Source organism: Bufo bufo, chromosome 2, assembly GCF_905171765.1.
Source record: "Bufo bufo chromosome 2, aBufBuf1.1, whole genome shotgun sequence".
Classification (NCBI taxonomy): domain Eukaryota; kingdom Metazoa; phylum Chordata; class Amphibia; order Anura; family Bufonidae; genus Bufo; species Bufo bufo.
The window spans coordinates 121,262,375-121,334,463 of NC_053390.1; positions in this window are offsets into that span (position 1 = coordinate 121,262,375).

Consider the following 72,089-nt stretch of genomic DNA (forward strand, 5'->3'; position numbering starts at 1 on the left):
GTATCAGTCACTCTCATAGCAGGCCACAGTGCCGGGAAGCCCAGGAAGTATCTCCCTATTATGAGTTCATAATGTAGATTTGTGGTGACAGCCACCTTGTGGGTCCATCTACCGGCCACATTGGTTAGAGACACCAGCGCGGTGGGGTAGTCTTTTAAGTCTCCTTGGATGCACATCACCCCGACTTTCCGGCCAGTATACTCAGTGGACCGCACCAGGGTAGCCCTTACTAGGGTCACCAGACTCCCTGAGTCCAGCAGAGCCCCCACCGGAGTGTCTCCCACTTCCACCTGGCACAAGTGAGCTAGAGACTCTGGGGTACCTGTTGCACGCAACCTCCTGGTATATAGCGACTGATGGTAGTTAGTGTCCATGGGCTCAACCTGATAGGGACAATCAGCCCTTACATGGCCAGGCTCCTGACACCGCCAGCAGACTCTCGGAGCCAGGTCCGCCGTGGGTACATCCCGGGCTGTTTTTATCAGCTCAAATCTCCGGGCCTGGGGTGGAGATTTCCGGGGTTTGCCGACCCCCTTACCGACAGAACCCTCCTTTAGATTCCTGGTAGCTTCATAGCGTTCCACCAGGTCCACCATCTCAAGGGCATTGCCAGGAGACACCTGACCGATCCAGTGCTGGAGAGGGTATGGCAAAGCCCTCCAGAACATATCGGCTAATAGTCTATCCAGCATAGCTGGGGGACTCAGCACATCAGGCTGTAGACATTTTTGCAAGTGGTGGAGTAAGTCATAATACTGGGTCCTCGCAGGCTCAGTCAGCTTAAACCCCCACTGATGTACCTGCTGGGCCTGGACCAACACATTCACCCCCAGTCTTGCCAAAATCTCACCCTTTACTTTTTTGGTAGTCGGCCGGTTAGTCGTCCGGCAAGTCCAAATACACCCGCTGGGAATCAGATGCCAGGAATAAAGCGATGACCTCAGCCCACTGGTCACGGGGTATCTTTTCTCTGATGGCCACATTCTTGTACATCGCCAGGTAGGTTTCGATGTCATCTGAGGGGGTCATCTTAGGAATTGCGGCACGGACTGCTTTCTGGGCATCATGGACGCTCGGGGCTGCTCCTGCTGTCTGCAAAGCCATCACGTGTTGTAGCAGCAACTGGTTAGTATCCTGCTGCTGCTTATTAGCCTCATGTTGCTGCAGGTTTATTTCTTGCTGCTACAGATTAGCCTCCATGAGGGCCTTCACAACCGCCTCCATTCTGTTATGGGGCACTGGTTGTAATACAGCTGGTTTAATGTACGACATACAACCGTGCCTGAAAAATGCAGAAACCAAAAATATCAGCGTTCACACCAGCCTCAGTGCTCTTGCCCACATCTTCCACCAATTGTGGGGACTTGCTCTGGTAGACAGGATTAGCGGATGCAGTATAGATGCAACAACAAGTTCTTTGGATCAAACAGTTCAGTGTTTTATTCACACTTTAGGTAAGTGACAAAACAAGCAGTCATATTCAAACAAAAAGTCACCTTGCGGTGTTGGTGGTAATTTACACCATGCGGCAATCCTTGCTGATAGCAGCACCAACCTGTTTTCACACAAAACAGGTAGCAAGCCTTCATCCAGACACAAGGCTCCAAGATCCCAACACGGAGACATGGCTTCTGAGCTCAGCTGCCTATTTAAGGACAGCCAGGTGTTGCCAAAACCGACCCGGCATTTAAAATCCGTTCCGGTATTTGACCTCACCTGGCTGTAAATCAGCCCAGCAGCACATGCTGGGAGGAAATTACCTGTTTTCCCAGACCAAACCTGTCACTGTGTCACATATCTTTAACATATCTTTAACATTGCCAATATGGATTCGTCATTAACTCCATTGAAAGTCAAAGGGGGATCGGATCTGTTTTCTATTGTGGCAGATTGTGGTAGAGAAAACGGATCTGTCCCCATTGACTTGCATTGGGGGTAATTCCGGATCCGTCTTGCTCCGCATCACAGGACAGAAAGCAAAATACATGTTGCGGTTTGCTCTCCGGTCTGGGAACACAACTAAACTGAACAGAATGCATTTTGGAGCATTCCGTTCTGTTCTGTTCAGTTCAGTTTTGTCCCTATTGACAATGAATGAGGACATAACTAAATCGTTTTCTTCCGATATTGTGAAAGTACCCTAAGACTCCCAGTGTCACTTTACTGTCACAGGCTATCTGTGATGACTGCACATAGCAATATTCATTTCTGAACCTTTACAAAAAGTACTTGAGTAACCCTAGATTTTCACAATACATTAGTAAGTGGCTTGACTTACCGTATTTTTTGCTTTATAAGATGCACTTTTTACCCCAAAAGTGGAGGGAAAATTGCCATGCGTCTTACAAAGTGAATACTAGTGAGCGCTTCCATTTTGGAAGCGCTCACTAGTATGCATTAGGTGCCGGGAGCGGGGAGTGAAGCAATGCAATCTCTTCCAGTACTTACCCTGGTCTTCCTTCCTGGGGCTGGCGCTGCACTGTCCTGACCCCATACAGCGTCAGGACGTAGTGCGCACACTATGACCTGATGCTGCACGCAATCAGGTGACAGTGCAGCACAGGCCGGAGAAGTCATGAGAGCACTGCCGGAGATGGAGAGAAGCCGCGGTGCAGGAGAGGTAAGAGGAGTTTTTTTTATTTTATTCTGATCTCAGGTCTGATGGTCTGGCAAGGAACTCTGGGGGCGGTCTGACATTGAAGGCTGTTTGGAGGTCTGATGGGGAGTGTGACAATGAGGGCTGATCTGAGGTCTGAAATAAAGGACTGATCTGAAGTCTAATGGGGGTCTGAAATAAAGGGCTGATATAAGGTCTGATGGGGGTCTGACATTGAGGGCTGATGGGTTTTTGACATGGTGGGCTGATATGGGGGTCTGATCCGATGTCCTGATATTTATGGGAGTCTGATCTGAGGATCTTATATGAGGTCTGATGAAAAATATTTTTTTCTTATTTTCCTCCTGGGGTGCGTCTTATCATCAGGTGCGTCTTATAAAGCTAAAAATATGGTAACTTTCTCTACATGATAAATGCCACTTGAGACAACCCCTTTAAGGGTACATCCACACAGGTTGTGTTTTGGTGTGAAAAATCCACAAAGAAGGCAAAATCTGCTTGTTACTTATGGATTTTGACAAGGATTTGGCTGCAAATTTGACATGTATTACACCTTCTGCATTGCAAAGGGTGAAACCCAGTAGAGTAACTAGACCTGACTGGGCCCAACAGCACATTTTCGAATGCCCTCTGTCATGTCAAATGCATGGATTTTCCAAATGCAATTCTACAGAAAACCGACAGGGTATCCACCTTATCTAACCATACTCTAAATGTAATCTTAATGTGATCACACAGAATATCCTATATGTGTATCCCAATCCCCACCTAATGGCACGTCTTGCATATTCCACTACATACTTGGCTGCATATTTTGTACTTTGTGCACCAGAAACATTACTGTACATGATTTTCTAATAATTAGTTCTAGAACATTATCCAAGCCCATCAACAGCTGACTAGATAGTACTGAAGAAAGAACATATAAAGCAAATGATTGCAGCTGGCTTTGCACACCAGTAATCCATGTTTTAAGATTACTCATGTGCATACATCTATTGGATGAATTGATTTGAAGAAATAAGGTATAAAAGCGTATAAAAAGCCACATCCTTCCATAGGGAGATTTGTAGACAAATCACTACATATTACCGACCTGAAATCAATTTTATAATAGGAAGCAGAAGCTTAATGCCTGATAAGACACGTGTTATCTGACGTTCCATGAATATGACATTAAGTATAAAAAGTCAGCCTGGAATGATTGATTAGTGGTTCACTGCTCCTTCATGATGTACATAAGAATATCTTTAAATGATTTTGGTGGTTTTCATGTTTTTTTCAAATATCTCAAATTAAATTATAAACTTTATGAAGCATATAATGATTTCAGTAATTCTACTATGCAAAGCGATATTTCACAGGAAAAAAAAGATCTCGCTAGCGCCACCTTTTGGAAGTGGCTCCCTATAAGTCAAAGTCCAACTTTTTAACAAGCCTTAGGACATGACAAGGGAAAATAGCCAAGCCAAATATCCATCCGTCTGGATATTTCCATTCATTGGATTGGCTATTTTCCCTTGTCATGTCCCAAGGCTTGTTAAAGTCAGCAAGATGGTTCTCTTTCCCTGGGAGATACCTCTTGGATTATTATTTCCCAATGGATCATTGCCTATAAGTCCCCACACACAGCTGGTTCTTTTAAGGAGAGCCAGTACCCTGCCTAAGTAATTACATTTCCATTTCATATGTCTGAAAGAAATCGCACTTACCTTCGAAGGAATTTCTTCATTACGTCTTGTCAGGCTAAAGGCTTCACATACTGTAGACTACAAAGTAAATGTTCATGCAAAAATTCCCCACCTTCTACCACTAAAACTTTACTTATCTGCGCCCTTCAGTAAACAATGGAATATGTCAGAATCCAGCTTTTATAGATGCTCAAGATGCTCATGACATGAGTGAAGACATTGATATTGTGATGACGTGGAGTAAATGATTTGAAAGAATTGCTAAGATCCTGAATTTGGCTATGTTCACATCTCCGGCAGGTAAATCCGATAATCTGTTGCGGCAGTGGAATAGACTACCAGAGTTACCATATCTGGCATAGTCAGACACTGCATGCATTGGTATTTTAATATTAATAGTTGTAATCCGCTCGCCAAACTTTGTGTAAGGAAATGTAAACCCCTATTCCCTCAACCGCAGTCAGAGTCATACACAGGTGTTACCATCTTGAATTCTGAGCAACTCCTCCTTCCCCCTGCCAGTCTGTTTCTTTTATTTACTCACAAAAGGTGTAAAAGGGGCTGGCCCATAACAAGGATGCAGGAAGTGATGACATACAGGAAGTAAGACTTGTCAAAGGACAGGGAAGGGCATCAACGTGGCTGGACAGACAATGCTCACACTGTCAAGTATTTATTTCAGATAAGATATGAAATCATAAAAATTATGATTTCATATTTTTATGAAATATGAAAATTGAAAAATTTAATTGGCGGACATATAAACGCCAGTTCTTTTATTGATGAGATCTAAAGTCAATTCGTGCAGCTAATGAAACAGGGTGCAATTAATTATATAAAATATAATTTATTACAAATACATACAGTAAAAATGGCATACAAATTAATACAAGGACAATATCAAAATTGACCACAAGATGGTGCTCCACCGTTTACGCCAGGTTCACTTAATTTACTACACCAAGTACAATACAATGCTACTCTTTTTTTTAAAATCAAATTATTACCGATTAGTGTACTGGTTATCAAAACATTATAATGCAACAAAAAAAAAAAACAATAGAAATTAATCTGTGGAAAGTCCCTTATGCTCAATCAAAGAATATGGCAGTAAGAGACACCTTATAAATACGCCCGTTGGCCTTACTACGGATAATAAAATCTGATCAGAGATCCTACTCTGATAGAAATATTACGGGAACTCCAATGATGTGCACGTTCATTAAAATTGACTAATAATGGGGTCTCAACTATATGCCCATTGGAGCGATTTATAATTACTGCAAATGAAATAAATTATACATTACCCCTGGCTTTGGGATAAAGAGCTTTTAGAAGGGACCCAGCTTTCCAAGATTTAGATCTGTCAGTTTTTTTCTGCGAGTCTCGGGTGTGTCCCTGGAAGAATTCCTTAGGGTGTAGGGAGCTTTTTCTTAGGACTGGAAGTGGGAAGATGTTCTGTGATCTGTGACGTCCTGTGGTACGTTCCTGATGTGTGTCAATGATGATCCCCTGATCCCCAAAACTGGATTAGATATTCTAATCCTTATCTATGTCCATCCACTCTTGGATTAGGGATTTCCAATTAGATAAGGTGGGTGTGATGTATGTTAATCATGGGGATGATGTCATTTAATTGGCATTCCTTAGAAACTTCTGCCCATCTACTACTTGATGGCACTGTTGTTTCATATATGAAATTTAAATGTTCAGGAATGCCAAATGTACACATATCTAACCTGTTCATATGACTTTCTTAACCTTTTCCCATTATATCAACCAAGGAGATATTCTTTCTGACACTTTGCTCCGACCGACTGGCGATATTAGAAGTTTCCCTAATCCTTGAATTTATGGGGCAGATAAGAATACAATAGTCCTTAGAAAGTTTTATCCAGTTTGTGTATCTTAGCCATCCAAATGACTAATTAATTGCCGTCTAAGATAACTGAGCTCTTCTCTAAAAGAAGATCCTCTTAGTAGAAAACCAACTTATATGCTTCTACAGAATATACTCTCATTGATACATATGTGGCATAATATATATATATATATACATATATATATATATATAAAAATGGATATAATGATATATTATCAATAACTGGATATGAATATACAAACATTATATAGATCATTGGATAAAATATATTAAATTATATGCAATCACACGTGAATATATACTTTATACTGGTGATTATATGGAATAACGCTGCATACCAGTGTCTTAAGCAATAACCTTTCTTGACCCCGGTATTTAAGATAGTTTATGTGAGACCCATTATATTCTTTTAGATACCACATCGGTTGGCAATAACTTTCAAAACAATATACATTGCATGCCAGTGACTTTCCGTACCAGTTAAACTTATCCTGAACTTTTCTGGCTTATTCCAACAGAGAGTTCGGCCTCTTAAAGCTAATGTGAATCTCCATTTTGGTTCTAATATTGTCAGACCTTAATATGCAGATATAAATATGCCCGACAACACCCCATCCCTGTATAAGGAATGATGAGTCATGTCCATTGTCTGACCAGCCAGGCGGCCGCCCATCCCCCACCACTGTCAGCATGGATTCCATTCAATACTGCTCAAAGCGACCAGTATCTAGTGAAGATCATTCTACTGGTTCTTATAGGTTTGAGACCATCTGTGAGACATTGCTACGGCTATTGTCAGTATACGGTACGAGTATACAGACAAGGCAGATATGCATGTCTTAAAAGCAGATATGTATCCAGAAAGGGATAGCGAAGCCGCAGCAGAGGTATAATATGTATCTCTCGTTATGCAGACTTCACTTCTCTAATGTGTATAGAAATTTGAAGGGAAGAAGCCCAGTGCATTGCACTTAGTGCTCACAAACCGGCAAACGCCCCCCCTACACACTGAGAACACGTCTCCAAGCCCATGAGAAGGTTTTCATACTGACGGTTTTACCACTGGTCCCGAGTCAACCCAAGTACCCTCTGCTAGAGCGTTATTCGGTTAAATCCGACAAAGGGAGACAGATGACAATCTATAAATCACACACACATCCTAAAGATAAAATGTCCGCATAATAAAATTTCCACAACAGCATGCACTTTTAATGGCATTTTTTTGCAAGCTTTGCATTTTTGTATAGAAAGTATGTACCCCCTGTATTGTTACTTGCTATGTAGAGCAGCATGACAAAAAAATAATTGGCAAAAAGATATATTATTAAAAATATGCAACACATATTGGCACTTGCATTTTTTCAAGCAGAGGAAAAAATAAGTGTCAATGGAATGTGATTTCAAAACCAAAATTATTATTATTTATTATTAAAGCACCATTCATTCCATGGCGCTGTACATATGAAAGGGGGTATACATACATAATACAGACAATTGCAATAGCATGAACAAGGTGAGTTACAAACTGATGCAGAGAGAGAGAGGTCCCTGCCCGTGAGGGCTTACAATCTACAAGGTATGGAGGAATGACACAGTAAGTGAGGGTAAAGCTGGTCATGCCGTAATAGCAGCAGCGGGGTCACTAGTTGTAGGCTTGTCTGAAGAGGAGGGTTTTTAGGTTTCTTTTGAAGGATTCTGATATGTTGGGGTAGAGAATTCCAGAGTGTGGGGGATGCATGGGAGAAATCTTGGAGATTATTGTGGAAAGAGGTGATAAGAGGAGAGAAGGAGGTCTTGTGAGGATCGGAGATTACGTGTGGGGATGTATCTGGAAAGTAACTCAGAAATGTATGGAGGGGACAGGTTGTGGACGGCCTTATATATATTTGTTAGTATTTTAAACTGAATTCGCTGGGCAATGGGGAGCCAGTGAAGGGATTGGCAGAGGGGAGAGGCAGAGGAGTAACGGGATGAGAGGTGGATTAGTCGGGCAGCAGAGTTGAGGATAAATTGGAGGGGTGTGAGAGTGCTAGATGGAAGGCCACAGAGGAGAAAGTTACAGTAGTCTAGGTAAGAAATGATGAGTGCATGTACAGTACAGACCAAAAGTTTGGACACACCTTCTCATTCAAAGAGTTTTCTTTATTTTCATGACTATGAAAATTGTAGATTCACACTGAAGGCATCAAAACTATGAATTAACACATGTGGAATTATATACATAACAAACAAGTGTGAAACAACAGAAAATATGTCATATTCTAGGTTCTTCAAAGTAGCCACCTTTTGCTTTGATTACTGCTTTGCACACTCTTGGCATTCTCTTGATGAGCTTCAAGAGGTAGTCCCCTGAAATGGTTTTCACTTCACAGGTGTGCCCTGTCAGGTTTAATAAGTGGGATTTCTTGCCTTATAAATGGGGTTGGGACCATCAGTTGCGTTGAGGAGAAGTCAGGTGGATACACAGCTGATAGTCCTACTGAATAGACTGTTAGAATTTGTATTATGGCAAGAAAAAAGCAGCTAAGTAAAGAAAAACGAGTGGCCATCATTACTTTAAGAAATGAAGGTCAGTCAGTCAGCCAAAAAATTGGGAAAACTTTGAAAGTAAGGGCTATTTGACCATGAAGGAGAGTGATGGGGTGCTGCGCCAGATGACCTGGTCTCCACAGTCACCGGACCTGAACCCAATCGAGATGGTTTGGGGTGACCTGGACTGCAGAGTGAAGGCAAAAGGGCCAACAAGTGCTAAGCATCTCTGGGAACTCCTTCAAGACTGTTGGAAGACCATTTCAGGGGACTACCTCTTGAGGCTCATCAAGAGAATGCCAAAAGTGTGCAAAGCAGTAATCAAAGCAAAAGGTGGCTACTTTGAAGAACCTAGAATATGACATATTTTCAGTTGTTTCACACTTGTTTGTTATGTATATAATTCTACATGTGTTAATTCATAGTTTTGATGCCTTCATAGTCATGAAAATAAAGAAAACTCTTTGAATGAGAAGGTGTGTCCAAACTTTTGGTCTGTACTGTACATACATACATACATGAATTGAAGAAATAAGGTATAAAATCCATATAATAAGCCACATCCTTCCATAGAGAGATTTGTAGACAAATCACTACATATTACCAACCTGAAATCTATTTTATATTAGAAAGCAGAAGCTTAATGCCTGATAAGACACGTGTTATCTGACATTGAGATAGTTGAGGAATGCACGGAGGCTGAAGATATTTTTGAGATGGAGGCGGCAGGTGGTAGAAAGGACTTGGATTGTTGCCCGGGGAGAGTGTGCAGCCACTGATCGTGATAGATTGGTCTGTTGGGGGGCATTTAGCAAGATGGGGGAAAGATGATAAATTCTGTTTTATCCATGTTAAGTTTTAGAAAGCAAGAGGAGAAGAAGGATGATATAGAGGATAGGCATTGTGGGACTCTGGATAGTAGGGTGGTGATGTCTGGACAAGAGAGGTAGATTTGTGTGTCATCAGCATAAAAATGATACTGAAAGCCATGGGACTCTATGAGCTGTCCCAGGCCGAAGATGTAGATTGAGAAGAGCAGGGATCCTAGGACAGAGCCTTGCGGGACACCAACAGAGAGAGAATAAGACGAGGAGGTGGTGTGAAAGTGGGAGACACTAAATGTCTGGTCTGTGAGGTATGATGTGATCCAGGAGAGGGCCAGGTCAGTGATGCCAAGGGATGAGAGTTTGTAACAGAAGGGAGTGGTCGACAGTGTCAAAGGCAGAGGACAGGTCAAGGAGAAGGAGGACAGAGTAATGTTTGGTTTTGGCCGTTAGCAGGTCCCTGGTGACTTTGGTAAGGGCAGTTGACTTTGACTCTCCCCCCCACCAAAAAATATATATTATTATTATTATATTTTTTTCGCAATTTTGTGCTGCATTTAATTGTTCCATGCAACATCCAGATCTGGCATTTTTGCTTGAAATAAACTGCAAAAATGGCAGCAAAAAATAACACAAAAAAGACACCTTAAAAAAAGGGTCCATTCACACATCAGTATTTTTCCTTTCCAGATATTCATTCCTTTTTTTCGGATCCATCTTTTCGCAAAAACCTTCAGTTTTTTTCAAATGTACATCCGCATCCGTTCTGTTTTTCCTCAAAAAAAAAAAAAAATGATTGCAGAAAAGATGTTGCTAGGGTACCAAAAAAATAAAAAAAAATTATAAATCAGAGCACATGTGATCTAACAGGCGCCATTTTATTGTGCTTTTGGTGTCGTACAGAGCTGTGTGAGAAAACTCTGCTTGGCTGGCATTGATTTTTACCTATTCTTTTTTTTTTTTGTTTATAAATTTTTATTAAGAAACTTCAGCATTCCATACAATAAGGAGGGTGTAACCTCCTATCTGTAGCGTCAAGTAACATACAACTTTAACGTCACATAACTTGTACATATATAAGTGCAAGGATATCATCGTATAATGAAGCCTCCCTTTCCAGGGAGCCGGCATACAAGAGAGAGATGGTAAGGTATGGGTGCAAAAACAGATTGATACTGAAATGTGATAGTGGAGGGTATAAACCCTCAAGTCAGGACCTGTTCAGAACGTGCAATAGTCCCCACTGAATTCAGTTTATATTGTTTGGCAAGTCGTTGGAATTTCTAAATGTTTTCCATGCCTCCCACATTTTTGAAAACTTTTGGAAGTTTCTCAGTTCCCAGGAAGAAAGTTCCTCAAATCTGTGGATCTGGTCAACCTTCGAAAGCCATTGCTTTATAGGAGGGATTTCTGTGGAAAGCCACAGTCTTGGGATAAGCAATTTGGCTGCAGCAATCAGATGTTTAAAAAGACCTAAGTTTGGGGTTTTATGATTAAGAGGGAAAATGTTCAGGAGAGCTATCTCGGGGGAGGGGGAGAGATCCCCACCACAGATGTGGTTGCTAATTTGGAATACTTTGTTCCACCAAGATAGTAATTTCGGACACTCCCACCAAATATGTAAGTAAGAACCTCTATCAGCGAGACATCTCCAACATTTGTCACAGCCAGATGATGAGTATCGAGAGACCACGTCCGGGGTTTTATACCACCTAGTGATTATCTTGAACCCATTTTCTTGAATGCGTACACATCTAGACGCTCTGTGAGGAGAGTTCAAAATAATATGAATTTCTTTAGTTGAAAAAGTGCGTTTTAAGTCCTTCTCCCACAAAGCGATGAAGGAGGGTAAAATAGAAGTTGTATGGGATCTTATTCTACTGTAAAATTGTGATATCATTTTTATAGGATCTTGTGGACTCTCTACCAGGCTCTCAAACCAGTTCAAAGGTCTTATCAGGTCACTGTAAGAGATATGTTGAGATAAGTATGCCTTAATAAAATATATGGGGTTCCTGAGTGGAAGAGATGGTGGGATTAAGAGACTTTCTTTTAAACTGTTTAGAGATATGGGCCTGTTATCTTGGTATAAATCTCTCAGCTTAACTACAGACTCTCTCAGGTTAGTGGGTAAGCTATCTTGGAATATCTTGGGAGCAATTTGTAAGATATCTCTTATTTGGAGAAGTGGAGAAGGGAAGGGGATATGAAGATGAGTGGCTTGAAACCATTTCCAAGTATTGTAAGTAGCTTTAATTAAAGGGGTTACGTCTGGTGAGACAGGGGGAGGGCATTTATGGCCCAGTAGGAGAGCTTTAAAGGATGTTCTGGCTAAAGCTTGTTCGATTTGGACCCATGATTTGTGGGGGGGAGATCTCAACCAGTCCACAATTCTGGAAAGGAGGATGGCTCTTCCGTACAATTCAGGATCCGGTAGTGCAATATATTATTTTTATTTTTTTTCAACTTTATGTTTATTAACACATTTTTCATTTTCCACGTATCAAAATATGAAGCAAAATCTTCCACAAACAGCATGACTTTGGTAATGTAGCCAAAATATAAGATTACATAATAACGGCTGCTAGAAAAAATGGATAGAGTCTATGTAGAAAAGGGTAGAAACGAAAAGGGGGAATGGAAGGGGAAAGGAATAAGAAACTAGGAGTTCTCTCCTTCGTTATAAGTAGTGTTGATCACGAATATTCGAATTTTTATCGCGAATATAGGTACTTCGAAAATTCGCGAATATTTCGAATATAGTAATATATATTCGTAATTTCGAATATTCGATTTTTTTTAAATCAGTACACATGATCCCTCCCTGCTTCTAGCTTGTGGGCCAATGAGAAGGTTGCAGTATATTTGACTTTAGGAGTAGTGTTGTTTGCGAATTTTCGTAATGCAAATTTTTATTGCGATTTTTTCAACTTACAACTATTAGACAAAGAAGATTATAGCACTATATTAGCTAAATTGCACTATATTCGTGTTTTTTTTTCGAATATTTGCTATATTGCTATAACTTTGTTTTTTCGAATATTCGTAATATTCTAAAACAAGAATATATAGCAATATAGCGAATATTCAAAAAAAACGAATATAGAGCAATTTAGTTAATATAGTGCTATAATCTTTGTCTAATAGTTGTAATTTTTTTCTCATCTGAAGTTCAGATTGGAAAAAAATTACAACTATAAAAAAAAAGATTATAGCACTATATTGCTATATATTCTTGTTTTAGAATATTATGAATATTCGAAAAAACGAAGTTATAGCAATATAGAGAATATTCGAAAAGAAAAACGAATATTGAGCAATTTAGCTAATATAGTGCTATAATCTTCTTTGTCTAATAGTTGTAAGTTGAAAAAATCGCAATAAAAATTCGCATGACGAAAATTCGCATGACGAAAATTCGCATATTACACGATCATTACCTTGCCGATTTTTCGAGTAAAAAAAAAATCGTAGAATATAACGAATATTCGAATTTGCGAATATTCTAAGAATATTCCACCAAATATTTGCGAAATATCGCGAATTCGAATATGACCCCTGCCGCTCATCACTAGTTATAAGCGGAGCTCTTTGTGGTGGAGATCCCAACAGGACCAAGTCTGTAGGAACTTGTCCACAGTCCCCCGCGACAAAGCCGTATAATATTCTAAAGAGCGAATATCCTGGATACGGGAGTAATAATCCGCCTTAGACAGGGGAGTGGTTCTTTTCCAAAAGAGAGCTATCGAACCCTTCGCTGCAGTGAGGAGATGCAGGAGCAGCCCGGAGTTGCGACCCCTCATATCCCTAGGTGGGACATTCAACAAGTATAAAAGGGGATCCAACCTCACTGAAAGCCCTAAAACGTCCTGCAGTAAAGAAGCTACCATCCTCCAAAAGGGTATTACCAGGGGATACGTCCAGAATATGTGATATATGGAAGCCCCGTTGGCTGAGCATCTCCAGCAAACATTAGGGATATTCCTATTTAAGGCGTGCAGCACCTCCGGTGTGTGGTACCAGTGCATCAGTAATTTTATTTGAGTTTCTTTATAAGTTATGCAAGATGAGCTAGTAAAAGCTCTGGACCATATCACCTGCCAGAGGTTTATCAGGATTTCCCTAACTAGCCATTTCTCCCATTTTAGCATATATAAGTGCTTTCCCCCCCAGTAAGTAAATCTGGGTGAGAAGCAGATCATATATATCCGAGATGAGACCTCTAATTTATAGGCCTCAGACGCACAATTTCTCAAAAGAGGTGAGGGGGGTGTGAGGGGTAGCTTTCTTTCAGGGGATCATCCTCACAGGTACGGCTTCAGGACACCAGGTTTCAGGTCCAAACAGTTCATTTATTGTGATACACCAGCACAAGCAAAATGACAAAAATAATAAACACTCACCCGTCCAGGCTCTAACTAAACATAATATTCCTGACTCACCTAAGTCCCTGTTCACACTCTGTGAACACATGCGTCTTTCTCAGCCAATGTCCCACAGCCTCCTGGCTGTGCAGAGCACAGTACGCCCACTGTCTCCAGTCCAGTGTCTCTTGGGAAATAGTGGTCTCTCAGCCCTCCTGGCTTGGACCACACAAGGCCTCCAGGCCTCTGTCCACAGGCAACACACTCCCCCCTTGCTGACACCCTGGGAGGTGCTTTATGCCAGCCTGATTACTTCCAGCTGGTCTCACCTATGGTGGAATAGGGGTGTGGACCGCACTATCCACCCCTTCCTTGCCTCTACCCTGTGTGAGACCTGTCAAAGCCCGTGAGGGTGAACACCTGCATAACCACGGGAGGCTGCTGAGAGGGCATCCACCTGGCCTACAACCTTCCCTTTGTTCTGCCAGAACCACGCCAGCAGAGCTTGGTTTATCACCAAAACTAACATCTTGCCCAATATAAACTGCCTAAAGGCCTCATGTGCCCATCTCATGGCCAGATACTCTTTTTCTACTCTTTCCCGGGTGATAATGATGCGCTCTCGTACATTTTGATCTCTCTTTTTAGATCCTCTGGCTTCCGCACATGCGCCTCATGTCCTTTCTTAGACTGCTGCAGCTCTTGACTGAACTGTTCCCAGTCATGGTCATGTCCAGACACTTTCTCCTTTGCTTTGCGGGCTCCTTCAGCAGAGCATGCTTGCCCCTGCTCGCTTCTTTTACGTGCATCTGTGTCACTTCTTCCTTCTTTCTAGCAGTAGTTTCCCTAGCTACGGTGGCAGTTTCAGAGACCTCTGCTTCTTCAGTGGCTTTTTCCACTTCGGCTGCCGCTCCCTTTTTCTTAACTTTGGTCTCTGCAGCACCTGGGGACTTCACGTCCACCAACACATCAGCCTTAACTTCTTCAGCCTTTGTCTTCTTGGAGTCTCCAGTCTCTTTGACCGCCTTCTCATCCTTCTCGGACATGGCACCATACACTTGCCCTCTTAACTCCTCCCCCTCTTTCTCATCGAGGCAGGAGGCACCGGGTCTTCAGCAGACTGTTTGGTCTGGAAGTTTGGTCTTAGTTTTCTCCAACTTTTCGTATGTCACATCCTTTTTCTCCAGGCGCTGAACCATCAACTCCATGTTTTTCAACAGTTTATTTCCAGCTTTTTTCACAAGATTGTGGGAAGTGCCCGGCTTTTGGGCCTCCGGTTCCAGCTGCTCCTCGCTCGGCTCTGCTGCAGCAGGTGTAGAAGTATCACCATTCTCTTTCTGGCTCTCCTCCTTTGCCCTTTCTGAAGCCTTCTTCAGTTGCTCTGTGAAGACAGCTAGTCCCTTCTCTAACGTTTCGAGGGAGCGTGAGGAGAGAGAGAGATCATCCTCCTGTTTGCAGTTGTACTGTCGTGTCAGGTCACCTACAACTGTCTGGATATGGGCTTCAGACCCTACGCTGACGTCACCCGACTTAATTCTCATCTCGTCAGATATAACTGTCTGGTCGCTACTAGTAACCACCTTTGTTTCGCAGGACCTTGACATGGTAGCTTCACTCTCTGAGTTGCTATCGGTCACAGCACATACGTCACCTATACCGCTCGTGTCATTATTAATTCTGACCTCTAGGGGCACCGATGAGCTAATCCCTACCTGGGACACTTCCTTAGCAACCAAACATTGTGGAGACTGCATAACCACCTCTAGTACGTGCGGTACACCCTCTAGCCCTATCATATTTTCCTGCACCTTCAAACACTGAGCTGGAGCTGTGCTTTGCTCCACACTACTTATATGCATTTCTTCAAATCTTTTGATCAAGTCATATAGATCTTCATAAAAAATAGCAGATGCAGAAAATAAAGCTTCATTATCATTTATATTTTTACCACCAGGGGGCGTTTCCGTTTCTCCCCTGACCACAACCTGCAATAGAAAAGGTATATCACTGTCACCACATATTTCATATGACATCATATTTTCATTATGCATTTCTGCACTCTTGTCACCATCACTTTGCACTTTACCAGCACCATTGTTTTCAATGGTCAATATTCTTTCCCCATGGAGGTCAAAGTGCAGCTCCCTTAGATCTTCACTTAAAGGGACAGGTACAGGTTCTGCAGGAGTTTTGTCACTATCTGCAGAAGTGTCTACCTTACCCCACAGCAACAAAACGATATCACGGCCCAATAGCACATTAGGTATACGTGAAACTGCATCATGAAGTTCACAAGTCCCAGATTTCACTGGAGTCTCACACTCAGGGAGAGCCATCGGACAGTTCATGCTATCTCCATGAAAGTCCCACACATAGCTCTCTGCGTCCAACAACGCCTGGACTGGACTTCTCCACAAGGTCACACATTGATGAAGCAGTCTCTAGTCCTGGTGTTTTTACACCGACTGGCTCAGCAGATAGCAACTGCTGCCAGCTCATACCACAGCACAGGACTTCTGAGCCATTAGGGCACTGGTCAGCAACATGCCCAACCTCCAGAGCCCTGCTCCCTGGCACGTCTCCACAGCAGTCATCTTCCTTCTCCGGGATGTTGGGAACCTCCCGCCCTTGGTTCCTGGTCACCTGAATACACACAGGCTCCTCAGTGCAGTCGTTGCCATCGGAAACACCTAGACTCCAGTCTCCTTCCGGATGGTCACTCCAGCCGCCCATTTTAGGACTCTGTACCCATTGCCAGGGAATACCAGAACTCCTGAGAGTCGCACCGCTCTCCATCTCACTCTCTTCCCGACTAGCATGGCTAAGAGCTGAGCGCTGCGATTGGCCAGCGCTACAGCATAGGAGAAAGAGACGCCGGCAGGCTCAAATGGGTGGAGCCTAACTGTGACTTTACCGGAGCCTATAACCGGAGAACGGAGCGGCGCCCGGGGATAATAGTAAGTGCAGGGGGATCCCTGGGCGCCGCTCTCCATGTATGTATATTCAGTTTACTTACTTGATTCAGATGAAAGGTCCTCTTTAAGGTAGTCCAGGAGACTAGGTGTCTGAAATTTGTGGCCTGGTAGTATAGGGCTATATCGGGTAGGGATTTCTTCAAGGTCAGGACAGCTTTAGCAATACGATGTCGCTTGTTATGCCATACAAATGTAAGAAAGGCAGATTGAATTTGGTGCAAAGTCCCCGCCGGTACTCTAACTGGGAGCATTTCAAATAAGTAAAGAAATTTAGATATAATTGACATCTTAATTGCTGCTATGCGACCCAGTAAGAATATATGTAGGGGTCTTCACTTATTAAGGAGCGTATTTATAGTAGCTATGAATGGCGGGAAGTTTGCTCCATATAAAGCAGGATAAGTAGGGGTGATATGGACTCCCAAGTACTTAAGAGAGCGGTTTTGCCAGGAGTATTTAAACGAGTGTTGTAAGGCTATAAGAGTTCGTGGGGTATATTTAAGGGTAGATTTCTACCTATTCTAAGCGAACATCATGGCAGAAGACCTTCTGAATGAAGTATTATTTCGATGGATTTTTTCTCGGCGATTTGGATGGCAGTCTGCGATGCTGGACGAAGAACCGGGGAGGAAGAGGAGACGGCAGTGGGTCCATCCCATTGTTGCTCAATGCCTTCACAAAGGACAGTTCCATACCTTATATAATGAGCTGTGACAGGACCCCATGAAGTTTAAAAACTATTGCCGCATGTCCATGGAAGCATTCGATGATCTGCTGGTCTGTCTTCATCCGGACCTGACTTTCATGGACACCAGTATGAGGTGCTGCATATCAGCTTAACAAAGATTGATTGTCACCTTGAGGTAAGTGAATTTTATCTTTTTACAAACTATAAATTGAATATATAACTTATAAAAAAGAATATTAAAATATATATTTTTTTTTATTCCTTGCTACAGGAAACCCTTTTGCTTCATTGCATTATGAGTTTCTCCTTGGGATCTCAACAATCTCTGGGATCGTCTGTCAGGCCTGCAAAGTGATCTGGCAGCGACTCAGAGAAGCGGTAATGCCCACCCCCAAGGCAGAAGATTGGCTTAGTATCGCCGAGGGATTTTACAAATTAGCACAGTTTCCTAACTGCATTGGGGCACTGGACGGTAAGCATATCCGTGTGAATAAGCCGCCTCACTCAGGGTCCTGGTACTTCAATTACAAACAATATTTTTCTGTGGTGCTGATGGCCTTGGCTGACAGTAATTACAGGTTTGTAATTGTAGATATCAGGGCCTATGGGAGCACTTCAGACACCCGCATCTTTAGTGCTTCCAGAATGGGTGAACGGTTTCAGACAAACCAGCTTGCCCTGCCAGAACCCAGTAGACTTCCCGGATCTGCAGGTCCGCAGGCTCCATTTGTGATCGTGGCAGATGAAGGATTTGCATTGTCACCCCACCTGATGCGGCCCTTCCCTAGACGCGATCTGGATGACCGGAAGCGCATCTTCAACTATCGATTGACTCGTGCCCGTCGGTATGTGGAGTGTGCTTTTGGAATACTGTCCACAAAGTGGAGAGTATTTCTGTCATCCATACAGATGAATCCGGACAATGCCACCCTGGTGATAAGGGCTTTTGTACTGCTACACAACTTCACCAGGATTCACAATGCCTCCACTGATGCAGAATTTGACCTAAATATGACATCTCCTGTCATTTTAGACCTCAGCCGGTCTGGACGCCCTGGAACGGCTGGACTAGCTTTCCGGGAACTCTATGCCAACTACTTCTGCAGTCCTGAGGGGGCATTGTCGTGGCAGTTGGATGCCATCTGTGGAAGACATTGATTTCAGCTGGAATCTGGTTCTAAATTTGATCAAAAATTATATATTCTTAGTTTAGTTACAGGTGAAACTCGAAAAATTTGAATATCATGCAAAGTTCATTCATTTCAGTAATGTAACTTAAAAGGTGAAACTAACATATGAGAGACTCATTACATGCAAAGCGAGATATTTCAAGCCTTTATTTGTTATAATTTGGATGATTATGGCTTATAGCTTATGAAACCCCAAAGTCACAATCTCAGGTACCCTTTGCTCAGGGGATATGGATTAATTAGCTGACTAGTGTGACACTTTGAGCCTAGAATATTGAACCTTTTCACAAAATTCTAATTTTAAGCTGCATTAATGCAATTCCTTTTAATTTGCATTACTGAAATAAATTGACTTTTGCACAATATTCTAATTTTTTGAGTTTCACCTGTAGATCCCCTGTTGTTAGTTTAGATTAGAGACTCGCAAGAGAATGAGGACCCTTGACGTGGGCTTGCGGGCTGAGGTATTTTTTAAAATCCAAATTTATAAAAAATTTGGTGTAAATACCTTCTAATACCTTATTCCTAATTACGTCTTATCAATTAAAATAATAATTTTAAATTGTCATTTAAAAATACTTGTCCAGGTTCAGAGCTGAACGCGTCAATATCCCATTGATCTTAGAATTTTTAAGGGGATATATCTGTGTTCATCTTTGAACTTGAACACATGACGTAATTAGACCCGCAATCCACAAAGAATACAATTCTATGCAGACAAGGTAAGTATAAAACATCTGCATTTTTAAAGAAGAACTTTCATGGGTCCCAAAAATCTGAACTAAGTCGCAGGAAGTGTTGAGCAGCACCCAGGGATCTAAGTGCACTTACTATTATTCCTGGGCACTGCTCCGTTCACCTGCTCTTGGCCCCGTTACATTCTCTGGTAGCAACAACAGGGAGAAGACGCCAGTGTCTCTCCTTCTCGCTGAGAGCAACACTGTCTAATCGCAGCTCTTAAACTCTGCACTGCGATTGGACAGAGCTGCTGTCAGTGAGAAGGAATGTCCAGGGAGATAAGCTGATGTCTCCTCCCTGTTGTTCCGACCGGAAAATGTTACAGGTGCCAGAGCAGGCGAACGGAGAGGCGGATACACGGATACATGGATCGGATCCGCAAAACACATACGGACGTCTGAATGGAGCCTTACAGGGGGGTGATCAATGACAGAGGGGTGATCAATGACAGGGGGGTGATCAGGGAGGCTATATGGGGTGATCACCCCCCTGTCATTGATCACCCCCCTGTAAGGCTCCATTCAGATGTCCGTATGTGTTTTGCGGATCCGATCCATGTATCCACGGATCCGTAAAAAACATATGGACGTCTGAATGGAGCCTTAGAGGGGGGTGATCAATGACAGGGGGGTGATCAATGACAGGGGGTGATCAGGGAGTCTATATGGGGTGATCACCCCCCTGTCATTGATCACCCCCCTGTAAGGCTCCATTCAGACGTCCGTATGTGTTTTGCGGATCCGTGGATCCGCAAAACACGGACACCGCGGATTCGCAAAACACATACGGACGTCTGAATGGAGCCTTACAGGGGGGTGATCAATGACAGGGGGGTGATAACCCATATACACTCCCTGATCACCCCCCTGTCATTGATCACCCCCCTGTAAGGCTCCATTCAGAAATTTTTGGGCACAAGTTAGCGGAAATATATATATTTTTTTCTTACAGTCTCATATTCCACTAACTTGTGTCAAAAAATTAAATCTCACATGAGATACCCCTCACGGAATCCAAATGCGTAAAAATTTTTAGACATTTATATTCCAGACTTCTTCTCACGCTTTAGGGCCCCTAAAATGCCAGGGCAGTATGAATACCCCACATGTGACCCCATTTCGGAAAGAAGACACCCCAAGGTATTCCGTGAGGGGCATATTGAGTCCATGAAAGATTGAAATTTTTGTCCCAAGTTAGCGGAAAGGGAGACTTTGTGAGAAAAAAAATCAATTTCCGCTAACTTGTGCAAAAAAAATAAAATTTCTATGAACTCGCCATGCCCCTCATTGAATACCTTGAGGTGTCTTCTTTCCAAAATGGGGTCACATGTGGGGTATTTATACTGCCCTGGCATTTTAGGGGCCCTAAAGCGTGAGAAGAAGTCTGGGATCCAAATGTCTAAAAATGCCCTCATAAAAGGAATTTGGGCCCCTTTGCGCATCTAGGCTGCAAAAAAGTGTCACACATGTGGTATCTCCGTACTCAGGAGAAGTTGGGCAATGTGTTTTGGGGTGTCTTTTTACATATTCCCATGCTGGGTGAGAGAAATATCTCGGTCAAATGCCAACTTTGTATAAAAAAAATGGGAAAAGTTGTATTTTGCCGAGATATTTATCTCACCCAGCATGGGTATATGTAAAATGACACCCCAAAACACATTTCCCAACTTCTCCTGAGTACGGCGATACCCAGATGTGTGACACTTTTTTGCAGCCTAGGTGGGCAAAGGGGCCCACATTCCAAAGAGCACCTTTCGGATTTCACAGGTCATTTTTTACACATTTTGATTTCAAACTACTTACCAGCATGGGTATATGTAAAATGACACCCCAAAACACATTGCCCAACTTCTCCTGAGTACGGCGATACCAGATGTGTGACACTTTTTTGCAGCCTAGGTGGGCAAAGGGGCCCACATTCCAAAGAGCACCTTTCGGATTTCACAGGTCATTTTTTACACATTTTGATTTCAAACTACTTACCACACATTAGGGCCCCTAGAATGCCAGGGCAGTATAACTACCCCACAAGTGACCCCATTTTGCAAAGAAGACACCCCAAGGTATTTCGTGATGGGCATAGTGAGTTCATGGAAGTTTTTATTTTTTGTCACAAGTTAGTGGAATATGAGACTTTGTAAGGAAAAAAAAATAAAATAAATCACCATTTTCCGCTAACTTGTGACAAAAAATAAAAAGTTCTATGAACTCACTATGCCCATCAGCGAATACCTTAGGGTGTCTACTTTCCGAAATGGGGTCATTTGTGGGGTGTTTGTACTGTCTGGCCATTGTAGAACCTGAGGAAACATGACAGGTGCTCAGAAAGTCAGAGCTGCTTCAAAAAGCGGAAATTCACATTTTTGTACCATAGTTTGTAAACGCTATAACTTTTACCCAAACCATTTTTTTTTACCCAAACATTTCTTTTTTATCAAAGACATGTAGAACAATAAATTTAGAGAAAAATTGATATATGGATGTCGTTTTCTTAAAAAAAATTTACAACTGAAAGTGAAAAATGTCATTTTTTTGCAAAAATTTTGTTAAATTTTGATTAATAACAAAAAAAGTAAAAATGCCAGCAGCAATGAAATACCACCAAATGAAAGCTCTATTAGTGAGAAGAAAGGGAGGTAAAATTCATTTGGGTGGTAAGTTGCATGACCGAGCAATAAACCGTGAAAGTAGTGTAGTGCAGAAGTGTAAAAAGTGGCCTGGTCATTAAGGGTGTTTAAGCTAGGGGGCTGAAGTGGTTAAAGATCATACAATTCCCTTGTAAAAGGGCCAGGGTTTTGAATAAATGGTGGGTCTGGTCAGGGGACCCGTGAACTGGGAGTTGCTACATTTATATGTCTATCCAGAACAGCCTCCATTGTGTGAATGACCTCAATTGGTTCTTCTGGATGCTCATATAGGTTTAGCAATAAGGCCAAAGCAGAAATGCAACGTGATTGCCGTTCAGCAGACACACAAGCTAAATAGGGCGCAAGACTTTTTAAAACCCTTTCCTCATGTGTATCAGACCGATTCCGATTTAGATATTCGAGAACCCGAGCATCAATCAGGCCTCGAACATCTACAGTCGTGGGCAAAAGTTTTGAGAATGACAAAAATATTAGTTTTCACAAAGTTTGCTGCTAAACTGCTTTTAGATCTTTGTTTCAGTTGTTTCTGTGATGTAGTGAAATATAATTACACGCACTTCATACGTTTCAAAGGCTTTTATCGACAATTACGTGACATTTATGCAAAGAGTCAGTATTTGCAGTGTTGGCTCTTCTTTTTCAGGACCTCTGCAATTCGACTAGGCATGCTCTTAATCAACTTCTGGGCCAATTCCTGACTGATAGCAACCCATTCTTTCATAATCACTTCTTGGAGTTTGTCAGAATTAGTGGGTTTTTGTTTGTCCACCCGCCTCTTGAGGATTGACCACAAGTTCTCAATGGGTTTAAGATCTGGGGAGTTTCCAGGCCATGGACCCAAAATGTCAACGTTTTGGTCCCCGAGCCACTTAGTTATCACTTTTGCCTTATGGCACGGTGCTCCATCGTGCTGGAAAATGCATTGTTCTTCACCAAACTGTTGTTGGATTGTTGGAAGAAGTTGCTGTTGGAGGGTGTTTTGGTACCATTCTTTATTCATGGCTGTGTTTTTGGGCAAAATTGTGAGTGAGGCAGAGTTCACACGAACGTGTGTGACCCGTGCCTGTGCTGCGGCCCGCAAAAAGCGGGCCGCAATGCACGATCGCCGGCCGTATGTCAGCCGCATCCGGCCGTTCCGCTAAAAGATAGGACTTGTTCTATCTTTTAGCGGAACGGAAGTACGGGACGTAACCCCACGGAGGCACTCCGTAGTGCTTCCGAGGGGTCCCGTCCCGTGCGGCCGTTCCGCGATTCCGGATTTGCGGACCCATTGAAGTGAATGGGTCCGCATCCGTGATGCGGAATTCACACGGAACTGTGGCCGTGTATTGCGGCCCACGATTTGCGGGCCGCAATACGGCCACAGATCACACACGTTCGTGTGAACTTAGCCTGAGCCCACTCCCTTGGATGAGAAGCAACCCCACACATGAATGGTCTCAGGATGCTTTACTGTTGGCATGACACAGGACTGATGGTAGCGCTCAACCTTTCTTCTCCGGACAAGCCTTTTTCCAGATGCCCCAAACAATCAGAAAGAGGCTTCATCGGAGAATATGACTTTGCCCCAGTCCTCAGCAGTCCATTCACCATACTTTCTGCAGAAGATCAATCTGTCCCTGATGTTTTTTTTTGGAGAGAAGTGGCTTCTTTGCTGCCCTTCTTGACACCAGGCCATCTTCCAAAAGTCTTTGCCTCACTGTGCGTGCAGATGCGCTCACACCTGCCTGCTGCCATTCCTGAGCAAGCTCTGCACTGGTGGCACTCCGATCCCGCAGCTGAATCCTCTTTAGGAGATGATCCTGGCGCTTGCTGGACTTTCTTGGACGCCCTGAAGCCTTCTTAACAAGAATTGAACCTCTTTCCTTGAAGTTCTTGATGATCGTATAAATTGTTGATTGAGGTGCAATCTTAGTAGCCACAATATCCTTGCCTGTGAAGCCATTTTTATGCAACGCAATGATGGCTGCACGTGTTTCTTTGCAGGTCACCATGGTTAACAATGGAAGAACAATGATTTCAAGCATCACCCTCCCTTTAACCACTTTCCATCTGGGCCATTTGCCCCCTTCCTGACCAGGCCTAATTTTGCAAAACTGACATATCTCACTTTATGTGGTAATAACTTTGGAACGCCTTTATTTATCCAAGTCATTCAGAGATTGTTTTCTCGTGACACATTGTACTTCATGATAGTCATAAATATGAGTCAAAATATTTCACCTTTATTTATGAAAAAATCCCAAATTTACCCAAAAATTAGAAAAATTCGCAATTTTCTAAATTTCTATTTCTCTGCTTTTAAAACAGAAAGTGATACCTCATAAAATATTTATTACTTAACATTCCCCATATGTCTACTTTATGTTGGCATCATTTTGGAAATGTCATTTTATTTTTTTAGGACGTTAGAAGGCTTAGAAGTTTAGAAGCAATTCTTCAAATTTTTAAGAAAATTGCCAAAACCCACTTTTTAAGGACCAGTTCAGGTCTGAAGTCACTTTGTGGGGCCTACATAGTGGATACCCCCATAAATGACCCCATTGTAGAAACTACACCCCTCAAGGTATTCAAAACCGATTTTACTAACTTTGTTAACCCTTTAGGCGTTCCACAAGAATTAAAGGAAAATGGAGATCAAATTTTTAAATTTCACTTTTTGGGCAGATTTTCCATTTTAATCCAATTTTTTCTTTAACACATCGATGGTTAACAGCCAAACAAAACTCAATATTTATTACCCAGATTCTGCGGTTTACAGAAACACCCCACATGTGGTCATAAACTGCTGTATGGGCACACGGCAGGGCGCAGAAGAAAAGGAACTCCACATGGTTTTTAGATGCCATGTCCCATTTGAAGCCCCCTGATGCACCCTTACAGTAGAAACTCCCAAGAAGTGACCCCATTTTGGAAACTAGGGGATAAGGTGCCAGTTTTATTAGTACTATTTTTGGGTACATATGATTTTTTGATCATTCATTATAACACTTTATGGGGCAAGGTGACCAAAAAATTGGTTGTTTTAGCACAGTTTCTATTTATTTATTTTTACAGCGTTCACCTGAGGGGTTCAGTCAAGTGACATTTTTATAGAGCAGATTGTTACGGACGTGGCGATACCTAATATGTATACTTTTTCTCATTTATTAAAGTTTTACACAATAATAGCATTTTTGAAACAAAAAAATTATGTTTTAATGTGTCCATGTTCTGAGAGCTATAGTTTTTTTATTTTTTGAGAGATTTTCTTATGTAGGGGCTCATTTTTTGCGGGATGAGGTGACGGTTTTATTGGTACCATTTTGTGGGACATACGCGTTTTTGATCACTTGGTGTTGAACCTTTTGTGATGCAAGGGGACAAAAATTGCTTGTTTTGACAGTTTTTTTTTTTTTTTTTTTTACGGTGTTCACCTGAGGGGTTAGCTCATGTGATATTTTTATAGAGCTTGTTTTTATGGACGCGGCAATACCAAATATGTCTATTTTATTTTATTTTTTACATTTTTTTTATTCCTTACTTGGGGACTTTTTTTTTTTTTTACATGTGAAACTTTTTTTAATTTTATTTTTTCAATCCTTTATTTATTTATTTTTTATTTTACACTTTTCGTCCCCCATAAGGTCATACAAGACATCTGGGGGACATTTGCTTCACTTTTTCTTTTTACTGTTGATTTCTCCTGTAACTGGGGCTGACATAGTAGCCCCAGTTACAGAAGAAATTCACCCCCCAGAGAGGCTGTACAGCATAATTCTGCGCTGTACAGCCTCAGAGCAGGGCTGATCGAGGTCTGTGAAAGACCTCACACAGCCCCTGCACTCTCCGGTCACGGCGGTCACATGACCGCCAGGCCGGAACAGGAAGCGCATAGCGCTTCCTGCTCTGCATACACAGCGCTCGATGAGCGCTGTGTATGCAGCGATCCAGAAGGCAGGGACACCTGGGAACTGTCCCTGCCTTCTCTCTGGGTTGCCCTGCTGTCAATGACAGCGGGAAACCCGATCAGCAGCTGCACGATTAGCGTGCAGCTGCAGTTTCTGAACGGACGTTTTAAAACGTGCGTTCAGAAATAGAGATCCACCCATAGGACGTTTATATCCTATGGGCGGACGGAAAGTGGTTAACATGTCAAGTCTGCCATTTTAACCCAATCAGCCTGACATAATGATCTCCAGCCTTGTGCTCGTCAACATTCTCACCTGAGTTAACAAGACGATTACTGAAATTATCTCAGCAGGTCCTTTAATGACACCAATGAAATGCAGTGGAAAGCTTTTTTTGGGATTAAGTTAATTTTCATGGCAAAGAAGGACTATGCAATTCATCTGATCACTCGTCATAACATTCTGGAGTATATGCAAATTGCTATTATAAAAACTTAAGCAGCAACTTTTCCAATTTCCAATATTTATGTAATCCTCAAAACTTTTGGCCACGACTGTACTTTGGAATCGGCCGCTGGTCTGCGCCATCGTCTACCTGCTGAAGGGCAAGCACGCTCTTCCGAAACCGGATTAGTTTCTGCGATGGCCTCATTAGGTGGCGGTATTATCTCGGGTTCCGTCGGCTCTTCCACATTTAAAGATTCTTCAGGTGGAGCTTGAGATGCCTCTGAATGTGACGCTTCACCGCTGCCCTCTGGATTTCGTTCGTTGGGTTCAGACGAAAGATTGTCCACAGTGCTGTAGAATAAAGACTTTATTATAATTTTGGAAAATTTTTACTTTATCTAAAAAAAAAAAAATTAGGAAAAATATACTTACCCCCTTAGTTCCATCACAGGTTTAAGGAATTGTAGCTGTTTTGTGTAGAGGTAAGGTTTCTTTTTCAATAATCCATCCCCACTACACAATTTTTGGTTTACCGCAGCTCCCTCCTGAATTGATCCCGGCAGGAGTACCACCTTTTATTTAAATCTTTTACTGTTAAAGGGGTTTTCTCATCTCAGGCAATGGGGGCATATCGCTAGGATATGCCCCCATTGTCTTATAGGTGCGGGTCCCACCACTGCGACCCGCACCTATATCGAGAACGGAGCCCTGAAAGTGAAGGAGGGCGCACTGTGCATGCGCAGCCGCCCTCTATTCATTTCTATGGGGCCACCAAAAATAGCCGAGTGCTGGCTTGGCTATTGCCGTCTGCCCCATAGAAATGAATGGGAGCATGGGCCATGCATGTGCGGCACGCTGCCATTCACTGCTATGGGAGAGGCGGGGATTAGCGTTTGGTGGCGGACAGACCCCGGGAAATCTGGGGTCCTTCAGCCACAGCGCTCCCCGCTTCGTTCTCGATATAGGTGCGGGTCCCAGCAGTGGGACCCGCACCTATCATACAATGGGGGAATATCCTAGCGATATGCCCCCATTGTCTAAGATGGGAATACTCCTTTAAAAAAGAAAAAATATTTTACATCAAATTTATATTAACAAAGATGAGACAGGCAATTTGCATGGGCCTGACGCAATGAATCCAAAACCGTTCAGCTATAATACGTCCATGCGCCGTCAGATTTCAATAAATAAATATTAGTGCTCATGCCCACGAACAAAGGGCTCCGTGGCCATGCTGTGGACCACAAATTGCGGTCCACAATGCACAGGCACAGACCGTGGGGCAGCTGCGTGCTGATCGCTGACCCATTCACTTGAATGCCGGTCCGCACCGCTATAAAGTAGTGCATGCACTACTTTTTTGCGATGGAGAGGCACGGGCAGAAACACCATGTGGTTCCAGTCGGTCCTTCCGCACCGCATCTCCCAGATCACTGACCCATTCAAGTGAATTGGTTTGTGATCTGTCATGCGGCATGCACACGGCCGGTGCCCATGTATTGTGGACCCGACATAAGCAGGTCACAATATGTCTACGAGGGCACACGGTCGTGTGCATGAGCTTTAAAGGGTTCTATGCCTGTGACTCAACTATCAATTGTGAAAGAGGCCTATATAATTTTTAAAATCAGAAATATAAAGGATTTCATAAAGTTTTAACATAAGAATATGTAAAATAAAACCACGGTTGCTATGCAACAAGTTGAATAATGCATTGCAGATAGGGAAAAATTAATGCATGCAATGCAAGAAACACTAGGCCTTGTGCACAAAATGTGAAAATATATAAGTTATAACACAGTGAGTGGCCATATGTCCTGAAACAGCATAGAAAATGTTCAAATGAGCATCCCAATTTCACGGTCACTCAAACGTACACTATCTATGCTATTCAAGGACATAAGGCCCACTAACGGACCTTATGTCTGAATCTATACATCAAATTTACACATTTTATATCTTAACATTTAATACTCACAGATTTTTTTCTCTTTTGGCGATGTTCGCCGATTCCCAAGCAGATGGGATCAAATCTGCCGCTATTTCTTCCCAGCAGCGGTCCTTCTTGGCACAGTCTTGGTACACTTCTCTGCGGGTGTCCCAAAGCCATGGGCGTTCTTGAAAAAGAACTATCAATCGCTCCCCTTCAAATGCTGGCATTTTTTCTTAAAGAGACTGTGCACATCCACACTACTTTTCCTGGCCTCCTGAAGCACATGTCACAGCAGGAAGCAGGCCTTATTTTTTTTTTATTTCCTGTAAACGGATCCGCAATTGCGGATAACATGCGGAACACATTGCTACAAACCGGATTCCAAAAAAGTTGGGACACTATACAAATCGTGAATAAAAACTGAATGCAATGATGTGGAGGTGACAACTTCTAATATTTTATTCAGAATAGAACATAAATCACGGAACAAAAGTTTAAACTGAGAAAATGTACTATTTTAAGGGGAAAATATGTTGAATCAGAATTTCATGGTGTCAACAAATCCCCAAAAAGTTGGGACAAGGCCATTTTCACCACTGTGTGGCATCTCCCCTTCTTCTTACAATACTCAACAGACGTCTGGGGACTGAGGAGACCAGTTTCTCAAGTTTAGAAATAGGAATGCTCTCCCATTCTTGTCTAATACAGGCCTCTAACTGTTCAATCGTCTTGGGCCTTCTTTGTTGCACCTTCCTCTTTATGATGCGCCAAATGTTCTCTATAGGTGAAAGATCTGGACTGCAGACTGGCCATTTCAGTACGCAGCCATGATGTTGTGATTGATGCAGAATGTGGTCTGGCATTATCTTGTTGAAAAATGCAGGGTCTTCCCTGAAAGAGATGACGTCTGGATGGGAGCATATGTTGTTCTAGAACCTGAATATATTTTTCTGCATTGATGGTGTCTTTCCAGACATGCAAGCTGCCCATGCCACACGCACTCATGCAACCCCATACCATCAGAGATGCAGGCTTCTGAACTGAGCGTTGATAACAACTTGGGTTGTCCTTGTCCTCTTTGGTCCGGATGACATGGCGTCCCAGATTTCCAAAAAGAACTTCGAATCATGACTCGTCTGACCACAGAACAGTCTTCCATTTTGCCACACTCCATTTTAAATGATCCCTGGCCCAGTGAAAACGCCTGAGCTTGTGGATCTTGCTTAGAAATGGCTTCTTCTTTGCACTGTAGAGTTTCAGCTGGCAACGGCGGATGGCACGGTGGATTGTGTTCACTGACAATGGTTTCTGGAAGTATTCCTGAGCCCATTCTGTGATTTCCTTTACAGTAGCATTCCTGTGTGTGCTGCAGTGTCGTTTAAGGGCCCGGAGATCACGGGCATCCAGTATGGTTTTACGGCCTTGACCCTTAAGCACAGAGATTGTTCCAGATTCTCTGAATCTTCAGATGATGTTATGCACAGTTGATGATGATAGATGCAAAGTCTTTGCAATTTTTCGCTGGGTAACACCTTTCTGATATTGCTCCACTATCTTTCTGCGCAACATTGTGGGAATTGGTGATCCTCTACCCATCTTGGCTTCTGAGAGACACTGCCACTCTGAGAAGCTCTTTTTATACCCAATCATGTTGCCAATTGACCTAATTAGTGTTAATTGATCTTCCAGCTCTTCGTTATGCTCAAATTTACTTTTTCCAGCCTCTTATTGCTACTTGTCCCAACTTTTTTGGGATTTGTTGACACCGTGAAAATTGGAATCAACATATTTTTCCTCTAAAATGATACATTTACTCGGATTAAACGTTTGATCTGTCATCTACGTTCTATTACAAATAAAATATTGACATTTGCCATCTCCACATCATTGCATTCAGTTTTTATTCACAATTTGTTTATTCCCAACTTTTTTGGAATCCGGTTTGTACATTCTGCATGTTATCCGCATTTTTTGGCGAATCCATTGACTACAATGGGATGATGGAATGTATTTTGTGGACAATAGTAGGACAGGGCAATTTTTTTTTGCGGTTCAGCATAACGGAACGGAATGACGGATGCGGACAGCACAATGAGTTTTGCGGGGAATTGAAATGAATGGGTCCGCATAACATTCCGCAAATTTGCGGATCAGATGCGGAATACAGCATATGGATGTGTGAATGGACCCTATGTAAGTACGTTTAGTTTCTTTCAGAAAACCTGACAAAAGCTAAACCTCCGGGATCCCTGCCAATAAGCTGTTTGAGAAGGCAGCAATGCTCGTAGTAGCACTGTGACCTTCTAGCTGCTTCCCGCAGGCCAGTGACATCACAGCTATGTAACTGTGAGGAGTGAGGGTGTGAGGAGGGCTCAGGTGGCCCCTTGGGCATTGGCCCACTGGGAAATTTCCCTGTAAGGTCTTTGGCCAATCCGCCCCTGGCCTGAGGGAAGCAACTACTGTAAGCGCCGCCGCCTTCTCAAACAGCTGATGAATTGTCGGACCACCGCCGATCAGATGCAGTAAGGGAAGGTGAAGAACCCCTTTAAATCATTTTTCTGCCACAAATATTAGTAGATACTGTAGAAGCAGCTCTTGGTTCAGCTATAGATGACTTTTTTGTGTTTTTGCTCAACTCACATTTGGTTCAGTGATAATACCTTGGAGTGTTTTTGTAGCGTTCAGATTTTAGAGCCATTAGGATCTTACAAATATGCTAGCTGATCTGTAATTCAGATATATGTGACAGATCTCTGAACATATCTTTCTAACTTTGTTACCAATATTAAGTGTCCATACACATTTATTAGCTGTTAAATGAACAATCAGCAGCTATCTCTCCGACTTTCTAACAATTTCCACATACACATAAGACACTCGATTTGGCCAAATGTTCGTATACGTATTCAATGGTGAGAGTGGAGAAAGCTGCTGCTAGACACTTCTGGTGGTGGCTTACCTCCTGGAAGAACAAAAGGTTCAGGTAAAGGAGTTTAGTTCAACATTATCTATTGGGGGAGGGCTGGGATCTCACCATTTACATTAGATTGTCAGTCAAGAATTGGGGGTTTGGCCGGCAATACACTAATCTGTATAGATGCCTTCAGAGATACCATGCAGAGGGTTTTGATGTGAGGGATGCAGAGGGTTTTGATGTGATCCTCTACCTATATGACCCCAGTAATGAATTCATATCTGCATATGAGGTATTATTACATCACCTGGCATATACTCTTGTAATAGTTTAAAGGCTATGTTCACCTTTGGGGTCAATTTTTTTAAATTTATTATTGTGTTGTACTCATTTTGACCTAAAAAAATGTATTTAATTGGTCTTTGTTAAAATTTCTGAGCCCCTTTCTCTGTGCAGCTGTCATAAACGTACTTGTCCGAGCTCGACCGGTGTGATCCTCACACCTGGAGAGAAGCGCGGCTGAGCCACGCCCCCCTGGTGATGCAACAGCATCCTTAGGAACAGGATGCAATGCTCTGTTTCTCCCTGAAGCAGGCGTGTGCTGGAGGAGATTAGCAGTGGGTTGATTGCTCAGCTGCTCTATTCCTGTGTGCTAATGTTTCTGACTAATGGAGCACTTATCCGATGCTGATCCAGGGACTTGACGTGCTATTTAACCCACTTCCTGTTGAAAAGTTGTGGTCTTGCTATCTAGGGTTTGCACTGCAAGTAGGTAGAGAAAGTGGGCTGGGTTCTAGGTTAGGGCTCACTGTCTGTGTCTGTCCCTACCTATAGGCATTACAACAGCCTTGAGATTCTCTACTAGCAGGATCTGTATTTTTACTGTTTCCCATCAAGCAGCTCAGCTGACAGCTCCTTATCTCTGATCTCTAACCTCCTAAACACTTACTATACAGTGTAGCTCAGTTCTTATCTTAATGATAAGAATGTGGCTTAAATTTAGTCATTTAGAGATAAGGTTTATAAGATGAGCGGCATAAAGTGAAAGTACAATTCACACAGCTAGAGTTTGTGACAGAACGGCTGAATATTTTTAATAAAGACCAATTGAAAAAATGATTTTTAGCCCAAAATAAGTAAAATGCAGTCATAAAACAAAATTGCCCCTGAAGGTGTACATAGCCTTAACCCCTTAAGGACTCAGCCCTATTTCACCTTAAGGACTTGGCCATTTTTTGCAAATCTGACCAGTGTCACTTTAAGTGCTGATAACTTTAAAACGCATTGACTTATCCAGGCCGTTCTGAGATTGTTTTTTCATCACATATTGTACTTCATGACACTGCTAAAATTGGGTCAAAAAAGTTAATTTTTTTGCATAAAAAAATACCATATTTACCCAAAATTTTGAAAAATGAGCAAATTTCAAAGTTTCAGTTTCTCTACTTCTGTAATACATAGTAATACCCCCAAAAATTGTGATGACTTTACATTCCCCATATGTCTACTTCATGTTTGTAGCATTTTGGGAATGATATTTTATTTTTTGGGGAAGTTACAAGGCTTAGAAGTTTAGAAGCAAATCTTGAAATTTTTCAGAAATTTACAAAAACCCAATTTTTAGGGACAACTACAGGTCTGAAGTCACTTTGCGAGGCTTACATAATAGAAACCACCCAAAAATGACCCCATTCTATAAACTACACCCCTCAAGGTATTCAAAACTGATTTTACAAACTTCGTTAACCCTTTAGGTGTTGCACAAGAGTTATTGGCAAATGGGGATGAAATTTGAGAATTTAATTTTTTTGCCTAATTTTCCATTTTAACCCATTTTTTCCACTAACAAAGCAAGGGGTTAACAGCCAAACAAGACTGTATCTTTATTGCCCTGACTCTGCCGTTTACAGAAACACCCCATATGTGGCCGTAAACTACTGTACGGGCACACAGTAGGGCGTAGAGGGAAAGGTGCGCCGTATGGTTTTTGGAAGCCAGATTTTGCTGGACTGGTTTTTTGACACCATGTCCCATTTGAAGCCCCCCTGATGCACCCCTAGAGTAGAAACTCCATAAAAGTGACCCCATCTAAGAAACTACACCCCTTAAAGTATTCAAAACTGATTTTACAAACGTCGTTAAACCTTTAGGTGTTCCACAAGAATTAATGGAAAATAGAGATACAATTTAAAAATTTCACTTTTTTGGCAGATTTTCCATTTTAATATTTTTTTTCCAGTTACAAAGCAAGGGTTAACAGCCAAACCAAACTCAATATTTATGGCTCTGATTCTGTAGTTTACAGAAACAACCCATATGTGGTCGTAAACTGCTGTACGGGCACACGGCAGGGCGCAGAAGGAAAGGAATGCCATACGGTTTTTGGAAGGCAGATTTTGCTGGACTGGTTTTTTGTCCCATTTGAAGCCCCCCCTGATGAACCCCTAGAGTAGAAACTCCAAAAAAGTGAACCCATTTTGGAAACTACGGGATAGGGTGTTGGTACTATTTTAGGATACATATGATTTTTGGTTGCTCTATATTACACTTTTTGTGAGGCAAGATAACAAGAAATAGCTGTTTTGGCACAGTTTTTATTTTTTGTTATTTACAACATTCACCTGACAGGTTAGATCATGTGATATTTTTATAGACCACGTTGTTACGGATGCGGCGATACCTAATATGTATACTTTTTATTTATTTATGTAAGTTTTACACAATGATTTCATTTTTGAAGCAAAAAAAATCATGTTTTAGTGTTTCCATAGTCTGAGAGCCATCATTTTTTCAGTTTTTTGGCAATTACTTTGGGTAGGGTATGATTTTTGCAGGATGAGATGACGTTTTTATTGGCAATATTTTGGGGTGCGTGTGACTTTTTGATCGCTTGCTATTACACTTTTTGTGATGTAAGGTGACAAAAAATGGTTTATTTAGCACAGTTTTTATTTTAAATTTTTTACGGTGTTCCTCTGAGGGGTTAGGTCATGTGATATTTTTATAGAGCCGGTTGATACGGACGCGGCGATACTTAATATGTATAAATGTTATTATTTATGTAAGTTTTACACAATGATTTCATTTCTGAAGCAAAAAAAATCATGTTTTAGTGTTTCCATAGTCTGAGAGCCATAATTTTTTCAGTTTTTGGGCGATTACCTTGGGTAGGGTATGATTTTTGCGGGATGAGATGACGGTTTGATTGGCACTATTTTGGGGTGCGTGTGACTTTTTGATTGCTTGCTATTACACTTTTTGTGATGTAAGGTAACAAAAAATGGTTTATTTAGCACAGTTTTTATTTTAAAAAAATTACGGTGTTCATCTGAGGGGTTAGGTCATGTGATATTTTTATAGAGCCGATGGATACGGACGCGGCGATACCTAATATGTATAAATGTTATTATTTATGTAAGTTTTACACAATAATATAATTTTTGAAACAAAAAAAAAATCATGTTTTAGTGTATCCATAGTCTGAGAGCCATAGTTTTTTCAGTTTTTGGGCGATCATCTTAGGTAGGGTCTAATTTTTTGCGGGATGAGATGACGGTTTGATTGGCACTATTTTGGGGTGCATATGACTTTTTGATCGCTTGCTATTACACTTTTTGTGATGTAAGGTGACAAAAAATGGTTTATTTAGCACAGGTTTTTTTTTTGTTTTTTTTATGGTGTTCAGCTGAGAGGTTAGGTTATGTGATATTTTTATAGAGCCGGTCGATACAAACGCGGCGATACCAAATATGTATACTTTTTTATTTATTTATGTAAGTTTTACACAATAACAGCTTTTTTCAAACAAAAAAAATGATGTTTTAGTGTCTCCATATTCTGAGCCATAGTTTTTTTATTTTTTGGGCGATTGTCTCAGGTAGGGGCTCATTTTTTGCGGGATGAGGTGACGGTTAGATTGGTACTATTTTGGTGGGCAAACGCCTTTTTGATAGCTTGCTGTTGTACTTTTTGTGATGTAAGGTGACAAAATAATGGTTTATTTAGCACAGTTTTTATTTTTTATGGTGTTCATCTGAGGGGTTAGGTCATGTGATATGTTTATAGAGACAGTCGATACGGACGCGGAGATACCTAATATGTATACTTTTTTTCCCCCCTATTTTTTACCAATTTTTTTTAACTTTATTTGGGGAAAATTACGTTTTTGTTTATTTTTACTTGAAACTTAATTTTTTGGGGGAAAACTTTTATTTTTTGTCTCACTTTGGGACTTGAACTTTTGGGGGTATATTCCTTTACATATACTGTGTGTATTACTCATACAGCTTCCGGGGCCTGTGAGATCCAGGGGGCTGGATCTCACAGGCTCTTCACCGGAAGGCAGCACAGATGCCTCAGGAAGGCATCGCGCTGCCTTCCATGCCATCGGGTCCCCCCCACAGCCCCATGGGGACCCGATGGCACTGCTGCCGCACCATAAAAAGCCGCAAACCGCAGGTCTGAATTGACCTGCGGTTTGCGGCGATTGCAGACACGGGGGGGTCACGGGACCCCCCCGTGCATTTAGCCGAGGTGCCTGCTCAATGATTTGAGCAGGCACCTTGTTCCGATCACTGCCCGCCGGGCGGCGCTGATCGGAACAACACATGATGTACCGGTACGTCATGTGTCCTTAAGGACTCGGGAAACATGCCGTAACGGTACGTCATGTGTCCGTAAGGGGTTAAAGAAGGTATCAACTGTGTCTCAAAGAATTGGCAATTATAAAAAATTCTAATGCAGTGTAGACATGTTATGGAGTATCAATAATTGCACAATGATGTTAAGCAGACCTTACAGATGGATCTTAAAATACAGTGAAGAATTAATGGAACTTTTTCCTAACATAATAAAAACTTTATAAACCAGTGATTTTCATAATCCATCTGCACATACTGTAGAATTGTTCTCTGCAGCTAATAAAAGAACTGAACATTTCTGATTGCTTGCACCAATTAGACAATTAGGCACAGATGTGACAACATCTGCCTTCCCTTGTCTGTCGTGAAACAGAATAAACTTGCTGTTCACCCTGTTAAGTCACTCGCTCTTCAGTTATGCATTGGCCTACAAAGTGAATGGGTGAGTAGAGTCACCAAGAGCCAGAGAAAGGAATCAAACAACTTGATGCAATGATTTAATTAAGGATATTTAAAAGTGCTTTTAATACCAATAAATACCTGTATTTTTCGCCCTATAAGACGCACTTCCCCCCCCCCAAAAAAAAATGGGGGGAAAATAGCAGTGCGTCTTATGGGGCGAATGCTGCCTTTTGCCGAATTTTTTATGATACGCCGCGATGCCGCGCAGCGGGTGTATCAGCTGAGAGGGAGGAGGAGCTCGGGGCCGGCATCTGCTTTTATAATGACAGCGGGGTCCGTGCAGTGACTGTATTCTACTACACGGGCCATGCTCACTGTATATAATCTTATCTATAATTGTAGGCATTGTTAATATATAAAAATTCAGGGTAATCAGCGTCTGTATTACTTACAAGCGCTCAGTAGCAGAGAGGAGGGAGGAGGCAGGCCGGGAGGACGGGCGCTGGCAGCGTGAGTCACTACGTCACGCGCCTGCGCCGCCCACTTTCTGAATGAAGCAGGCGTCGTGGGCGCATGACGTAGTGACTCACGCTGCCAGCGTCCGTCCTCCCGGCCTGCCTCCTCCCTCCACTCTGCTACTGAGCGCTTGTAAGTAATACAGGCGCTGATTACCCTGAATTTTTATATATTAACAATGCCAACAATTATAGATAAGATTATATACAGTGAGCATGGCCCGTGTAGTAGAATACAGTCACTGCACGGACCCCGCTGTCATTATAAAACCAGATGCGACCCCCACCCCCGGTATTGGGGGTCATTCACACTACAGGGACACTGTTATGGAGGGGATCTGTGGATGACACATAGCATAAGATGCTATATACGTGTCATCCACAGATCCCCCCATAACAGTGTCATCCACAGATCCCCATAACAGTGCCATCCAGAGACACCAATAAGAGCCATCCAGAGATCCCCATAACAGTGTCACCCACAGATCCCCCATAACAGTGTCACCCACAGATCCCCCATAACAGTGTCACCCACAGATCCCCCATAACAGTGTCACCCACAGATCTCCCATAACACTGTCACCCACAGATCCTCCATAACAGTTTAACCCACAGATCCCCCATAACAGTGTCCTCAACAGATCCCCCATAATAGTGTCATCCACAGATCACCATTAGTTCAAAACCCACCAAAAGCACACCTTTTGGTTCAAAATATTTTTTTTCTTATTTTCCTCCTCAAAAACCTAGGTGCGTCTTATGGGCAGGTGCGTCTTATAGGGCGCAAAATAAGGTATTTATGTAAATGGTCAAAAAAGCATTTAAATCTATTGTCCAACCCCTCATTTCTACATCAGAGTCCGGGTACTAAATGTCTGCAAGCTGTACTTCTGTATCTTAAACCCCTTTCTTGGTGTGATAGTGGGTCACTATCACGTAATGAAGCCTAGTAGGCTCACAAGACCACTCCCCTGCTGGCCTCCATCCTAGACCATCGCTTTTAGGTTCATCTGACTCCTCTCTCCCTTCCCCATCATGGCCGACGAGCTATAAAGGGGTTGTACCACTTCAACAAATGGCATTGCTCGTGTAGGGAAAGTTACAAAGAAACAAGCAGTGTATAATTTGATGGAAAAATGAGCAGTGTATAATTTGATGGAAACATATCCATTCAGTATCTGATCGGTGGGTCCGACACCCGGGACCAATCATCTGTTTGAGAAGGCACGGATGAAGGAATAGGTGTCTCCCTGAGGCCTAGTAACAGCAAGCAAGGAAGGGCAAACAAAACACAAACAAACGCGACACTTAACTTCTGTAGTGATGGACGAGCAGGAACACCAGAGACGACCTCACACCAGCTCAGCCAAACTTATAGAAGCTATCTACTGCACAGTCAGAAGGGTGGGGCAACACTAAATAGGGTAGAGTAATGAATACTAAGCTACACCTGAAACAGGGGATAAGGTCACAAACACTGAATAAAGAGTAATCAAAGAGGCTGTTAGATTCCTCCACGCTCCGCCAGTCTCCTTGATCTCCTGACATCTGTCACAGAAGGGACCGTGACAATTCTATGGGATGAGTACATACCACAAAGGCAGTTCTCTAGATTTAAAGCAGGACCAGCAGACCTGGAACTTAGTTTGGGCACATATCATACTTGAGCTTTGTAAACCCTGCAAATGGACCCTAAACATATCATCCATAGAGTAACTATTATTCCGCAAAATGCTTGGAAAGGAACATGATCAAGTGAGTTTGGGACAGCTAAGTTTCAATAAATGTAGTCCCAGATCATTACATCTACACCCAGTAGATAACTGTAGCAATAGAAAAGGCATAACCATGTATAGACAGCTGACCCACTTTTCATTTTCTTTTATCTAAGGACTATATTTTACATTACTTCCCACAAAGCTACATGCTTTAGGTTTCTGGGGAACTGGGCAAACACTTTCCTGTTTTTCATAATTTATCTATATTCCAGAGAGTAATATTTTCCTGTTTAAATGGAATCTGTCAGCAGTTTTTTTTTATATATTCTCTTTTTATTCAAAAACATGGTATAAAACAAGGTAACATCTCAGAGTATTGTCCATCTATAGACCAAAATAGTATACATGAGGTTAGGGGCATATACAAACTAATGCTGGCATTTACAAATGCTAGATCATGGTCAACATACGTATGAGGAATTGCCAAAACTAAAAGTCCTCATGGGTAGTGAAGACTGTCCATGGCCTGCTAAAGTAGTGATTATCTGTGCAGGAGATGGTACTTGTGGTGAAATAAAATAAGCAAGTAGAAATGGGGGAAACATACCACATAACAAAGAAGAAAACGCAAGAAAAAAGAGGAAGACAGATGAAACCGGCGGAGAGGCTCCATCTAAGCATGAGACACGTGAATCAAGAGAGAGATGTGGTCCTTTTTTAAAAAATTATTATTATCGTAAGCTTCCGTCCCAGCACCAGAGGCCAGAGAGTCTATCCAGGGCTGCCACACCCTTAAATATTGTTGTCTGTTCTTAGATTCCCAACCTGCCAATTCCTCCATCCTGTTAATTTGCAGAATTTCTGCCTTCCATGAAGCAATAGATGGTGGAGATGTATCTCTCCATTTTGTCGGAATGAGAAGTTTAGCTGCTGATAGCATATGTGTGGCAAGGTTGTGTTTGGAAGGAGTAAAGGTGGGTCGTGGCAGCCATAGAAGGACTAACTCTGCCATGAGTGCTATAGAAAGGGAACATATTGTATTTATTTCTCTTTCGACCTCTGTTCAGAATTGGGTGATTAAAGGACAAGACCACCAAATGTGGCACATGGTACCCCTATCCTGTTCACATCTCCAACATTTGTCAGAGGGTGAAAGCCCTGTGGTAAAAAAGAAATCAGGTGTTTTATACGATCTGGTGATAGTCTAAAAGGAGTCTTCTTGCAACTGAATACACCTAGAGAAACCACAAGCATGTGAGAGGATATAGTCTGTTAGTTTTTCGGAAAGAAACTCTTCCCAGTTCCTTTTCCCAATATAATAGGTAATAGGGCTTAGGTGAAGCCGAAGCCACAAGCAGATTATGATATATCAAGGAAATTAGTTTTCTTGGGGGGAGTTGGTAGCAAAGTGAGATTCTCTAGCCAAGTAGGGTCTGGCAACAGTGAGGAGAGGGATCTTCTGAATTTTTGGCATGTGCATGTGAAGTTCAGAGATTGAATCAGTGTAGGAGAATTGAGGTTCTTTCGTTTGAGTAACTCTGACAGGGTAATTTGGGGTTCCGCTTTCAGTATATCGTGAATTCTGAATGTTTCTAGGGTGTTCCACCAGTTTGTATTAGCAACCAACGAATGGTCTAGAAAGGAGGGAAGAACACTCAATTGGGCCAATCGAGAGATGTGGCCCATTGATTGGAGAAGTGTTTCCTAGAAATTAAATACCTTCATCATACCTCTAGTCATGTTGCTCGTAATTATTCTGACATGTGGAGGGGGAGTATTTAGCCAAAGGCAATACAGCCAATGGGGGCCCATTAGTTGTCTTTCTATATCCAAATATGGTGTGATAAGATCAGTGTTAGCCATAAGGGTCCATCTTGACAATTGAATGGATAGTATCAATCTTGGCAGGGAAATACCTCCTTGTGCCTTTTTCTGTGAGAGTAAGGGTCCATTCACACCTCCGCAATTCTGTTCCACATTTTGAGGAACGGAATTGCGGATCCATTCATTTCTATGGGGCCGCACAATGTGCTGCCCGGATCCGGAAATGCGGATCCACACTTCCGGGGCCGCAATTCCGTTCCCCCAAAAAATAGAACATTTCCTATTTTTGTCCGCAATTGCGGACAAGATTAGGCATATTCTATTATAGTGCCGGCGATGTGCGGTTGGCAAAATGCGAAACGCACATTGCTGGTGTTCGTGTTTTGCGGATCCGCAAAACACATACAGATGTGTGAATGGACCCTAAGGAGTATGCCAGTCTAAGCCTTCTGGCTCTCCGCAAAAAGGAAATAAACAAGCTCCTGAATTGCACAAAATAGGTAGAGAGAACATTTATTGGAAGCGATTGTAATACATATAAGATCTGTGGAAGGATATAGGTTGATAAGAGGTTTTTCCTGCCAAACCATGACACGTGAGGGATCTTCATGTTTTACAGTTGAGACTTAAAGGGAACCTGTCATCACCTTTATGCTGACCTCACTGAGGGCAGCATAAATTTGTGACAGAAATGCTGATTTCAGTGGTGTGTCACTCATCAGCTAAAAGTAAGTGGTTGCCGAGAACCGGCATTATAAGCATTGCAGCCAGGGCCTGGAAAAGAGTCAAATCTACCTGAGAAGAGTCATGGTTATTCATCATCTCCTGCACTCTCTGCCCATCTGCTGATAATTGGAAGTTCTCTCCTAGAGAGAAAGGGAGAAAACTAGGTAGAAGCCTGTCCGTCATCAGCAGATGGGAAGGGAGAGCAGGAATTCATGAATAACATGACTTTTCCAGGCCTAATCTGCAATGATTGTGATGTTGGTTCTCGGCAACCACTTACTTTTAACCTATAAATGACAGACCTCTGAAATCAACTAACCTGTCTTTACTTTATTCTGTTAGTATGAGCAGCATAAAGTTGATGACAGGTTCCCTTTAATCTTAGAAATGAGCAGAGTATAATTTAAACTAAATAGGTGGGAGGGATCAGAAAAAGGTAGTAAATGCTGTGGTAGGAATTGTGTACAGGAGAGAAAAAAGTATAATTCCTGCCCGTGGGGTGTTTTCCTCCACATATCTACTAGATGAGCTTCTGAGAGGGCTATCTTGAGTTTCCTCAGTTGTCTGTGGGAAAACCTGGTGGATGACAGGGTTATGTCTATGGAAGGCTCTATAGAAACATAGAATGTGTCGGCAGATAAGAACCATTTGGCCCATCTAGTCTGCCCAATATACTGAATACTATGAATATCTCCTGGCCCTATTTTATATGAAGGATGGCCTTATGCCTATCCCATGCATGCTTAAACTCCTTCACTGTATTTGCAGCTACCACTTCTGCAGGAAGGCTATTCCATGCATCCACTACACTCTCAGTAAAGTAATACTTCCTGATATTACTTTTAAACCTTTGCCCCTCTAATTTAAAACTATGTCCTCTTGTAGCAGTTTTTCTTCTTTTAAATATTCTCTCCTCTTTTACCGTATTGATTCCCTTTATGTATTTAAAAGTTTCTATCATATCCCCTCTGTCTCGTCTTTCTTCCAAGCTATACATGTTAAGGTCCTTTAACCTTTCCTAGTAAGTTTTATCCTGCAATCCATGTAATAGTTTAGTAGTTCTTCTCTGAACTCTCTCCAAAGTATCAATATCCTTCTGGAGATATGGTCTCCAGTACTGCGCACAATACTCCAAATGAGGTCTCACTAGTGCTCTGTAGAGTGGCATGAGCACCTCCCTCTTGATACTGGTAATGCCTCTCCCTAAACACCCAAGCATTCTGCTAGCATTTCTTGCTGCTCTATGACATTGTCTGCCTACCTTTAAGTCTTCTGAAATAATGACCCTAAATCCCTTTCCTCAGATACTGAGGTTAGGACTGTATCACTGATTTTATATTCTGCTCTTGGGTTTTTACGCCCCAGGTGAATTATCTTGCACTTATCAACATTAAATTTTAGTTGCCAGATTTTTGACCATTCCTCTAGTTTTCCTAATTCCTTTTCCATTTGGTGTATCCCTCCAGGAACATCAACCCTGTTACAAATCTTTGTGTCATCAGCAAAAAGACACACCTTACCATCGAGGTCTTCTGCAATTTCGCTGATAAAGATATTAAACAATATGGGTCCCAGAACAGATCCCTGAGGTACCCCACTGATAAGACCATGGACTGAATATACTCCGTTGACTACAACCCTCTATTGACTGTCCCTCAGCCACCCCCTAATCCATTCAACAATATGAGAGTCCAAGCACAAAGACTGCAATTTATTGATAAGCCTTCTATGTAGGACAGTATCAAAAGCCTTACTAAAGTCTAGATAAGCGATGTCTACTGCACCACCGCCATCTATTATTTTAGTCACCCAATCAAAAAAATCAATAAGATTAATTTGACATGATCTTCCTGAAGTAAACCCATGCTGTTTTTCATCTTTCAATCCATGGGATTTTAGATGTTCCACAATCCACTCCTTAAGTATGGTTTCCATTAATTTCCCCACTATTGGTGTCAGGCTTACTGGCCTATAGTTGCCCAATTCCTCCCTACTACCTTTCTTGTGAATGGGCACAACATTTGCTAAATTTCCAATCTTTTGGGACGACTCCTGTTACCAGTGATTGGTTAAATAAATCTGTTAATGGTTTTGCTAGTTCACCGCTAAGCTCTTTTAATAGCTTTGGGTGTATCCCATCAGGCCCCTGTGACTTATTTGTATTAATTTTAGACAGCTGACTTAGAACCTCTTCCTCTGTAAAGACACATGCAAACGATTCATTAGTCTTCCTTCCTAACTGAGGTCCTTTTCCTTCATTTTCCTTTGTAAAAACTGAACAGAAGTATAGCTACATATAAATCTCCTCCCAGTATCACTACCCCCTCCTCAAATATTTTAAGGGTTTTTAGTACCGATATAATCCAAGGGATTTGGTTTTTATTTGGGGGTTTTTATTTGCTATAGTGAGTTTAGTGCCAAACAGCATCCCCTATAGAATCAAGAGTCTACCCTCTGTATCTATATATGATTTGGCTAGTTAAAATGGGACAGTACTTCTAATAGCTATGGACACTCCCCTCGAGGTGCTGGCATGTGTAGAGTGGTACCACTGTGAATAAGGAGAGGCTGGGAGTTTTGGGAGATGGTTATGATGGAAGTGAGTCTCCTGGAAGAGCACAATGTCGGCATTCTGTAATAGAGTAAACTTAAGCCATTCACATTGTGTGGCAGGACACACAATTCAGCCATTCCAATAGAGTGAGCTAGACCAACATAATATGCAAGGAGGTCTACCTAAAACATAAACAGAAAAATCATAAACATCATTACAATTAACCCCTTAAGGACCCAGCCATTTTTCACCTTAAGGACCAGGCCATTTTTAGCAAATCTGACATGTGTCACTTTATGTGGTAATAACTTTAAACGCTTTTACTTATCCAGGCCATTCTGAGATTGTTTTCTCGTCACATATTGTACTTCATGACAGTGGTAAAATCGAGTAAAAAAAATTCATTTTCTTTTATAAAAACAAATATGAAATTTACAAAAATTTGGAAAAATTAGCAAATTTCAGTTTCTCTACTTTTATAATAGTAATAACCCCAAAAATAGTTATTACTTTACATTCCCCATATGTCTACTTCATGTTTGGATCATATTGTGAATGCCATTTTATTTTTTGGGGACGTTAGAAAGCTTAGAAGTTTAGAAGCAAATCTTTTTTTTTTTTTAGAAAATTTCCAAAACTCGCTTTTTAAGGACCAGTTCAGGCCTGAAGTCACTTTGTGAGGCTTATATAATAGAAACCACCCAAAAATGACATCATTTTAGAAACGACACCCCTCAAGGTATTCAAAACTGATTTTACAAACTTTGTTAACACTTTAAGTGTTCCACAAGAACTAATGGAAAATGGAGATGAAATTTTTGAATTTCACTTTTTTGGCAGATATTTCATTTTAATAAAAATTTTCCCACTAACAAAGCAAAGGTTAACAGCCAAACAAAAATCAATATTTATTGCCGTAATTCTGTAGTTTACAGAAGCCCCCTATATGTGGTCGTAAACTGCTGTACAGTCACACGACATTGCGCAGAAGGAAAGGAACGCCATATGGTTTTTGGAAGGCAGATTTCATTGGGATAATTTTAAGCTGCCATGTCACATTTGAAAACCCCCTGATGCACCCCTAGAGTAGAAAATCCCCAAAAATTACCCCATTTTGGAAAATACGGGATAAGGTGGCAGTTTTGTTGGTACTATTTTCGGGTACATATGATTTTTGGTTGCTCTATATTACACTTTTTGTGAGGCAAGGTAACAAAAAATAGCTGTTTTGGCACCGTTTTTTGTTATTTACAATATTCATCTGACAGGTTAGATCATGTGGCATTTTTATAGAGCAGGTTATTACGGACGCGACAATACCAAATATGACAACTTATTTTGGTTGTTTGTTTCAGTTTGAAAAATTTTTTTTTTTGTGTCTCCATATTCTGAAAGCCATAGATTTTTTAGTTTTTTTTGGTGACTGTCTTATGTAGGGGCTCTTTTTTTTGGGTATGAGATGACGGTTTGATTGGTACTATTTTAAGGTGCATATGACTTTTTGATCGCTTGCTATATGTAAGGTGACAAGAAAGTGTTTACCTGAGAGGTTAGGTCATGTGATATTTTCATAGAGCAGATCGTTACGGACATGGCAATACCAAATATATATCCTTTCTTTATTTATTTTTAAGTTTTACACAATAATATCATTTTTGAAACAAAAAAAAAATCATGTTTTAGTGTCTCTATAGTCTGAGAGCTATAGTTTTTTTTATTTTTTTGGCGATTGTCTTAGGTAGGGTATCATTTTTGCGGGATGAGATGATGGTTTGATTGGCACTATTTTGGGGTGTGTATGACTTTTTGATCGCTTGCTATTACGCTTTTTATGATGTAAGGTGACAAAAAATAGCTTTTTTTTTTTACGGTGTTCACCTGAGGGGTGAGGTCATGTGGTATTTTTATAGAGCAGGTTGTTACGGATGCAGCAATACCTAATATGTCTAACCTTTTTTTTTTTCTACTGATCCCTGTTTCAATATAGCACAAAACATCTGTATTGTGCTGTATTGAACTGTCAGTGTCTTACACCGTAAGTCGCTGAAAGTTGCCTAGGAGACCCAGCCCTGGGGCTGGATCTCCTGGGCTTCCGTAGCTGGCAGTCTTGAACAGGCATCGGGGCTACCATAGCAACCATCGGGTCTCCGTCACCCCAGCACGGGGACCCGATGGGGATGTACAAGTTGCCGCAAACCCCCTGTAGGCCGCGGTCAGTGCCGGCATCTGTGATTTCACCAATGCTGGCAGATAAAGCAGGGGCCCGGGTGTCAGTATTAGCCGGGCCCCTGCTGCTGATTATGGCAGTGCATGTGGGGGAGCGCGTTAACACTAGGACGAGAATGCTCGTCCTAGTGCGTTAAGTACCTGCAAGTTAGGATGAGCATAAGTAGTAAACAAAGTAAATACTAATTGAACTGTTTAACGGACTTTATCCAAATTAACAAAGGTGAAACTTAAACCAAGGTGACCTGGGAGTCTCGACCAGCTATACCATTAGTCAAATGGCCCCTCGGTGTTAATGCAATAGCCCCTGTGGCATTCAGCAGACCCCTGTCCCCTTCCACCATATATCGGAGCGTGGTGACAGAAAAATCATCTGAAAAAAAAAATAGGGAGGGAGCCAGATAAAAAAAAAAAAGAGGGATGGAAGGAGAAGGAGGGTTAAAACCAATCGTAAAGTATAATTGTGACGAATACCGTACCCCGACTGACGTCGGACGTCAACTAATATGTGACGAATACCGTACCCCGACTGACCAAGGCATGACGTTACGCCTTCCTGGAGTAAGGTCAGTCTTGGTACAGTTTTCACAGACTCCTCCTGTCCACACCGGCACAGAGAAGCAACAAGCTGAGAGAGCCTTTTCACTGCCCCAGTGAAACAGCGCGTTCTCAGCCCAGGAAGACTGCCACCAGTTTCTTGTTTGATATAAGCCCGGTCCGCTTCCGGGATTATATAAGGTAAGAAACCAACCCGCGGTAGCGTATTACTAGGCCGAAACACGGACGTGGGGATTCGTGATCGAGATACAAGACAGCACAACATTAAATTATATATTTAGTAGCCTTAAGGGCTCACTAGAAATAAGACTATACACACAAGGAATATATACAGTGGTCTGAGGTTACAAATACAGGTGGTGTGGTACAAACAGGGTTAGGCCTCCTGCACACGACAGTATTTTTTCACAGTCCGCAAAACGGGGTTCCGTTGGTCCGTGATCCTTGACCGTTTTTTCGTCTGTGGGTCTTCCTTGATTTTTAGTTTCAAAGTGTTTTATTTATTTATATTGATAGAGATCATATACATGTTGCTGTGTACAAAAAATGGTACAAAAGTATTATGCTTCATACAAATCAGTTCGTACATGTAGAATGAATATCATTATATCCATAAGAAGTACAATAGAACATAAATAATGAATAAAGCAAAAAATAAAGTAAAATAAAATAAATAAAATTAACATGCGGAGATCATGTCAAAAAGCAAAGGTTAGCAAGTTTAGTACATACAATTACTTAATAAGCACACAAGTACCCTTAAATAAGAATTTCCAAAGAGCGTACCCTAAAAATCGTGGGTCTTCCTTGATTTTTGGAGGATCCACGGACATGAAAAAAAAGTCGTTTTGGTGTCCGCCTGGCCGTGCGGAGCCAAACGGATCCGTCCTGAATTACAATGCAAGTCAATGGGGATGGATCCGTTTGATGTTGACACAATATGGTGCAATTTCAAACGGATCCGTCCCCCATTGACTTTCAATGTAAAGTCAGGAGTCCCTATTATACCATCGGATCGGAGTTTTCTCCTACAATATTAGAAGCATCATACTTACCTGCTGCGCTGTCTGTGACCGGCCGGGAGCTCCTCCTACTGGTAAGTGACAGGTCTGTGCGGCGCATTGCTTAATGATCTGTCACTTGCCAGTAGGAGGAGCTCCCGGCTGGTCACAGACAGCGCAGCAGGTAAGTATGATGCTTCTAATATTGTAATATTGCTAAGTAACCATGGCAACCAGGCCTGCAGTAGCGTCCTGGTTGCCATGGTTACCGATCGGAGCCCCACAGCGATTAAACTGGGACTCCGATCGGAATCTCCGCTGCCACCAATGATCGGGGGGGGGGAAGGGGGGTAGAGGGGAGGCGGCACACTGGCCACCAATGATATTAATACAATAGAGGGGGGGCCGCACACTGGCCACCAATGATAATACAATAGAGGGAGGGGGGGGGGCCGCACACTGGCCACCAATGATAATACAATAAAGGGAGGGAGGAGGGTCCGGGGGAGGCCGCACCCTGCCACCAATGATATTACAATAGAGGGAGGGGGGGCCGGCTGCACTGGCCACCAATGAAATTAAAACTGGGGAGGGAGGGGGGTCTGCCCCCTGCTGCCTGGCAGCCCTTGATCTCTTCTAGGGGGCTATGATATGCACACTTAACCCCTCAGGTGCAGCACCTGAGGGGTTAATTGTGCGAATCACAGCCCCTGTAAGAGATCGGGTGCTGCCAGGCAGCAGGGGGCAGTCATGCACACAGTTCGTAGTATATTCTAACTAGAAGCGTCCCCATCACTATGGGAACGCCTCTGTGTTAGAATATACTGTCGGATATGAGTTTTCACGAAGTGAAAACTCATCTCTGAAAAAGCTTTTATGCAGACGGATCTTCGGATCCGTCTGTATGAAAGTAACCTACGGCCACGGATCACGGACGCGGATGCCAATCTTGTGTGCATCCGTGTTCTTTCACGGACCCATTGACTTGAATGGGTCCGTGAACAGTTGTCAGTCAAAAAAATAGGACAGGTCATATTTTTTTGACGGACAGGAAACACGGATCACGGATGCGGCTGCAAAACGGTGCATTTTCCGATTTTTCCACGGACCCATTGAAAGTCAATGGGTCCGCGAAAAAAAAACGGCACAACGGCCACGGGTGCACACAACGGTCGTGTGCAGGAGGCCTTAAGCAGAACAAAAGTCAGTTTACCAGATGGATGAGTCCTTTTGGGTGGTGATGAGTTCTTAGCTGTATTCACAAGGAGGGCAGTGATGTCAGCAGGTTGCAGGTCCCTCTAAACACATGGTACAATGTGACCCTCCTTCAGAGAAAAGACACGCCCGCTTGCTGGCATAAGCCTTTTAAACTGTAGCTGATCCTTCCTCTTCCCGCCTCTTTGAAGGTTCCCCCCCTCCCTGCTGATCCTGGCAGCTCAATGACCCACAAAACCCTTTAGGGTTCATAGCTCCAGAGCAGAAGGTGAAAGGGAGATGGTTCTGGGACCAACAGACCCGCCTGGGTTCCGGCTACAAGTGACATAGCACATAACATACAGTCCTGATCAAAAGTTTAAGACCACTTGAAAAACGGCAAAAAATCTTATTTTACATTGTTGGATCTTAACAAGGATCCAAGTAGAGCTTCAACATGCAACAAGAAGAAATGAGAGTGAGACAAAACATTTTTTGAGCGTACAATTAATTGAAAATAACGATTAAACTGAAACAGGCTGTTTTTCAGCTGATCCAAAGTTTAGGACCACATGCCTTTAAAAGGCCAAATCTGTGCAAAGATGTGGATTCATTGTCATTTTCTGTCAGGTAGTCACACGTTGTGATGGCAAAGAAACTCTCCCTTTTTGAACGTGGTCGGGTTGTTGAACTGCATAAGCAGGGTCTCTCACAGTGCACCATCGCTGCTGAGGTGGGACGCAGTAAGACAGTCATTTGGAATTTCTTAAATGATCCTGATGGTTATGGAACAAAAAAGTCAAGTGGAAGACCCAAAAAAATTTCATTAGCACTGAGCCGGAGTATCCAATTGGCTGTAAGTCAAGACACTGGACGATCCTCGACCCAAATTAAGGCCCTTACTGGTGCTGACTGCAGCCCCATAACCATCAAACGGCATCTGAGACTGAAGGGCTTCAAAAACAAAAAACGTCTTCAAAGACCTCGTCTCCTTGAACACTACAGAACTGCTCGTTTGGACTTTGCAAGAGAGCACCAAACATGGGACATTCAAAGGTGGAAGAAAGTTTTATTCTCTGATGAGAATTTTTTTTACTTTGATGGTCCTAATGGTTTCCAATGTTACTGGCATGACAAGCAGATCCCACCTGAGATGTTTTCTATGCGCCACGGTGAAGCCATAATGGTCTGGGGTGCTTTTTCCTTCAGTGGAACAATGGAGCTTGAGGAAGTGCAGGGGCGTCAAACGGCCGCTGGCTATATCCAGATGTTGCAGAGAGCATTCCTCATGACTGAGGGCCCTCGTCTGTGTGGTAACGACTGAGTTTTTCAACAGGACAACGCTACAGTACACAATGCCCGCAGGACAAGGGACTTCTTCCAGGAGAATAACATCACTCTTTTGGCCCATCCTGCGTGTTCCCCTGATCTAAATCCAATTGAAAACCTTTGGGGATGGATGGCAAGGGAAGTTTAAAAAATGGACAACAGTTCCAGACAGTAGATGGCCTTCGTGCGGCCGTCTTCACCACTTGGAGAAATGTTCCCACTCACCTCATGGAAACGCTTGCATCAAGCATGCCGAAACGAATTTTGTAAGTGATAAATAATAACGGCGGAGCTACTCATTACTGAGTTCATGTTTGGAAGTTAGATTTCTGTTTTTGGGGGGGGGGTTAGTTTTTTTTTTGGAGGTGTGGTCCTAAACTTTTAATCAGCTGAAAAACAGCCTGTTTCAGTTTATTCGTTGTTTTCATTAAATTGAATGCTCAAAAAATGTTTGCTATGTCTGCCTTGTTCACAGGAGCCCAGAACTGTACACTGTACTCCATGTGTGGTCTGATTAGCGATTTGTAAAGTGGTAGGACTATGTTCTTATCACAGGCATCTATGCACCTTTTGATGCAACCCATTATCTTAATGACCTTGGCAGCAGCTGCCTGACACTGTTTTTTGCAGCTTAGTTGGCTGTTTATTAAAATTCCTAGATCCTTTTCCATGTCAGTGTTACCGAGTGTTTTACCATTTAGTATGTACAGGTGACTTGCATTATTCCTTCCCATGTGCATAACGTTACATTTGTCAGTGTTAAACCTCATCTGCCACTTATCTGCCCAAGCCTCCAATCTATCCAGATCCCTCTGTAGTAGTATACTGTCCTCTTCAGTGTTAATTACTTTACACAGTTTAGTGTCATCTGCGAAAATTGATATTTTACTATGCAAGCCTTCTACAAGATCATTAATAAATATATTGAAGAGAATAGGGCCCAATACTGACCCTTGAGGTACCCCACTAGTGACAGTGACCCAATCTGAGTGTGTACCATTAATAACCACCCTCTGTTTTCTATCACTGAGCCAGTTACTTACCCATATACAGACATTTTCTCCCAGTCCGAACATTCTCATTTTATATACTAACCTTTTATGTGGTACAGAGTCCAAGCATGGTACCGTTATTTAGTTTCCGTGGGAAGATATGTATATCTCCCTTCCCTGGCATCCCACCACCAAACCATGACCACGGCCTATTCATCGTCGCCACAGGGACACAAATATGTATCCGGTTTGTGCCTGTGATGGCCGGGCGATTCATAATTCCTTATGAACTGCCGGCCCCAGAAAGTCAGATAATTTCCATTGAACTGGGGAATGGACTAGACCTCCTGCAGAGAATTATTTCCTGTTCCATTAGCTGGGTTCCTGGCTGGCTGAATGGAAGTGTGAAAAGTTGTAAACACTGGTAGACTGCTAGAGGTCCTCTGCCATCTGCTGGCTTTGAAGCAGGGCCCCCCTGTGAAGCTCACTACCTCTGCTACCTTTCACCTGATGGCTGGTGTGTTAATACATATTCCTCACAATAATTATGTTTCCAGGAGATTCACGGGGTGCTGAATGTCCAGGGCCTCCCAGGGTTTTCTATACGAGGACGATCTACATGTTGCCAGTCTGTGCAGCTATCTCGAGTGTCCTCTTCATCCCCAGGGATTCTCTTGGAATTGGGAGATTTCGTATTCCGGAAAACCTGCCACGGTGGAATCCGTGGTAATTCTGGAAGGAGAGGGTCTTTGGGCACAGGAAACCATGATCCTATGTTCAAGGGCTCGATTCCTAGTTTGTCCCAAGTGGCAGAGAGATCAGAGGGTGTGTGGATGATGATCTGCTGTCCATCCTTGGCCATGGCTAGGCCAAAAGGGTATAACCAGTGCACTGGGAGTTTGTTCGCCATGAGGACGTCTGTATGTGACTTTAGAGTGCAAGGTTTAGCTAGAGTACTTGGAGCCAAGTCCTGAAAGACCTGAATTTTAGCACCTTCATACACCAGATCTTTGCTGTCTCTTGCCGAGTGGAGTAAGGCAGCTGTATCCAGGTAGTTGACAAGGCCGCATATCACATCTCTAGGTGGGTTCCCAGAGGGAGGCTTTGGTCTTAACACCCTATGTGCTCTCTCCACTACTATTGAAGGTGCTTTCTCGGGGCCCACCAATGTGGCAAAGATGGCGGCGACCTCCTGGGGTAGAGTCTCAGTTGTTACCTCTTCGAGTATGCCTCTGAGGCGTATGTTTTTGCGCCTGCTCCTATTTTCTTGGTCCTCAATTTGCATGAGCGCTGTATTCAAGTGCTCTTGGTAGGAGCTCAGCAGGGCTGGACGGCCACTCCATGCTGAATTACTGAGGAGTGAGAGTCCTCTAGCGCTGTGACCCTATGCCCGATCTGCTTTACCTCTGTTTTAATGTCCGCTATGTCTCTCTGTAGGGGAGATAAAGCTTTATACAATACTTTCTTGAAGAAGGATCTCGACAGTTGTAGGTCCTCAGCTTCCCCCGTCCCTTCGGACAGGGCACATGAGCTCTCCCCGCCTGAGTCCTCTTGTTCAGCTAGGCGCTTGGCGGAGCTCGGCGCCATCTTGTTTCCTCCCGCTGGAGCGGCGCCTCTTTTCTTTAGATATTTATCCATGTCGGCTTGACTTTTGACGACTCTAGATGTGCCCAGTCGATTCTCTGATCTTTCCTTGGTAGATTTCACAATTTTTGGGTGCTTATTGTGCCGTTGTGCTGGGATAACCAGCAGCTCTTGTGAGGAGCAACAGGATCAAGCCGCCATCACAGTGCACAGTTAGCTCCGCCCCTGAATCTGTCAGCAGTTTTAACTTTGCTAAACTTCTGATAGCACTTAGTAGGAAAATTACAGTTGCTTACAGTCTTCCAAATCTAAAATTTGGTAAAATCAAGGAGTCTTCCCAAGAAGCCCTACACTGAGCTATTATCTTTAATTCAAGATTCAAGCATATATTTTCTAATCTGTTTTCATTTTCTGATTGCAAATAGTTTTAACTTAATTTTTAGAACAGAATTAGCCATATTTCCTGGGCTGCTACTCTTTTCTATTAACAGCATTCAGAGAAAAGCATTACAGCAGTTGTATGGTCCATAGGAGCCTGCAGTACTAGAGACATTTCATAAATCAATGTCACAGTGATCTAGACATGCTCTGTGACCTGTGCAGATGTTATTGTGCCAGGAGGGGAGGGGATGAGCTGTGGATTGTAAAAGTAGACTATATTTGTAGAGCTATATATTCCTTTAATTATAATCCTGACTGTGATAATGATAATAAGGTGATCCTACAAATGCTACAAAACAAGTACTGTAGTTTGCCAGATCACTTGTGGCCATTCCACTCCATTCAAAATATATAGAACTGATGTAGGGGTGTTGTGTGGTATGGTAGTGCTAACTCGGTCAGACGGTCATTTTGAGCTTTGCTTTTGGGCCACCCCACGTTGGTGTACACAGAACGGAATCTAAAACCTACAAAAAAAATTATCTACAAAACAAGTATATCAGGTGATTATTAGAATACAAACTATAGAAGGTGCAGGTTAAACATGCCAAAAAATGTGGCTTTGGCAGTTGCAAAACAACATGTCTTCTTTTAGACCAGGATCAAGACTGTTGGGGGAGTTTATCATGCTCTGTACTCCAGAATTCTGGCTTTAAATAGTCACAAAATAGGGCTTTTTATCTGTGCAACAATTTGACTTGGGAAAGTGGGTTGCTATGTTAATGTGTTTCGCTCCAGATTTGATATGGAAACTTTTTTTTAAAGTTGCAAAAATGTTGCAAAGTCATTCTAATATGGTGTGGTGAAAAAACAGGAGTAGAATTTCAATACAAAAGTTTTAGTGAATACAGTAGAGAGAACAGAATGACAGAGTCGCTGCCCGGAAACACCAACACCAGACTCAAATTCTGCTACCCACTTACTATATCTAAGGGTACCCCTAGAAGTTCACTAGAGCCCAGTGCAAGGCCAGTGTGAATTGGCTGCTAGGGACCAAGGTTATGTTTGCAGAGTAAGCCGGCAGAAAATAGGTGCAAGCTCGCAGGAAGCAGACCAGATCAGATGACAAGGAGTAGCAAGAGAGTAGAACAAGCCAAGCAACAAAAATTAATAGGAGCCAAAACAGTAGACAAGGAGTTCATCCAGAAACAAGCAAACGAGTGAAAGCCAACAGAATCAGTAAAAGCCAAACCAGAAGATAAGGGGTGCATGCAGAAACAAGCCAGTTAGTCAAGCCAGGAGAAGAATAAAACCCTAAACAGTAGATGAGGGATTAATCGAAACACAAGCCAAGGAGTCAAGCCAGAAGAATCAGCAGAAGCCTAATCGATAAATAAGGGTTAAATCCTGAAACAAGCCTAGGTCAATACAACAGAAATATAACGCTTTTGTGGGCCCAAAGTGCAAATAGACAGGAACCGAAGAATCATAGACACTAAATTGCAGTAAGTACCTGACTCAAATGCCTTGCCTAGCTGTGGGATTGGATGCTGAGCCAGGCACCTGGTAGGCCTGGCATCCAGACTCACTGATAAGTTGACCAGCCAGAGCTTGATTAGTCAGCATGGCAACACTCAGGGAACACAGGGACATGGCTGGGTAAGTTTCTGTCAGTTAGGTCAAATTTAACAAACAATGGGGGTAATTTATTAAGATCTGCATTTTAGACACCGGACTTAATAAAGCCCCTGTGCTGGCTGTGAATCGCCAAAGTTATGTAGAGATGCAGGCATCCAGCGCCACCTCTAAATGTAAGCCAGCTTCTTAGCTGGCTTACATTTAGACCACATTCTACACCTAAATCAGGTGTAGAAAATTATGAATGAGACGGGCCTGCCGTCCCACCCCCTTCCCTGCCCACACCACACCCACTTTTTAAGACCTGGCATTGCGCCTAATATAGGTGTATTTCAGGTTAATAAATGAACCCCAATGTGTGCTATTTGATAAATTTGGTACAATGTAGGCCAACACAGACTAAAGCAGAATGGACTTCAAATATTCCCTTTACTATAACTTCTGGATAGTAAATTATTCTAACATATTTGGTTTATCTTATTTCATGGCTAGATTATACAGTTTCCTGTGATCTTTGTCTCAAATAATTTCTTATTCCGAGAGGAAGAAAACTGAATTGAGTATTGTCTCCACTCAAAACCATTATTTGTGCTAAAGTTGAGCAAGTGCTATATAATAAAATCATTTATTCACCTTGCCTTTCCAGAGTGTTGATATAAGGCTTCATACAGAAGGGCATACTGTATGCATCTTTAGCAGTCCATATTCTGGACCAAGCATGGTTTTACTGAACTGAACTTAGAGCACCATAAAGATACAAAAAGTTAAACACAGGTACAATGCACTCATCTGAATGAGACCTAACTGATCTATCATTAGCTGAATCATTATGTCTCCATATAAAGCAGAGAAGATATTTCCTGCATCTTTCCTACCACAAACACTATTTTTTAGAGGTCATAGGTGCTTAAAACATCATATTAAGTGTCATATTATTTGCATTTAATGTCCTATGGTTGTGTGATGCTAAGTCAACATGCTGCAAACTATACCATCAATTTGCTTATGTAAATACTTATTTTTACTTTAGCTAACAGAATTTACATGAATTGACAGATAAAGTGTCATTGTTGTAGTAATGGGTCATCTGTTTTGTAAAGACCCATTTATATGGTTGTCAATAGTGATCATATAACTGATCTTACACCAGTCACGGCACTGATTTCCTGTTGTATGCACAGACATGTGTTGTTGTTAACAAAGCCATAAACTTAACCATTTGCCTAATGCTTGAGTCTTACAATAATATACCCCTATCATATAAAAAAAAAAAACATTTAAAAAAAGCATTAAAAGGGTTATCCGACACTAACAAATGCTCCCCCATATGTCGGGTCCCTCACACTGATTCTACTTACCTGGCTGCCCGTGTAGCTCCTGGTCCCCACACAGCCGCAGCTGGTACTCCCCGAGCACGGATGAACACATCCCGTGTCAGGGGTAGCAGCCAATGGCAGGCAGTGACGGGGACGAGCCTCCCTAGCATCACCCGCAATACTAGGGAGGCTCGTCCCTGTCACCACCTGCCATTGGTTGCTTCCCCCCGACACAGGATGTTTTCATCTGTGCACGGGGAGAAGCAGTGGCTGCAATGCGGGGACCAGGAGCGATGCAGGGAGCCAGGTAAGTAGAATCAGTGTGAGGGGCCTGGCATATGGGGGAGCATTTGTTAGTGTCGTATAACCCCTTTAAATAGGTGATCCTAGTGCATTACTTAAAGGGGTCTGAGATGGCTATATAGCACTTACTAATATAGCCTTTGTTAAAATTCTGCACAATTATCTATATATCATAAGGAATGCCCCCTTGTTTACTAAATCTTTTGTTCTGTCCGCATAGAGCTCCTGTCCATAAAATGGCTGCTGATGGAGGGTCATGTGACCAGGCACATCACTTAGCCTCCTCCATTCAAACACACTACACCTGCACTAAACTCCCAACAGTGCAAGTGCATATGGCAGGTGCTGTGTATTTGAATAGAGGAAGCTGAATGATTAACAGCCATATTAGGAACAGGACCTCTGTGTGGACAGCACAAAAGACTTGGCAAACAAGTATAAGAAATGGTGCAAAATCTCAACAAAGTCTATATTAGTAAGCGCCATATAATCACGTTTAAATACGTGTGTCACCAGTACCCAGAAAGTGGCCAACCCCTTTAATGGAAAGGATATTTCTTTACTATTTAAATAGGTAAGTACAGCAGTGAAAAGTACAGGAGGAAGCTTGTGAAGCCTTCAGAATTTTGCATTTCGACACAATTTTGACTTAAAACTACATCAGATTTTCAAGTTCTAAAAGTAGATAAGGTAGAAATATCAGAAATGATCCAGTATCACTGATCTGCAAGTGCTAAATATATGTGAACCTTTAGGATTAGCAGATAATTTGAAGGTGAAATTAGAGTTAGGTGTTTTCAATCAGGTGTGAGCAAATTGCCCCTACTCTCCCACCTTGTGCCCCCCTACCCACATAGAATCCTGCCAAGTACTGTCTCCATAATCTCCCCATCCCTCAACATAGCCTCTGTTTCCCCCTGCACTAATGCTTTCTCCAGTCTCCAAGAAAAAATCCTTGACTCTTGAGTTCAAAAAATCAAGAATCCAATTTTTCTTTTGGTCAATTCCCACATTCAACACTATGGCCAAAGCAAAAACAAGAGCTCCAGTTTGTAGTTTGTTCAGATTTATCACTGAGCTGAATGAATAATACCTGAAAGTTTCTGCCAAATGATCATGTTGCTGAGAACAAATATTAACCATATTTACCGAAGACTCCTTTACCTGAAGACATTAATTAAAAAACAAAAGAAAGTTTTAAATTTATATCTTGACTTTCTCACTAGTTATGGAAAAGCAGATGTTACAATATATATATATATATATATACACTCACCTAAAGAATTATTAGGAACACCATACTAATACGGTGTTGTACCCCCTTTTGCCTTCAGAACTGCCTTAATTCTACGTGGCATTGATTCAACAAGGTGCTGATAGCATTCTTTAGAAATGTTGGCCCATATTGATAGGATAGCATCTTGCAGTTGATGGAGATTTGAGGGATGCACATCCAGGGCACGAAGCTCCCGTTCCACCACATCCCAAAGATGCTCTATTGGGTTGAGATCTGGTGACTGTGGGGGCCATTTTAGTACAGTGAACTCATTGTCATGTTCAAGAAACCAATTTGAAATGATTAGAGCTTTGTGACATGGTGCATTATCCTGCTGGAAGTAGCTATCAGAGGATGGATACATGTTCTCATTCTGTTTACGCCAAATTCGGACTCTACCATTTGAACGTCTCAACAGAAATCGAGACTCATCAGACCAGTGTCACTACCAGAGCTTTGGGACGTTCTCACAGCTCTGTTTCTCCACCCCTGTGATGATGTCACTACTAGAGCTGGGAGGAGTTTTCTGTTTCCTTCCTCCCAGCTGTTTCTCCTCCGTTTGATTTCCCTGCCTTTATATTCCCCCTCCTCCTATTGTAGGTGTGGATTATATTTCTCATTTGGGTTGTAGCTCTTGCTTGAGTATCTTCCCTTGTATGCTATCCTTTCACTGGACCTGTGTTCTGCTGCAGCAAGTACTCCGGATATTGCCAGCCTGTCTTTGGATCCGTCTTCACTGCGGCTGCAGCCCTTCAGCTAAGTGTGCAGACATTGCTGTGTATCTGTGTGTTTTCTGACTGGATCCGAGGCGACCACGGTTCCCTCCATATACTGAGCAGGGCACTGGTGGCCGTGCCCCTTCCACTATTGTAGGGGTTACAGTGGCCATCAGTCTTAGGTACGCGGGCATGCCTCCTTCCACCATTTGGATCCGGGCATGGGCTTAGCAGCATAGGGAGAGCTTTTGAGGGTCGGACAGGGGTCACCCTTTATCCTCCCTAGTTTGGGTCCGGTCAGTAGCTCTATTTTCTGTGCATGCTCTTGTTGCTCACACACAGCCGTGACAACCAGGCAACATTTTTCCAGTCTTCAACAGTCCAATTTTGGTGAGCTCGTGCAAATTGTAGCCTCTTTTTCCTATTTGTAGTGGAGATGAGTGGTACCCGGTGGGGTCTTCTGCTGTTGTAGCCCATCCGCCTCAAGGTTGTGCGTGTTGTGGCTTCACAAATGCTTTGCTGCATACCTCGGTTGTAACGAGTGGTTATTTCAGTCAACGTTGCTCTTCTATCAGCTTGAATCAGTCGGCTCATTCTCCTCTGACCTCTAGCATCCACAAGGCATTTTTGCCCACAGGACTGCCGCATACTGGATGTTTTTCCCTTTTTTATACCATCCTTTGTAAACCCTAGAAATGGTTGTGCGTGAAAATCCCAGTAACTGAGCAGATTGTGAAATACTCAGACCGGCCCATCTGGCACCAACAACCATGCCACGCTCAAAATTGCTTAAATCACCTTTCTTTCCCATTCTGACATTCAGTTTGGAGTTCAGGAGATTGTCTTGACCAGGACCACAACCCTACATGCATTGAAGCAACTGCCGTGTGATTGGTTGACTAGATAATTGCATTAATGAGAAATAGAACAGGTGTTCCTAATAATTCTTTAGGTGAGTATGTATATATATATATATATATATATATATATAAACCTATATAAAGGGTAAAAGCTATAATGGTCCTACTGGATATATTCTTTTTTCCTCTTTATAGCTCTCTACTTTGAATGTAAATGTAACATTGTGCTACACAATCATATAAGGAACATTTCAGTGCATGGATTACTGTTTGATTAACCCTTTGTGAGCTATCTAGAGTTTATGACCCTTAGACCCTTTGTACATTGGTCGATGATCAGGAACTAACAAAGCTCATTGCCCATTATTGCCCCTTATAAACATGTCTGCGATCTCCTGACAAACAAGCAAGTGTTTGTTTGTTGGGTGATCAAATAGTTTGTGCTTGTTTGTTGACAGTGCATTGCCTTTTGTAAACGGGGGATGAACAGCTGATAATAAGCAAACTGTATGGGAACGAGCATTCATCCCCATAAAGTGCAGTCATTGCTGCATGCAAATGCCGTTGAACAGCACCGATTGACATGCTGTTATAATTCATTTATGCTCATTACAAGACACCCAAACAAGCGAAAAAAGTTGGCATGCGAATTTCTGGAAATTTCTGGACAGACAGGGGCATGTACACTTCTGCAGCCAATGACTGGCTTCACTAGTGACTGGCCCCAAGCGGCATGTCACTGCTGCTTAGGGACATTTCAATACTGGCTGCAGCGGTGCACATGTCCCCATCTGTCCAGAAATTTACAGGCTTGTGACCAGAAGATCACTAAATGCAACCAGGGAGCATGAAGCCAAAAGCAGAGAGCAGGTGAGTACGATATTTTTATAAGGTACAACACACTGCAGGGTTCTATTAAAAAGTTCTAATAGCTAGACAACCCTTTTAAGGTCTAATGTCAGTAGTATGGACTGAATAAAATCTATGGGCCCTGCAATATGGTGGTTGGTAAAGTACTGGAGGGGTTGTATATCTCACACAGAATGCTCATATGAGTTAGGTAAAATAATCCAGGAAAGCTGGGTGGTTTCATTAAAGTGTTTGCTGAGGCACTTTGATTATAAGTGTTTTAAGCCTCAATTTTATGGAATGGCATATAGGTGTTGGTAGTGGGATGTGCCATTTCCTCCCCAGTTCAGTACAAGACTTTTCTCTAGCCTGAGGCAAACCCAGGTGTAGCTGCTGAGCTCATTACAATGGGGTTAAATACATCGCTGAAATGCTCTGTCAATGTCAGAAGTGTGAAAGCTTCATGGCCTGTTGGCTTTGTAAAGGCTAATCTCCTGTGTTGTGCTGAGAGCATAGGTAAGGCTACTTTCACACTAGTGTTTTTGCTGGATCCGGCAGGGTTCAGCAAAAATGCTTCCGTTACTGCTAGTACAACCGTCTGCATCCGTTATGAACGGATCCGGTTATATTATCTTTAACATAGCCAAGACTGATCCGTTATGAACGGATCCGGTTGTATTATCTTTAACATAGCCAAGACTGATCCGTCATGAACTCCATTGAAAGTCAATGGGGGACGGATCCGTTTTCTATTGTGTCAGATCTGTCCCCATTTACTTGCATTGGGGGTCATGCCAGATCCGTCTTGCTCCGCATCCCAGGACGGAAAGCAAACTACAACATGTGGAGGTTTGCTCTCTGGTATGGGAACGCAACTAAATGGACCGGAATGCATTTTGGAGCATTTCGTTCTGTTCAGTTCAGTTTTGTCCCCATTGACAATGAAAGGGCAGAAAACTGAAGCGTTTTTTTTCCGGTATTGAGCCCCTATGATGGATCTCAATACCGGAAAAATAAAATGCTAGTGTGAGAGTAGTCTAAGGAAAATCCACTGTTTAGTTAAAGGCTATGTACACCTTCAGGGGAATTTTTTTTCATGATTGCATTTTACACATTTGGGACTAAAAATAATTTTTTCAATGGGTCTTTATTTAAAATATTGAGCCTTTCTGTCACAAAGGGTTTGTAACTGTATGTAACTGGCTTTCTAGCTGTGGGCTTCCTCTTTTTTCTTGATCAAGCATATTTTTTATTGAAATAAAGTTTTCGTTATACAAATAATACACAGTGTCAGACTCATTTTTACAGCGATATCCACATAAAGAGCAAGTTACATAGATCTTACAGTGTAAATACAAAAGCCCCTCCCCCCAAACAGTAATGATCCTGCAGAGAGACGACTGTGCCATACCATGTCCAAAGAAAAATAGAGGCAATCGTAAAAAATCGTAATGTAATGTATCATGGCAGGCACGTTGAAAGATTAAGCTATACACTAGGGTGTAGAAGAAATAGACAGTCAGGTGTGTCAATTTCATCAGGCCAAGGTCCAGGGAGGAGCACAAGTAATCACATCACCTTCCCCATCATGGACATCTGCCCTTTCACACAATCCCTCGTCAGCACCGCAGACGCCAATCCAGGGACCGTAACCATCCTTGCCATATTGACATAAATTTAGCAGGAAATCTCCTTTTCAGGTAGATCCCTCTTTCAAATCTTAATATAGTGTTCAGACGGTTCACAAACTTCTGCCTCCTGGTAGGCGGGTTTCTCTGTGTCCAATGTTTGGCTATCAAGTCTCTGGCCTGGAAAAGCAATCTTTGAATACACAGGGATAGTTTATCATCAATTCCCAGAGGATTTAAAAGACCCAAGACACAAACCCTGGGGTATCTTGGTATTTGTATCTGGGTTATTTTAGAAATAATTCCCCCAGTTCAGAACACTCCCAGAACATATGCAACAAGGAAGCGGTTGTCCCTTCACACCGGAGACAGATTGAGTCAGTCCGCAGACCTATATTGTATAGGAATGCAGGGGTTTTATACACTATGTATTCGGTATAGCTGGGATAATCTTTGAGCCTCACTAAGCATGAGGCTAGGGGTTAAGGACAGCACAATGTCCAATTGTTCCTGGGAGATGCCACTAACGTCTCGTTCCTACTTATCTTTCACTGACAATGAGCTCGATGAATTACATTTATTAAATAGATGTCTATAAACCAAGGAGATGAGACTCTTGGCGCTACCACCACCCAGTGGATGCTGTCACCTTCAAACCATCCTTGAACTGTGCGCTATATGCATGTCTCAGTTGAAGGTATTGGTAAAATACAGTTCTAGAAAGACCAAACTTCACCTGGAGCTGTGTGAACGGTCTCATACTCCCTCCTGAATGTATCTGATGGAGAAAAACAATACCCCTTTCCTCCCAAGGGAAAAGCCCTCTAATCTAAACATTTCTGGCAATTGTGGATTATGCCATAGGGGAGTATTTCCATGTAATCCCTCAAGGCCAATCAGTTCTTTAAACCTAGGCCAAACTTTTGTTATTAGAGAAATGGTAGGGTAGCTCCCAGAGCTGCATCCTACTTTCGCTTTCCCTTTAGTCATATAATAACCTTTATCTCTAAATTACTAAGAGGTCATAAACAATTATTTAAGCCACAATCTTATCAGTAAGATAAGGATTGAGCTTTGATTAGTGTTTATAATGTCAGAGAGAAGGGATAAGGAGCTCGCCAGCTCCCCAACTGACGGAAAGACCAATTGAGAAATTGCCCCCAAAGATGTACATAGCCTTTAACTTCCAGGTGCGCAAGGACTTTTGTTGTTTATGTTCTGTTTTGGTGCCATGGATTCACTCAAGTGATTGCATAACTTGAATGAAAAATAAACGGTATTGGACTTTTAAACTGCTGAATCCTGTGAAATCTGTAATCGCCGAACCCGTCCACACAAGGATCCCAACAGCCCATTCTGTGCTCCCGTTCTATATGGAAGCACATGGAGGTGGTCTGTTTTCTGTATGTTTCATTGCATGGCCTCATACAGAGGTACCACACAGAGGCACATGGAATACAGAACCATAAGGACTCTGGGTGTTTCTATACAGGCTCTGGTTACATCACTTTGCGATATGCATGAAGTCTAAGGGTATGTACGCGCAGCACAAAAAAAAATATTTGGTGGCTATTCCACAGGAAAACCCACGTGTCCTGCAGTTTCACAGCAGATTTCACTCTATACATTGAAAGGGTGGAATCTGCAGTGAAAATCACTGATTTTCAGCAAGATACGAGTATGCCTCTAGATTGAGAATCTGCAGCATGTTCATTTTTCCTTGCAGATTTTTTTTTCCAATACTTTTGGACAAGGTTTTCAACAGTGGTGATTTTATTTTTTAGGGGGCACATTGTGGGAATTTTTTTATTCAGGAGACACAGAATGAGTGGTTTTATTTAAGGGCAAAGTGTTACAATGTTGGCCTGTGACCACTGCTGCTCTGCCTCTATCCCAGTGGGGCGGACCCACCTCCTTCTTATTCCTGGTGGACCCGGCCGCCGGGGTAGCATTCACCCTCCATGCAGCCTGCCAGATCCGTAACTACCGTGTACAGCTGTGCGCTGCCTTAGAGAGGTTATCCAATTTCAAGAAATCCCCCCCACATTGGCCGGCCCTCACTGGTAATATACTTACCCCGCTCCCGGTCCCCGCATCGCCGCTGCTGCTTTTCCCTGCACATGGATGAAAACATCTGGTGTCGGGGGGGAGCAGCCAATGCCAGACGGCGACATGCCTCCCTAGAGTCACCCGCGATGCTAGGGAGCCTCGTCCCTGTCTCCGTCTGCCATTGGCTGCTCCCCTCCCCCCCTCCCGACACCGAATGTTTTCATCCGTGTACAGGGAGAAGCAGCAGCAGGGGTGCGGGTACCAGGAGCGGTGCAAGTATATTACCAGTGAGGGACCCGGCACATGTGGAAGGGGGGTTTCTTGAAACTGAAATAACCCCTTTAAGTCCGCCGGCCACATTCACCATAATGGAGACCAGTAGAGATCCGGTCACAGCAGGGTAAATGAATGCAGCGTTTTTTTGTCCGGCTGCCTCTCAGCATATTTTCCGTGCTGTGGCCGGATCTCTGCTGGTCCCCATTATAGTGAATGGGCCGGGCGGACTTCAAGCAGCGCACAGCTGTACAGGGTAGTTACGGATCCGGCAGGCTGTTCCTCTGCAGCGTGAAACAGGGCTTACCCAACAGCAGACCCAGGTGGACCTTTATATAAAGTACTTGAGTAGCCCTGCTATAGAGTATATTACTCCAGTAGCAGTGCGCTCTGGGGCACCTTCATATCATGTGTGTCGGGTCTGCATCAACCAATTTACATCTAGAGAACAGTGCATCCTTTTTATCACAGAACTTATTCAGCAGCCTCAGAGTAACGTATACCATATGGGCAATCAACAGCTAAAGGAATTATTCTCTGTTAGTTTGGGAGTCATTTGCATGGATTCTTTGCATTGCTCCAAGGACAGATGGTTCAAGACTGCCTTCAATTTCTTAAAGCCCGAGTTACTGTTGTCTTGCACCTTTTCATACTCCAATATTTATACATTTTTTACAGTATTCCTTTTCTTTTCTACAATATGAACAATATCTAAGAATGGGAGACTTTCTTAACCACTGTGCTTTATTTATATTCCATTATACTTTTTTATGTAGGTTCCACTCCTGGTTTTTAGCTTACAAATACTGATGCAAAATACTGATCGTGTGAAAGTGGCCTTAGGCCTCATGCACACATCCGTTGTTTTGTGGTCCGCAAATTGCGGATCCACAATACACAGATACTGGCCATCAGAACAGCTGGCCCATAATAGAACAGTCCTATCCTTGTCTGTAATGCGGACAATAATAGGACATGTTTAACTTTTTTGCGGAACGTACAGATACATTTCTGTTTTTTTGTGGCCCCATTGAAGTGAAGGGTTCCGCATATGGGCCATAAAAAATAAATAAAAAAAAGGAACAGACAGACACAAAATACATTATTGTGCATGAGCCCTTAATGTGAGATTGAGATGCTGAGACATATGATGGATCCCCAGCCCATGTGTTTGCCCATACAATATTAACCTCAAATTGGCTGCTGGGTAGCACATAAGTACTAATATGCTACCATGCTAAAGTCTACCAAAACTACATGATATTTGCCACTTAAAAGATGTATGCACGATAGAAACACTCAGGTTTAGGCCTCATGCACATGGATGTATTTTGTTTCCATGTCCGTTCAGTTTTTTTTGTGGATAGGATGTTAACCCATCTATTTCAATGGGTCTGCAAAAAACGATGTCACAAAGACGTCATCCATATTTTTTGCAGATCTGCATTTTGCGGACCGCAAAAAACATAAGGTTGTCTGCATGTAGCCTTATAATTAATATTGATGTGTAATACACATAATAAGCTTGTTCTTTTACATCTGGTTGTGTGCAGAACACGTATACAAGGTGAACTCAAGCAGATAATCCCACAACGTTTGCATCTCCACATTGAATATGCAAACATTTGAAAGAGCAGAAGCAGCAGCAAAGTTGGTGATTACCCTCAGCCCACGAATGGTTGCTAGTAGTTTTGAGCGAATCGGGTTCCTACTATTGCATCCGGATCCGATTAGTTTGAAAACTTCATTAACAATATAGCCTTTGTCTCACGTCTATGACGTGATAGCTTTGGATTTTAAAAACATGGATGAACAAGGCACACCTCACAGATGAGGAAATAAAGTGCTACAGTGCATAAATGAAACCACCAAGCAATAATGATACCACAACAGGACAACAGTAAAATGTCTGTAAAACCTGAACAGGATACTTATCGTGGAACACAGTGGTAGCACATAGAATAACCAAAGTCCATCAGCCATTTATTTTGGCACACCAGCAATACCAGAACAACTCTAGCTACAATTCAGGAGATTCTCTTCAGGAAGGTAGTGTAAGGGTTATATCCCAACTTGGTGCTGCTGATAACAAAAGTGAGAAGGAGACATCAGGGCAGTCAGATAAGGAGAAAGGTGAAGTCAGTATATGTCCCATATGTACATTATCAGCTAGCAGAGAGGATTTCTCTACCTGTAACACAGCAGACCATTTCATAATCCACACACTGACAACCAAAGCAGTGAAGCTCCTCAGTATACATTTAAAAAAAATATTGGCCACAGAGTAAAAGTAGCAATGCACCTAGCAAGAGATATGGCTCATTTAGATAAGCAATGCGAAACTCGTTTGTGTTCAGTCTTGTGAAGATAAATGCATTTTTATACAGACCACCCACAGATTCTTGCAGACTCACTCACTTGAGTGAATGAATCTTGAGGATAAATCAAAATACCCTCAAGTCAATAAGCAGCTTTAAAGGGGTTGTCCGGGTTCAAAGCTGACCCCGGACATAGAATTTCACCACTCCGGCCTGCCTGATGTTAGCAATCACATACAAAACGGACCAAATTTGCAACCAAAATGGCATGATTTTTCCTGAACGCATTCGGAGCTAATCCGTCACACTCGTGTGAAAGAGTCCTTAGTGGGACATCAACTTTTGCGGGTCTGATCCCCTCTGCAATGCCTTACATTACATGTGTATTGTAATTCGGATACCCAATCAATACTTTTGTACTCGGATCAATCCGATACCGGGAATTGCTGTTTTTCGATACTAGGCTATACTACTGCATCATGTTCTCCTGAGCTGACACAGTGGAGAAGAAGGGAGTCGCTCCCTCCCCACTGTGACGCAGCTGCCACTGCCACCAATGAAAAGAGAGGGGAGGGGGCTGTGAAGCTGCCACTGCCACTAATGCATATAATTAACATGATTATAATATTAAGGAGGAGGGGAGGGGCTGTGGCGACTGTGCCACCAATGAATATGATTAACCCTTAAATACTAATGTATGCTGCGGGTGTCGGCGGTGTTACATACCCGGTACCTGGTCTCTAGCGATCCCTGTCAATTAAGCCCCCCAACTGAGGGGTTAATCGATGGGGTTCACAGTGCCCTGTCATAGAGGGTATATGATAATGTTGGCACCCGCAGCCCTGGCTGCCATGGTAATCTCCCTGCTGCTGTGTGCACAAAGCCCAGGGCAGCAGGGAGAGTGTGAGATCATATTCACCCTACTAGAGCTCTATTAGGATGAATAGGACAAGGGCGGAAGAAAATTGAAAATTAACGTGCTTGATTAAGAAACTTGATACCTTTATTAATAAATGAGTATGAGCAAGAGTGGTCGATATGCTCAGATGCTCTGATGTATAAAAAACGAACCTCCCATTATAGATAGGTGGTGAAATAATGAATCACTATAGGGACGGGGGTGATATTGATTAAGAAACTTGATACCTTTATCAATAAATGGGTATGAGCAAGAGTGGTCGATATGCTCAGATGCTCTGATGTATAAAAAACAAACCTCCTATTATAGATAGGTGGTGAAATAATGAATCACTATAGGGACGGGGGTGATATTGGGTAAGTCTGTGGAAAAATTACTCTCCCTAGACGACCCTATGGAACTATGTCCTTAGCACAGGGAGAGTAATTTTTCCACAGACTTACCCAATATCACCCCTGTCCCTATAGTGATTCATTATTTCACCACCTATCTATAATAGGAGGTTTGTTTTTTATACATCAGAGCATCTGAGCATATCGACCACTCTTGCTCATACCCATTTATTAATAAAGGTATCAAGTTTCTTAATCAAGCACGTTAATTTTCAATTTTCTTCCAACCTATTTTCCTACGTGTAACTTATCGATAGATATCCTCCCAAGTGTCTTCAAATGAATAGGACAAGGGATTAAAAGACCCCAGGTTCTAACCCCTAATGGGGCTAATAGGCTAAAAAAACACACTAAAATATAAAAAATTTAAATCACCCCTTTCCCAATTTTACCTATAAAAATATATAAACAATAAGAAAAATAAGCATATTAGTTATCGCCGAGTCCGAAAAAGTCCAAACTATTAAAAAATATATCCTATGCAGTGAACGCCGTAACAGAAAATAAAAAACATTTTAAAAAAACATGATTAATCATTTTTTTGTCACCTCGTCCCCCAAAAAAATATGGCTTGCACACAGCTTTTTGGTGTTTTATTTTTTCGCATGGTATCAAATGGTATTGAGTATCGCAATATTTTTTTATGATATCGAATCAAAACTTTGGTATCGTGACAACCCTAATTGTAATGCATTGACTGTCAATGTATTACCAGTGTAATACACTGGACTCACAGATTAAACATTACCCTGTCCAAAAGGGACTATACTAGACTGTGGTAATAAAGGTAGGATTCACAGAAATACCACTTCATCTAAAATATAACCTTTAATGATATAGAAATAAAAAGCCAATATACCCTTATTACAAATGAAAAGAAAAATAATCCAAAAACAAAATTCAAAACCTCAAGCGATATCACTATTCCATTATCAGATGAATGCAGAAGGATTGGCAGATACGTTGTAGGCCTTAATTGGGGACAATATCCCTCGTTCTAGCCCTATATCTGTCGCCCTGCCTGCAAACGGAATAGCCGCCACGATAGGGGCGATCCCGTGTCTCGTGCCTCCTGACAGCCCTTGGATAACCCTGACACAGGGAAGAAAATTCTAACAATGTGGAATAGGGCCCTAGGTAAGGACCTGAACTAATCTAAATATCAAAATAACAAACAAGTACCATGCCCCAGGAGGGGTGACAAGAACCACCCAATAAAGAATATACAATAGTTAAAGTGCAACAGAATGGAAAAAAGTGTCCGTAGAAAAATCCTAATTGGTCCCTACGCGTTTCGCCTAGTTGATAATCGGCTCCTCAGGGGACATGCTAAACTAAAAGATCCAAATCGCCAAAGATAATCACCTGAACACAGAAAAAATATAAAAATCATAAGTTATGATTTTTATGAGAATTTATTTGATACCCAGATAATCATTAATCTCAGAGATGACCAATAGAATGCACTACTGAATGTATTATAGCTATACTAATAGCCCAAATAGGTGTATATATGTGTAGCAAAACGGTGTTGCTTACAAAATAGATTGGTAGTCGCTGTTATGAGGGCTGGCTACATTCAGGATGTGCAAATTTTAATCACAAAGCCTAGGTCAAAAAAAGGGGTAATAGATAACCTCACTAATGACTTATCATTTACTCCGGATAACAATCACTTGGTCTCAAAAATAGTATGTATGTTATTAGACAAGACATCTAATGCACCGATCCATAAGTATAGATATATATATGTCTTGATGTCAATTCGGACCATATAGCCATAACAAACCAACATGGGATTTGTTATTCAGGACTTGTATTGTGCACACAATAAGCCAGGTCACAAGTATAACACACAGTATGTAATGAGGACGCTAGTGAAGCCAGCGATACTTGTGTGCCCAAGAAATAGAGAGAGAAGGAGGGGAGGGTTTCCTTAGATGTCCTCCGATGTCATGGAACGGTCTGTGCAGAGATATCTATGTCCCAGAGCGCAGGCTGTGGCTGTGATGTCAAATGAATAGAGCAGCAAGACGCTGCCAGTACTCACGCTATTTAAGCACTGCTTCCGGGTGCCGTCCCTACGTCATTACCAGTCACGTAACCCTACTACCAATCACGTGACCGCACCGGCCGGCTAGGATAAGTAACATGCCGATGACAGAGACAAGGCAAAATAGAATATTAGGACCATAGATCATAATTTAATAAGTTAAGACGCAACAAAAAACAGTGCCTATTTAATGTAATAAATTTAATATGCAAACAAGATGACAGTCATATGGTCACGCCCACATTATGGGTAAAGCCAAGTGATTGTAACAGCATCCTGGAGAAGGTGTGCAATCCCTTCCTTTGACAACAAGGGGGATAGGTGAGGTAATATGATAATATATATAATATATTGACACGATAGCCCTAGGCTAATAGACTAATGATGATTCAAAATGAGGGCGGTTGGCTACAAAAAATCTAGGGAACTGTTGGGAGAGGTTCACCTCCCAATTAATCTTTATTGAAATACAGAATATGTTGATAATCGGTTGATCCCCAGACGCTCAAAGATAGAAGGGCCCTTAGAGAAAACCCGCAAATTCAATACATTCATTTAGTCCAGCGGGTGCCACAGTGTTAAGCATGAAAATCCATCTGGACTCTTTTTGTTTTAGGAGCTTATCGATATCGCCCCCCCCCCCCCCCCCCCCCCTTGTTGGAAGTTTTGAGTACTTCAATCATGTAAAAATTAATAACCTTTGTGGATCCTGCATGACTGGCCCATAAATGTCTAGAGATGGGCTTATCCAGTCTATTCCGGATATCACCAATATGTTCAAGGATTCTTTTCTTAAAGATCCTTTTGGTCTTGCCTACATATTTAAGTCCACATTGACATTGAGCTAGATAAATCACTCCAGAGGTGTTGCAATTTGCAAAGCTACGGGCAAAATATGTCCTATCCTCAGAAGTATTAGTGAAGGTTTTCCCTGGAGACAAGAACATGCATGCCCTGCATTTGCCGCATTTGAAAGTCCCCACTTGTCTGTTGGACAGCCATGTATTGGTTTCTGGGGGGTCTAAATGACTATGAACTAATGTGTCTCCAATACTGCGTCCACGTCTAAACGTGATCGCCGGATTTTCAGGTAATACTGCCGATAAATCAGGATCCGTCTTAATAAGTGACCAATATCGACTCAAAATATCTCAAACTTGTTGAGACTCGGAGTCAAAGGTACCAATGATCCTGATAGGGTCTTGTGAACCTGTCTTCTTCATCTGTGGCTGTAATAAGGAGGAACGGTCTCTCTCGTTGGCCCAGTTCCACGCTTCATAGAGGCATGGGCTTGGGTAACCCCTTTGTTTGAACCGGTGGAATAATTTAGATGCCTCATGTGTAAAGTTTACTGGATCCGAACAGTTTCTATGAACCCTCAAAAACTGTCCTTTGGGGATAGGATGAAAACTATACCATCGTAACAGACTGTTGGTGGAGGTCTTTTTCCGGAAGAGAGTGGTTTTTATGTAGTTATTCTCATCTCTCTCTAGACGTACATCCAAAAATGTAATGGAGTTACGATGAATCTCTAGTAAAAAATAAGCCTATATGGTTGGAATTCAATTAAGTCATGAACTGGTGAAATTCACTTTCAGTTCCTGACCAAAGGAGTAAAACATTGTCTATGAATCTGGACCAAAGAGATATATGTCGGGTCCAGTATACCATAGATTCAGAGAACACCTCTGTGTCTTCCCACCAGCCCAGGAGCAAATTTGCATAAGTTGGTGCACACGGGCTACCCATAGCGGTGCCCCTGAGCTGGTGGTAGAACACACAAAATAATTGTGTGTTAAGACAAAGTTAAGAAGTTGCAGAACAAACCAGTTGTGTTGATACATATCCTTGGACCATGAATCCAAAAAATATTTTACTGCTGATAGACCCTTGTTGTGGGGAATTGAAGTGTAGAGGGCCTCTACATCTATAGAGGCAAACCAACTGTCTGGTTCCATAATGATACCCTCAACTTGTTTTAATAAGTCTGTCGTGTTACGTAGATATGACGGTAAAGCAGATACAAACGGATCAATATTTGATCAATATAGGTTCCAGCATGATGAGTTAAACTCTCAATTCCTGAAACTATAGGATGTCCTTTTAAAGGGTTAGTCCCTTTATGAATTTTGGGTAGTCCATAAAAGGTTGATGTTTTTGGGGTAGAGGTTAGCAAATATTCAAATTCTTTGCGGTCTATACACTTATTTTCTAGACCCTCTCGTAGAATTTGAGATAACTCGCCTGAAAAATCGACAGTTGGGTCTGACCTCAATACTTCATATTTGGACTATAAGTATAGCTATAATACATTCAGTAGTGCATTCTATTGGTCATCTCTGAGATTATTGATTATCTGGGTATCAAATAAATTCTCATAAAAATCATCTTATGATTTTTATATTTTTTCTGTGTTCAGGTGATTATCTTTGGTGATTTGGATCTTTTAGTTTGGTATGTCCCCTGAGGAGCAGATTATCAACTAGGCAAAACGCCTAGGGCCCAATTAGGATTTTTCTACGGACA